This window comes from Xyrauchen texanus, chromosome 34 (assembly GCF_025860055.1).
Source record: "Xyrauchen texanus isolate HMW12.3.18 chromosome 34, RBS_HiC_50CHRs, whole genome shotgun sequence".
Lineage (NCBI taxonomy): Eukaryota > Metazoa > Chordata > Actinopteri > Cypriniformes > Catostomidae > Xyrauchen > Xyrauchen texanus.
In genome coordinates this window covers 38,566,345-38,638,433 of record NC_068309.1, presented here as the reverse complement: position 1 = coordinate 38,638,433, position 72,089 = coordinate 38,566,345, and the positions used below count along the sequence as shown (strand labels likewise).

Genomic DNA, 72,089 nt, shown 5'->3' with positions numbered 1-72,089 from the left:
ATCTCCCAACCCCCATCCTCACTACATTCTATAGAGGGACTATTGAGAGCATCCTGAGCAGCTGCATCACTGCCTGGTTTGGGACTTGCACCGTTTCGGACCGCAAAGCCATGCAGAGGATAGTGAGGACAGCTGAGAAGATCATTGGGGTCTCTCTTCCCTCCATCAAAGACATTTACAAAAAACACTGTATCCATAAAGCAACCAGCATTGTGGACGACCCCACACACCCCTCACACAAACTCTTTACCCTCCTCCCATCTAGCAAGAGGTACCGAAGCATTCGGGCCCTCACGGCCAGACTGTGTAACAGCTTCTTCCCCAAGCCATCAGACTCCTCAATACTCAGAGACTGGTTTGACACACACGTGTCCTGAGTTGCACTTTAATTACTGTCACTTTATAACTGTCTGCTACCTCAATAACTGCTATGTGCATAGAACATTATCTCATAGTATGTTATGTTTACATTTTTAGAAACTGTCATCTTTTTGCACTACTGAGTACTGGTCGGCGCTGCACTGTCTATTGTCCTGTTCATTGTCAGTAATTTGTTGTACTGTCCTGTACTTTTTGCACATGTTTGCACGTGCACTTTATATAGGTATATATAGGTAGTTTATATAGGTATTTTATTTCGTTGTGTAGTCTCATGTGGTCCTATGTTGGTCCTTTGTTGTTTTTATGTAGCACCATGGTCCTGGAGGAACGTTGTCTCGTTTTGCTGTGTACTGTACTAACTGTATATGGTTGAAACGACAATAAAAACCACTTGACTTGACTTGACTAGTAGGGTTGTGTGTAAAGCAAAAGCTTATGCAACATACCTCCCACCACCACCCCTGGAAAATCATCTTCCTTTCTTATCGCAGCTGCTAATGGTTCCAGGGCAAGACAGAACAATAATGAGGAAAGAGGGCAACCCTTCTGGGTGCCCCTATCCAGAGTAAAATAATCTGAAATTAATGAAGTGACATATTTTAATTACTAACGAAGGCTTGGAGGCATCATATAGATGGCGGCGATGCCAATGGCATGCCGTCTGCCCGTGTCTAGTCTGTTTCTTATTACTGTTCTGTTTTTACTTATGACTTTGTTTATACATGATTCTAGCACTACACTGGTTTATGATCGATCTACACTTTTAAATATCCGAAATATATTTGAGAAACATTTCAATGAAGCTCGGGAGGAACTCCAGTCCTATACTATAAAACCGCCGCTAAGGATTCCTGTGTGGCTGCAACATGATCCCTGGTCCCCTTTGCCGAAAAGACGGCGTCGGCGTGGAAAGTGAGGAGAAAGGCTCGTCAAACTAAAGGCATGCCTGGTTTCCCTTCCGGGAGATCCGCGGCTTGCAGATGTGCAGTTGTGGGGTTGGAGCGGCGGTCGGGTGCTGTGTTGGCATGCGGACAGCGCGGTGTCTCGATGGATTAGACCTATTGTGCCGGAGGGGCCTGTGGCGAATAATTTTCGGCATGCGCGGTATTTCCACCGGAATGGACGCGCAGAATCTTCGCTCTGTGCCATTTGGTCGTGGACGGTCGTTGGAGATTATGGAGGTCGAAAGATCAGTTATAAGGTTGGCTTTGATAAATGTACGCTCTCTGAAAAACAAGTCTTTTATCCTAAACGAATTTGTTAGTACTCGGGATCTAGATTTTGTTTTTATTACGTAAACTTGGATGAACACTGACAATACATGCGTCTTGGGAGAAGCTGTACCAAATAACTATCCAGTTTTTAATTCTCCTCGCAAAATAGGAAGGGAGGAGGATTGGCCTCTATTTTTAAGAACAATTTTATTTGCACTTTACTTAAGTTTGAGCAGTTTTCAAGCTTTGAACTTCAAGCTTTTGAATTGCAATCAACAACACCTGTCCTTTGTGCTGTTATTTACCGACCACTGAGAGCTAATAAGGATTATATTTCAGAACTGGCTGCCTTTCTAGCTGACATTGTTCTAAAATATGATAATATTTTATTAATGGGGGATTTGAATATCCATGTATGTTGTCCAACAAACCCAATGGCAAAAGACATTTTAAATCTTATTGACTCGTTCGGGTTTCAACAAATGGTGAATGGCCCTACACACAATCGTGGCCACACATTGGACTTGATTCTATCACTTGACTTAGTTATCAAGGACATTATCATTGAGGATTTTGTGTTATCTGACCATAATCCGATTTTATGTACTGTTTCTCTTCCCTGTCAGCCGAGAAAACTGTGTCCAGCTAAAAGATTGTATCGTCCTCTAATACCTAATTCACATGTAGATTTTAATGTTTCTTTTATGGAGATGTTGCAGTGTATGAAAGTGAACCTTTTATCTCCACATCTTGGTGTAGAAGAAACTATTAATAGTTTTAATTTTATATGCACAGAAACACTAGACTGTATTGCACCTTTGAGACAGGTGAGCAGAAAAAATAAGCCTCCTCCTTGGTGCAATGAACATGTTAAATCGTTGCGAAGAGAGTGCAGAAGATGTGAACGTAAATGGAATAAAGATAAATTACAAATTTTGTATGAAATGTTAAGAGACGCCTTAGGTAAATTCCAACAGGCTATAAAAACTGTCAGGTTCAGATTTTTTTCAGACATTATTGAGAAGAATCGTCAAAATTCAAGAATTCTTTTCTCAACAATTGATTTATTTTTGAACCCCAGATTAGAGGTGCCTGGAGGTATACCTATGGATTTATGTGAAAATCTTTTGGAATTCTTTGTCGGACGTATATTGGACATCCGAAGGAATATACAACAGTGTTCATATGAGCCTATGGATACACCTGTAACTCATGCTGTGCTGTCCGATTTTGAGCCTGTCTCCTTATCCACACTTTTAGACATTGTTTGTAAGCTAAAGCCGATAGTTTCTCCACAAGATATTATTCCTACAGTGCTATTTAAGAATGTTTTTGAGTTGATTGGTCCATTTTTATTATCAATAATTAATAAGAGTCTACTATCTGGAATTGTTCCAACTTATTGTAAACATGCTATAGTGCATCCTTTGCTGAAAAAAACAAATTTAGATAAGAGTGTGCTGTGTAATTATAGACCCATCTCAAAGCTTCCTTATCTAGCAAAGATCCTGGAGAAAACTGTCTTTATTCAACTTGAGTCCTTCCTTACTGACAATACTATTGGTGAAGTTTTCCAAAAAAACAACATAGTACAGAATCTGCATTATTAAAAGTATTTAATGACGTTTTTATGGCCACAGATATTGGTGACTCAACCTTACTTCTGCTATTAGATCTTACAGCAGCGTTTGACACAATTAACCATAATATTTTAACTTCACGCTTAGAAAATTATGTAGGTATTCGAGGTAATGTCTTAAATTGGATTAAGTCTTATCTCCAAAACAGAAGTTTTGCAGTGCAAATGGGAGAATGTACGTCGAGCTCAGCGTCTTTATCATGCGGTATACCACAAGGATCTATTTTAGCACTAGTTCTTTTCTCACTCTATATGCTTCCTTTAGGTCAGATCATTAGTAAATATGAGGTTTCTTTTCACTGTTACGCAGATGACACCCAGTTGTATCTACCCTTAAAACCAACTGTCCCTGCTGCTGTTGAAAGGCTGGTAGAGTGTATTGGGGAGATTAAAAGGTGGATGTCTGCAAATTTTTTGTGTCTAAATGAATCAAAAACAGAACTGATTTTATTTGGCCCTTCAGAGTCTGCAGATACATCTAAAACTGAATTGGGTACACTATCCCAGGGGTTCTCAACCTTTTGCAAGCTGGGCCCCCCCAAAGCTGGTTCATTGCAGTTGAGGCCCCAGTGCCCCCGCCCCGCCCCATGCTTTATTGTTGTTATTATTATTATTATTATTATTATTATTATTATAATAATTGGCAGTAGCACCAGACTTCTAATGTGAGCTTGCAGGCATTATTATTATTATTATTATGAGTAGTAGTAGGCCTATCATCATTACTAGGCTATTGCTATATAATTATATGAGGTTACATGCTTTATTGTTGTTAATAATAATAATAACAATAATATCATCATCAGTAGGCCTATTATCATTACTAGGCTATTGCTATAATTGGGAATTGGCACCAGACCTCTGATATTAATTTATGCTTTATTATTGTTATTATTACTAGGCCTAATAGTAGGCATCATCTGCATTTTTTACAGAAGCTTGCTGGTAGGTGATGTTAATGTGAGACCTGAGCCTGCTTTGCCTTGCAAAGATCCTCAATTCTTGGCTCAATGTTTGATAAACATAGCCTCAAATCATCCTCGATTTGTGCACGTTTGCGGTATTTCATTTTGAGTGCAGTCGTTTTTGAGAATCCTGCCTCACACAAATATGTCGACGCGAAAGGAGAATCTTCAAGGCGACGTCACAGAGTTCAGGGTATTCCTGCATCAATGCTGCCCAGAATGACGAAAGAGGGCAGGAGCTAAAGAGTTACTTCAGTCTACTGTCAATCTTCAGCTCAATAAGCTGTTCCTGCATATCTGTCACAAACGCCGGCGAGAGCACCTCCGCAATTGGCCACCGGAGATCTGACTCACCTGAATTCTAATCACCCGTGCACCCACATACCGGGCTTGATTAAGTCACAGCTGATTCCCATTCCAGCTTCCTCTATTTAAGCTACACGCAGTGACATTGTCACTGCGAAGTCTTGTTTGTTCCGGCTACACTACTGAGCGTTCTACTACTAGAATCTGATTCATTCTCTGCCTACCGACCTTGCTTACCCCTCTGACTACGATTGATTGCTACCTACCTACCTGAAACTCTTGCCTGCCTCTTCGTATTGCCACTTGCTGCCTGCCCTGACGTTCTGCCTGCCTCACTACGTGCTCAGCCTGTCGACGATTGCCCTGCTTACCCACTGCTTGACCATTGCCTGTTTATCTCTGTGAGTTCAATAAAGAAACTGCTGATGGATCCCAACTTACCTGAGTCTGTGTTACAATATCAATTGATAGCTCGTTTGCTGTGCACACAAACGGATCTCGAACCCACGCAAAAGAGCGATAATCCTCTTTAAAGTACATCGCAAATTGTTTTCTCATTGCTGACAGGTGCTCAGACGCTGATTGAAATAGGGAGGAGAAATCGTGTGACGTGCCTGCATCAGTGATAAAGTCTGCAAGGCTGGGGAACATTTTTTTTTTAAATCAGTCCAAACACATTTTAATTTTTATTCAGGAGTTATGTATATCCAAAACTATAACTTTTTATGACAGTAGTTTAGTGATAAAAAAAATGTGCCCCAAATTTTTTTTTTTCCAGTTTTTTTTCCCTTCCATTGTAGCCTACTCGCCCCCGGAGAGTGTCCGCCCCGGTTGAGAACCACTGCACTATCCCCTTATCTGATGCGTCAAGTAAAAACCTTAGGTATAATTTGTGATAGTGCACTGAAATTTGATAAACAGATAAATCAAGTAGTTAAAATGAGTTTCTTCCTGTTAAGATTAGTCGCTATAATTAAGCCCTTTGTAACACGGAAGGACCTGGAAAAGATTGGACTATGGTAATGCATTGTACTATGGTGTTCAACACAAAAGCTTAAACAGATTGCAATTAATCCAAAATGCGGCCAATAGACTCTTGACAGGCACTCGAAAAAATTAGCATATTACTCCTGTATTAAGAGAACTACATTGGTTGCCGGTTTTCTACAGGATTAATTTTCAGATACTTTTATTTGTTTTTAAAGCACTACATGGCATTGCTCCGACATATATAGCTGATCTAATCCAGGTGAATAAACCAAAGAGAGCATTGCGCTCCGAATCATTAAATCTCTTGGTAGTCCCGCGCACGTTCAGGAAAATGAGAGGAGACCGCTCCTTTGCAGCGGCTGCTCCCAGGCTGTGGAATAATTTACCTCAATATATCAGGGAATGTTCCTCTCTTACAGAGTTTAAACGACATTTAAAATTTTTTTTTTTCACTCTGGCGTTTTGATCATTCATGAGTATTGCTATGCTAGTGGTGTAATAGTTTATTATTGACGCCGCTTAGATTTTGAGGTGTCTGTGACAATGTTTTTAATTTAATTGTGATTTTATGATTGTTATCTTATCCTATGTACAGCACTGTGGTCAACTTCTGTTGTATTAATATGTGCTTTATAAATAAATTGAACATTGAACATTGAAATGAATCAATTTGTTTATACCGCCTCTACCAGATGTCTATAAAATAACTTAAACTATCCAATAAAAGTGTTCCCGAACACATATATTTCAAAATCTTAAAAAGATAATCCCATTCTACCATATCAAATGCCTTTTTAGTATCAAGTGAGATGGCAGCAACCGGAGTCTGATCATTCGCCACAGATCACATGATATTGATGAAACGCCTTATTTTATCAGAAGAGTTGCGGCCCCAAATAAACCCCACGATCTATATGTATAAGTGAAGTCATAACTTTACTTAATCGGTTAGCCAGAATTCTTTACAATATTTTTACATCTAGCTGGATCAGGGAAATTGGACGGTAACGCTTACACTCACTTGGATCTTTGTCATTTTTAAGAATCAGACTGATCCGAGCTTGTGTCATGGTTGCCGAAAGCTTCCCATTCTTTAATGATTCTGTATAAACTTCTAACAAAAGTGGAGCGAGTTATTTAGCATAAGATCTAAAAAATTCAGCTGCAAAGCCATCTAGCCCCAGAGCCTTGCCTGCAGTTAAGCCCTTAATTACCTCGTCAAGCTCCTCCAAGGTTATCTCAGAATCAAGAGAATTTCTTTGTTCAGTCGTCAGTTTAGGGACCTCTTATGGTTCCACAAAGTTTCTAATATCTTCATCAGTAGACGTAAGATGTGGAACTATAAAGATCAAGCTTAATTAGCATTAGTAATTACAATGGCTGAGGTAACAATTTCATCACCAGCAGATTTCACTGACGGAATGGTAAAAAAAGACAACATTTATTTTTCTCTGTATGTGGCAACACCTCTAAACTCACCAGTGCGTGATCTGAGGCTAAGATGTTTCCAATTTAGCAATCAATTGCTTACTTATTCCATTGTCTTTATATAGGACAATGCTTGCTGTGGGCATGTAAATTCTCTACGGCCATCCTTTGTATCCTTCATAGTTTGGCAGGAAACATCAGACCAAATGCAACATTCCGTGATGTGAACACTTTATGTTTACATCAGGGACTATGAAGTTCTGTGAATTTGTGCATGTGTGTATGCGCTTTAACAGGCAAAGTTTAAAAAACACATTTTAGCACAGCAGTTGATTGACAGGAAGAAGTTTCACACTAGAACTCATTGGTTTCACCAGACTCAAACAAGAGGAGGTAAAAAAATCTATTCTAAAAGCTTATCTACTGTAATTTATGTGCCATTATAATGGATGCCATGTCCCTCAATGCCCTAGTACTTCTAAAATGAAAACAAGTATGACTGATAAAAATAGATCATGACAGAAATTTTACAGAGAGTGATGAATTAAGACTTTTTTCTATCGCAACCTCTGAACATGATGCCACTAAATGGATGTGCACCATTTAGTGGCATCCATATCAAAAAGCTTAAGTAAACCACAAATAGGCAAATCACAAAACTAAAATGACAACAGACTTCCAATATATTGTGCACCAATAACACAACACCTCAACGCAATGGCATATTACAATTAATTGAATGATGCACTTTTTTTCACAATTTTTTTATTTTTATTGATTTATAGACATATCACAAAGAAAAAACACAACATATATATACATTGAATCAATTTGAAAATAAAAATGTTATGTGTTTACCCCCCAAATTTATGACCACCCCATAGCCCAAAATAAATAGTCTGGGGCAAAGTGCTCAAAACGTCACACATAAAACTCTGAACCTTCAACCAAAATTCTTGGATGATGAATGGTGCACTTTAACTAATCCAACCAGCTGCACACTTTTAAAACTTAACAATGAAGTTCACCACGCAGGTCTACTCTGCACCCGGTAGCTTCCTATGCTCATGTCAACAGCTAACATAAATATGATCAAAGCTTTTGATTGGCTCAGGGGCAATGGCAAACTAGCCCCTCAGGCCAACGTTGAACGGTCCTTACACATGCGCATGACGTTCTCCAGATCTCCGTTGATTAAGAAGAGCTAACCCCACACAAAGAAAATGAGAACGATTAAATGGCTTTTATGCAACATACCTTAATAATAATGTAATTTCAAGAATTTTCTTGTATAATGGACATAAAGCATGTTTAAGTTGTGGAAAATATATTATTTCTTAAAATAAATGTATGATGATTCCATGCAATTTCATTTTCTTCCAATTGAGTTTGCTGAATTTGAGGGGCTGCATGATGTTAGTCAGTCAGAACAGTGGCCACTTACGTTGAAGTTTTAAGGAGGCACAAAACAGGGTGGAGAAATTTTTTATAACATTACCATTGGACCTCAAGGAAGATAATAATATTATTTAAAAAAAGAACTTCATGACCCCTTTAAGATGTTAGTAAAATGCAGAGATCTGATTGCCATCCCAAATTAAGAATAATAGTGGTGGTCAGAAGAGTTGCAGAATTGATAAAAAACAGTCTAGATTATGTTGTGTGTGAAAATCCCAGGAGATAACCAGTTACAGAAATACTCAAGCCAGCCCCTCTGGTACCAACAATAATCCATACAATTATCTATTCAGCCAACCGTGTGGCAGCATTGCAGTGCATAAAATCAAGCAGATACAGGTCAGGAGCTTCAGTTAATGCTCACATCAACCATTTGAATTAGGAAAAAATTTGATCTCAGTGATTTGGACAGTGGCATGATTGTTGGTGCCAGATGGGCTGGTTTGAGTATTTCTGTAACCACTGATCTCTTGGGATTTTCACGCTCAACAGTCTCTAGAATTTGCCAAAAACAAAAAACATCCAGTGAGCGGCAGTTCCATGGATGGAAATGCCTTGTTGATGAGAAAGGTCAGATAACCACTCTGTACATTTGTGGTGAGAAGAATAGCATCTCAGAGTGCAATTCTGAAATGTGGGTTGGCGCTGTTTTGGCAGCACGAGGGGGACCTACACAATATTAGGCAGGTGGTTTTAATGTTGTGGCTGATCTGTATATATATATATATATATATATATATATATATATATATATATATATATATATATATATACACACACACACACAGTACATACATGTTTAGAGAGAATCTCTGTCCACTTTTATAAATTACAATAAAATCACAATTCACTCAACAGTGCTACGGCATTGTGTTAGTAGATTAAAAAAATTCTAGGTCAAAAGCTAACCCAGTTATTCTGGCGGCCATATGTAACACTTATTTAGGTGGGCTTATGCAAAATCCCAAGAAAGATAGGTGGGCAATATGGCATATGTCTGCGTATGCCCTAGACTACACTACTGCATTTAGCCAATACATGTTTGTTGAACGAGTCGTGATGAGCAAGGAGGAAACGAAGATGTAGAGTTCTTTTCCTAAGCAGACTTTTAATGGGCACAGCAGTGTTCACAACTTTTATATTTACAGCGTTCAACAAACATGTAGGACCTCTGTACACGCCAACACTAGACTGACGCGTCTGCTCTTTTTTTCTCCCTCGTCTGGAGGTTCTGTGGCTGTTTTTATGCCGCTCTCCCCATGCTCACTGAAAGTAGAGACAGGTGTTAGACATAATTTGGCTCAGGTGCAAGTGCCCTTACCGCTTTCTCCCCTGGACGGGCGCTTGACCACGCCCCCGCTGCCACAATGTTTTATTTTGCATATTGGAGAATAATTTCGGGGTAGAAATGAAAAGCATCTTTTGTCAATAAAATATGTTCAGGTGTAGAAAAGAAAGTCCCGCCTTACAGGTAAAAGAGTCTATCACCTTTCAGATACAGACATTACCTGTCAGTTTACTCGAGAACGTGCATAAGGCTAGATCAGACTGAAAAATTTATTTTTTTAGCATGATCTGAGCTAAATTAGTACAATTTATGATATTACAGCTTCTATCCTTAGAAAGTAACTAACATACCAAAGATGGCTGCCAAGTAGGCTGACTTGCCTTGAAAGGGACCTTGGGGTTGTGAGTATCAGTTGAGCTATAGGAACATATAGTCCCTTATAGTCAACTGTGAAATAATTTTAATATTGAAAGGCCTAATTTATTTTTTAAAAGCCTTTAGTCTATTGTGTTTGAAGTTTAGCTCTAATAGTGCAGATCTCTTCAAAGAAGGGTATAGCTGCAGGCAGAGCTCCAAACCACCAGCAAAGATATAGGGAGCCCATAACCTAACACTTTTTCTAACGCTAACCGTGTGTAGAAATTATGCCACTTTTTTGAGTTGGTGCAACCCCCTTTTGGAGTAACCCCACCCTCTTTTGGAGATTCCGCCTGCACTTGGAGATCTCCGGCCTGCAACTATACCTACTTAAAACTTCCCCTCCACCACTGAATGCAGTTCATCATGGTGCATTTAACCATTTGCAGATAGCAAAGAAAAGTTTAATGGTCTGGCTTTATCTGTGAGGTGACCCTTTGATGCGGTCTATAGATTAACCCTTGACTTGTAGACAGTGTAACCTCCAGACCCCTTACAGACCAATAAAAACACACAGATAAAGTCTTTACAACACAATTCGAGCTGCAGCTGTATTCAGTATGGTAAAAAGAAGTCCACTGTGTGCGTTTACAATTATGAGAGTTGTGATTTACACATGAAGTATAACACTCAGATTACATTATTTACAACAGCAACTGCTTTGAGGTTGAACTAATATAGCACTTTTTTTTAACCTTAGAGGTTACCAAAGCGCTTTACACTGTGTCCCAATCACCCATTCACACACACATTCACACACCAATGGCTGCAGAGCTGCCATGCAAGGTTCATGTGTTATTCGCAAAGATGGAGGCCTAACTCACGGCCCAACAGCTCCCAGTCAACAACCTCCTAAGGTACCACCAGCTGAAGAAAGCCATCCTGCAGTGTCATGCATTTCTCAAGCACCTTACATTCTAGCTGATCCCACAAAAGCTCAATGGGGGTTAAGATACATAACACTCTTTTCCAATTATCTGTTTTCCAATGTCTGTTTCTTTGCCCACTCTAACCTTTTCTTTTTGATTTTTTGTTTCAAAAGTGGCCTTTTCTTTGCAATTCTTCCCATAAGACATGAATGCCTGAGTTTTCTCCTTTCTGTTGTACATGAAACTGAGGTTGAGTGGGTAGAATTCAATGAAGCTGTCCGCTGAGGACATGTGAGGTGTCTATTTCTCAAACTAGAGGTTCTGATGTACTTATCCTCTTGTTTAGTTGTACATCTGGCCTTCCACATCTCTTACTGTCCTTTTCAGAGCCAGTTGTCCTTTGTCTTTGAAGACTGTAGTTTACACCTTTGTGTGAAATCTTCAGTTTCTTTGGCAATTTCAAGCATTGTATAGACTTTTATAGCTATTTTGACCTTATATTTTGACTTAAGACATGCCAGTCTATTGCATAATGTCGCAACAACAAAAAAAAAAAAACACGGAGACAATGTTAAGCTTCATTTAATGAACCAAATAGCTTTCAGCAGTATTTGATATAATGGCAAGTAATGTAATAGTACCAAATTAGCAACTTAGCATGATTACTCAAGGATAAGGTGTTGGAGTGATGGCTGCTGGAAATTGGGCTAGTCTAGGTTTGAAAAAAAGTTAAAATTTCATTTTGTAAAAATTTAAAAATTGTAAAAATTGTCCTGACTATACTTTGTGATCAGTTGAATGACAATTTGGTGAATTAAAGTACCAATTTCCTTCCGAAACAGCAAAATCTGTACATTATTCAAAACTTTTGGCCACCAGTGTATGTATCAGTCAATCCTCTCTCTGCTAATGGCTCCACTGCAAAAACATCATACTATCACAACAAAATGAACAATTGTTCTGATAGTCACACACTTTTCAAAACTTTTTCCTCTCTCAATTGCTCACCTTCTACTCCTCCTGCATCATCTCTAACAGCTGATGACTTTCATAGATAAAATAACAACCATCAATGGACAATTCTCCACACCACAAACCCACAAATACACATTAACATCTCACATTCATTCTTCCTTCTTTCTCTCCCCTCTCGGAAGTGGAAGTCTTTAAACTTCTCCTTTCCAGCCATCCTCCTACCTGCCCTCTTGATCTTATCCCCTCCCACCTCCATCAAACCATTTCTCCTTCAATCTTACCTGCTCTCACTCAGATCATTAATATATCTCTCCTCACTGGTACCTTTCCCACCACATTTAAGCAGGCTCGGGTAACACCACTGCTTAATAAACCCACGCTAAACCCTGCACTTTTAGAAAACTACAGACCAGTATCCCTCCTCCCATTCTTGGCCATAACATTTGAACAAGTCGTGTTCAAACAAGTCTCATCTTTTCTTACACAGAACAATCTAGTAGACAGCAAACAGTCTGGCTTCAAAAGCAGACACTCTACCAGAGGCTGCCCTGCTGTCAGTTACTGAAGCTCTGAGACTGGCGAGAGCAGCATCCAAATCATCCGTACTCATCCTGCTGTATCTGTCTGCTGCTTTTGACACAGTAAACCACCAGATTCTCCTGTCAACCATCACAACAAAGGGCATCAATGGAACTGTGCTCCACTGGTTTAAGTCTTTCCTCACAGGGAGGTCTTTCAGAGTGTCTTGGAGTGGAGAGGTGTTTAAGTCTCACTAATTAGCTACCGGGCTGCCTCAGGGATCAGTGCTTGGATCGTTCATTTTCTTCATGTACATGTCATCACTAGGATCTATCATTCAGGCACACAGCTTTTCCTATCACTGCTATGCAGATGACACAGAACTCTACCTCTCATTCCAGCCTGATGATCCAACGGTAGCGGCTCAGATTTCAGCCTGCCTATCAGACATTTCTTGTTGAAAGAAAGATCACCACCTCCAACTCAACCTTGCTAAGACAGAGCTTCTCGTGCTTCCAGCTTTCAATTCATCACAATTTCACCATTCAGCTAGACTCATCAATGATTACACCATCCAGGACAGCCAAAAATCTTGGAGTTGTGTTAGACGATCAGTTGAACTTCTCAGACCACATCGCAAGGACTGTCCAATCATGCAGATTTTGCCTTGCCTGTAACATTAGGAAGATCAGGCCCTTCCTATCGGAGCATGCTACACAATTCCTCATTCAAGCTCTTGTTCTATCCAGTCTGGACTATTGCAATGTTATTCTGGCAGGCAAAATGCAGATCCAAAATGCAGCAGCAAAAGTGGTCTTCAATGAGCCCAAGGGAGCGCACATCATGCCTCTCTTCATCAAATTGCACTGGCTGCCAATGGTTGCTCGTATTAAGTTCAAGGCATTGATGCTTGCTTCAATCACTAGCTCTGCACCCCACTACCTAAACTTAGAGCCCGAAGCCATTTGTTTTGAGAATAATGGCTGGCTGATGAAGTTATTGTCTGGCTAGCCGGCTCAGCCAAAACCTAAATGGCTGCTGCAGCCGCCAAACTTTTCATAGCTGCAAATGGCTGAAGCTGCCACTTCATGTCTACAGATGTCTATGTTCAGTGGTGGACAGTAACAAAGTAAATGTAATTCGTTACTGTACTTAAGTAGCTTTTTTGTGTATCTGTACTTTACTGAAGTATTTAAATTTGGGGAGACTTTTACTTTAACTCCACTACATTTCAAAGTCAAATATCTTACTTTTTACTCTACTACATTTTCAAAATCAGTCGTTCCTTTTTATTTATGAGTGGATAAAAATGTAACTGGTCAAACGAGCCACCAATCACAGTACAGCTGCGCTTTGTTTTGAACTTGCCTTGGCGGCATCTACTAAGCGCTGAACCAGGGGTGCGTTTCCCAAAAGCATCGTTAGCCAACTATGGTAGCAAGTTCCGTCGTTATCATCATAGTTCAACGAGTCGGTGTTTCCGAAACCATCGTTCCAACAAACATTCGCAAACGGCATCGCAGAGTTGTGTGGTTGGAACGACAGCTCTTGACCTGTGGTTAGAAGCAGAGTTTCTTGTTATTATAACATGTGGGCTTAATAAATTATTATCTTGAGCCAAATAAGCAAGATGACATTCAGTACAATCAGTATCTTTTATTTAGAAGACATACAAATGTCCTTTATGTCTTTTAGTTTGTCAATAGATTTAAAGCACCGTTTTTGAAGAGTGCGCATGTGTGAACGTGCTCTAGTGCGTAAGAACGAGCCTATGATTGAATCTGGAAATAAAGCAAATAACTGAGAAAAATATGAGAGAGTCCTCAGATGACATGTCCGTAATTTATAGCAAAACATCTAGCATTAATTCGATCATTAATTCGAACAGATTCATTAAAAGTAGTTTTTAATCCACCACATGTGTGACATCATTAACCAACGTGGTTGAACAACCAATTTGTGACAATACGGTTTCGGGAAACAGTCGTGACTAGCAAGTTGATTTCTTCAACAGTGCATCGTACTACGGTAGTGGAGCAGCAAGTTACGTTGTTGTACGGAAAACGCACCCCAGAGCCGTTAAATATGAGAGTTACGAACATAGCCGGTTGCGACAGTGATCTCGCCGCCGCGCGGTCACGTGATTCGTGTAGCTCTCAGTAGTTCCAAACAAATTGCGTTGCCAATGATTTTAAGCGGGGCAGAGAGCAGCAGCTATTATTGCAGCAATTATCGGTAAATATTGACGCATAATGTACATTGCTTATTATGTTGACACTAAAATGACTCATATAATAGCATTGTTTTTCTGGAGAGTAGCAGAAACACTGCATTAATACGTTTTTGTGTTTAATTTTGGAGGGAAATTGGCTGCTCCCATAACATAGACTATATATATATATATATTCTATGTATGTGTGTGTGTGTGTATATATATATATATTTATATTTAATGGCATTGTGCAGGTTTATGTGAATGTATCATAACATTAGGATGTTAATAATTATGACCATAGACGCTCGAGAAAAATATATACAGTAAATACTGTAAATGTATTATACCTTATGGGAACAGTCCCCTTCCCTCCAAAATTAAACACACAAAAAATTTATTCAATTCAAATATATATATATATATATATATATATACACATCTGACTAATTAATGTCATATTATTAATAGATTGGTGTGCCGAGAGTGACATTAGTCTTCATGTAGACTGAGTTAAGCAAGAGTCTTGTGACAAATTATAATAGGACATTATGGCCATAAAAAATCATAGTACTTGGATACTAAAGTACATTTGAAGGCAAATACTTTTGTGCTTTTACTCAAGTGAATTTTTAAAGGCAGCACTTCTACTTTTACGTAAAGAGTATCTTTACTTTAACTCAAGTACATGGTATGTGTAATTCGTCCACCACTGTCTATGTTATACTGATTTACTAGATCTCAATATTTCCAAGCAATGCATGGCTTACACTATATTTCTACAAAATGCAATACAATGTAATAAAGAAAACACCACATTTTACTTTCACAACGTATGTACATATTTATTTTGTAGTCTGTATGCTACTAAACATTTTCAAATAGCCTACAATGTGTTGTGTTTAGGCTAAATGTATGTAGGCTAAGTTGTATACAATAACTTGGCATTATCATGGATGAAGCTTATCATATTACACCTTGATTAAGAATGCAAACTTTTGTTGAATTTTATGAGAAATCTACAGACGCAAACAGACGAAGTGTAGTAAAATAAAGACCTAAATGTGTATTTCGGACTTTTTTCACAACAAGTCTGAAAGAAGACATGTTATTGAAGACAAATATCCAAAAATCTCAAAATTGACCAGTAAAAAAAAAACTATGTTTTTGCCTGCCGTGTCTCGCCTTAATATAAACACACACTGTTATCAGTAGCCTATTATTTTGGACAAAGTTTTGCACATTTCACTTCAATGTACACTGAAGCATGCGTTGTGAATTAGCAATGTGGAAACGGTGGTTTGTTACTGCAGTAATATCACGTTCAGTGCTATAAATCTCTCCGTTCCAGAATATTTGGTTCATAACATCAATCTTTGATTCAGGTGTTTGTGCAACCGTGCCCTGAAGATTTAACAAAAGTCTGGGTAGGCCTAAGTTAAGAAAAAAGTAAGTAGGAATTAGGAAAGCATGTGAGAAGTGAGATCAAAATTACCTTGCTTGCTTGCTTCTTTCCACCATTTCACCTCAGTGCGAGAAAAACATGCATCGCTTCTTCTGTACGGAAAACGAGCAATTTTAATTGGTCGTCAATTCACTGTGAGTCTGTGTATCGTAGCAACGAGCACAAGACTGCGCTGTTATGAATACAGTGGGAAAATAGATCTCGTGTATTGTTTATATATTTGGTGTGTGTATGTCTCTATGTGATAGAATTATTATTTGATGCAAATAATTCTAGCCGGCTCAGCCAAACTTTATCAGATGGCGGCTCAATTTGGCTTACGAAATTATTGGCTGGCGGCGGCTGAAATTCTAAATGGCGCAAATGGCGGCGCCTGGCGGCGGCTTCGGGGTCTACCTAAACTCACTACTTCAGACTTATGTGCCCTCCAGAAGCCTGCATTCTGCAGGTGAATGGCGCCTCGTGGTGTCATCTCATGGAGGCACAAAATCACTCTCCTGGTCCTATTCCTTGACTGTTCCCCACTGGTGGAATGACCTGCCTAGTTCTACCCAAGTGGCTGTGTCTTTAACCCTCTGGGGTCGACGGACGCGCAGGCGCATCCTGCTGGATATTTTCGTCATTACAGCAGAAACAATTTAAAATACTCCGTCATTTTTGGGTATACAAATAAGTGTAAGACATCATTAGAGACTATAAAGGGTCTACTTTTATTTGTGTTCACTCACAATACCAATGAAATCTTGTGCTTTTGTAAAATAAATGAAATAAAAAGGGTGAGCTTTCAGCAGTCTCTGTGTTCACAAGCATATTTCAGAAACACGTCACAAAAATTTACTGAACGACCGCGAATACTTATCACACAAACATGAAACATATGTCTAAAGAAAGCTTAAAATGTCTACTTTTAAATAAAACAATTCAAATTAAAAACAAATATTCTCCTGCAATGCAATCTGTTTGAAACAAAGCGATGTACAGTTTTTACCGGTCCATCTCATTATCTGTAGTGTGATCCCACCCACCAGCAGAGCGCGCCATTCATACGCTAATGTGCTGAGACGATCATTTTAAAATGGTAGTGTACATCATTTTGTAGCAAAACCTCTAGGCTTCAAGATCCATTTCTCAAATGTCTTGTGGACAAATGTTTAGTATGTGTTATATGGCCTTATTTCAGTGACTTAAAATTTTAGTTTTTTCAAAAAACATGCATAAATGGTATTTTCTCAAAAATACAAACCTGTACACATGTTGCTCACATATTATTGTAGCCCAGTTTGTGCTGAATACAGTGTTATCAGACTTTAGCCATTAATATGTTTTTAAGCAACTGAAAAAAGCACAAATGTCAAGGCTTGTCAAAGAAACATTTTTTTGTGATCACATAAGCCATTCATACTAACTCCTTCGTGTTCTTAAAAATAACTTTCATTGCTATGTGTACTCCTCCTGTGAGACTTGAATTACAGCACTTATTATATTGTTACCCCTTTTGTTGGATGAATCACTTCTATTGTTCTCCTCATTTGCTAGTCAGTGGATAAAAGCATCTGCTTAATTAATAAATATACATTTGTGCAATACCCCTACAAACGTAAAAAAAACCTATGCATTGAGCCTTACGATAAGGACAAGTCGTTGTGTGCAAGCTCCTGCAGAAGGCAAACAATGATTTGCTTTTGAGCCCTACGAAAGGGTGATGTTGCTTTTACAAACCCTGCAAAAGGACAAAAGTTGTGTTTGAGCCCTATGATAAGGGTGATGTTGTTGGTGCAATACCCTTGCAAGGATAACAGCCATATGTTAAGGGTGAGCATTGTGATAAGGGTGAGCATTGTTTGTGCAATACCCCTGCAAATATAAACAATGCTTTGCCATGTGAAGGGAGAATAAATGCTTAATTCATTAACCACATTTGAAATGTTATGGGACACTTGGAAGTACATCCTGAAAGACAAGCGGAGGCTGTTTTGCGATTGGATGAGATGCCTGAGAGCTTCTTGCTAGAACTACGCTTACATTTCCTCAACCAGGCCCTATGGTCAGATTGGGCATATAGGGGATACCTCTCTGGGCCAGCTCACACTCTCACTAGCACCAGGGCAGAGGTAGAGAAAACACAGGTTCAACTTGACAGCCTTAACAGAAGAGGTCAATGCTTATTAAGTTTACATTTATGCATTGCATTTGGCAGACGCTTTTATCCAAAGCGACTTACAGATCTCTTATTACAGGGACAATCCCCCCAGAGCAACCTGGAGTTAAGTGCCTTGCTCAAGGACACAATGGTGGTGGCTGTGGGAATCGAACCAGCGACCTTATGATCACCAGATTACCAGTTATGTGCTTTAGACCACTACATCACCACCACTTATCCTTTAACTTTTGTAAGACAATTTTAGTGTTGACAGGTCACCAAGTGCAACTTATCCTTTGAACTGTTGGGAGACCTTCCCTGCAGATTCTCCATTCTGCTCCAGGCTTTCCATCTAACTGGCGACTGAGAGGGTGAGTGACGTCACTGCCCATCTGAGCTGACTCGATTTATGGAAGCACCTGCATTCTCCACCACTGTGGCAGGGAGAGCAAGAGACAGACACCGTGGGTGTGGCATCAAGCCTTGGAGAAGCATTTATTAGAAATAATTATATACATAAAATGTCCAAAAAGGGGAAAAAATAGTGTCCAAGGGGAAAAGTGTCCAAAATTTGGTGTCCTCTCTGTGATACAGGGCTTTGCCATGGAATGGGGGAGTGTCATCAGGAGTGATCCAGGATGTGGGTGGTCCTGGACCTGCAAGGATGTGATTGTGTGCAACGTGGAGCTAGAATCCAGCTCCCCGAGGAGAGGCATGCTCTGCATTTTTATGGCAGCGTTGATGAGGCTCCACTCACTTCAGTTATACCTCAATACCTGCTGCCCAAATGAGGCTCATGAAGTTGTGCCTCTCCTGTCTCCAGCAAAGCTGCTTTGAAATTATGTGTGTTGTGAAAAGCGCTATACAAATAAAAATTACTTGACTCTTTTCATTTGTTTCATTAAATATTTAGTCTATTTAGTTGGAAAACATTTATCCATACACAGTAAATGATGTGATCCAAGGAGTGTTTGAACATCGGTGAAACACTTTCTTATTATGTGTTACATTCATACGAGCAGACAGAGCACCATTAAACACTGTTATGACTGAAAATATGGACATGACATAGAGGAACTTTCCCTTTGGAAGCTTAAAAGAGGAGCTACAGAATGTTTCTACAGCTTAACAGAAAAACAGTTAGAAATGCTTTGAGAGATGAAACATAAATCCAATAAAAACACGATTACAGGATATATGCTTTGTCAATGTAATTATGTGGTTATTGTATTTCTAGAAGAATAAAGGATGTTTATATGAGACATGCTAACCAATGTAGCCTTTAGCGTCTTATAGAAAATGTATGTGGAACAGAATCCAAATACGATCAGATGGTGTCACTGTGTACACTCTGTGGGGTATAGGAAGTTTGTAGCAGCAGATATAGTTAACTTATGTAAATTGTCGTGTGAAAATTTAGCTTTATGCTAAGCTAAAATGCTAATTCTAGCCTGTACATGCACCTGTTACCAGACATGATTATATTTCATTATAAATTCTATGAAGAAAATTTCCATTAAAGCATTGTTTTCTTTTATTTAGTAATATGTTTTCTATTAGGGCACAGATGTACTGTAAAATTTGTTTTTTAATTAGAATCAATGTATTGTTGTCCTGTAAAAATATTGAAAAAACCTAAAGCAAGATACATTGACTTGAGTAGCAACACTGCATAATATATTTTGGCTTTTTTTCAGAGAACATATTTTTAATAAGTGTATTTTATCATACTGAAGAAGTTATAGAAAGTATTTAGATTACCTTACTGATTTTAAAGGAATAGTTAACCCAAAAAAATTCATTTTCTCATAATTTACTTATCCTGATGCCATCCCAGATGTATATGACGTTCTTTCATCAGCAGAACACAAATTAATATTTTTAGAAGGAGATAGAGCCTTCAGGACAGTTTTATGGATGAATCTACATTGCTCTTTTTCCTCCTATTGTCTGGAGTTTGTTTTATAGATTATATTTTGCTGTGTAATTCTGTCTCACAAAATGTATATGGAAACACCGGACTTGAGCAATCTGACAGCAAGGTTGTCGAGGGGATTCCCGTAGGCGTGCATGGACTGTTTGAGTTTGGCGGAACTGTCGTGCACGGGGTTAATGTGCACATTTATTTTCTGTTTGTTTTCTTCTGTGGGATGTTTGGGTTTTGATGGTTTCACTAATGTTGAAATGTGGTCTTTATAATCTTGTTTTTGACACACAATCTATTTTTTTATGTTTCAAATATGTTAAATGTTATTATGAGTGGATTTTATTTCTCCACATGGAATGTGAATGGGTTGGGGCACCCCATAAAATGAAGGAAGGTTATTTCTCTTCTTAAGCATAAGAAATATGATATAGTGTTTCTTCAAGAAACACACCTTTCTCCGCTGGAAGCTGAAGAATTTGGGAAGATATGGACAAGGTATGTTTTTTATAGTGCTGGCTTGAGTAAGAGCAGGGGAGTCATTACAATAATAAGTAAATATCTACAATTCAAATGTCTCAAACAGATTCAAGATATATTAGGAAGAATTATTATTGTTTTAGCTGAAATTTAGGGACAAAGTCTTATTTTCGCTAATATTTATGCACCTAACATAGATGACTAGGGCTTTTTTATAGACCTTGAAGGGATGTTGCAAGCCGCTGGCACCCCTCATGATATAATATTAGGAGGGGACTTTAATCTTTTGATGGACTCAGTCCTTGACCATAGTGAAGCAAAAGTGTGCAAGCCCCCTAGAGCAAAATTGATGCTTCACAGGATGTGTAAAAATCTTGGTCTTACAGATATTTGGAGAGAGTCTTTTTCTACCATTCCCTCATTGAAATCTGCTGGTGGTGAAATATTGACCTCGGCCATTGATATTAAAAATGCTTTTAAAGAATTCTATCTTGATCTCTATGGTTCCACATCTTCATCAACTGATGAGGATATTAGAAACTTTGTGGAACCATAAGAACTTCCTAAACTGACGACTGAGCAAAACAAATCTCTTGATTATGAGATAAACTTGGAGGACCATGGCAAGGTAATTAAGGACTTGCCTACAGGAAAGACTCCAGCGCCTGGTGGCTTTGCTGCTGAATTCTGACTCTTAAAAAGGATAAAGATCCAAGCGAGTGTAAGAGTTACCGTCCAATTTCCCTGATCCAGCTAGATATTAAAATATTGTCAAAAATGTTGTCTAACCGATTAAGTAAAGCTATGACATCTCATATACATATAGATCAGGTGGGATTTATTCTGAGCCATAGCTATTTTTGTTTTTTTAACAAATAGCGCATTCCCTTTATTTTATCTTTTTACGATTAAACATTTTATTAAGGCATAGAAAAATAAAACATGAATACACAAAATCAACTTTTAACATCCACTACCACCCCTCCTCCTCCCATCCCCAACCCCAACCCGAACCTCAACAAATGTCCCTGTGGTCTTACATGAACACACAAAAGAAAAAAAATGAAAAACTAAACTAATAAAGAAAAAAAATACATATATATATACACTCACCTAAAGGATTATTAGGAACACCATACTAATACTGTGTTTGACCCCCTTTCGCCTTCAGAACTGCCTTAATTCTACGTGGCATTGATTCAACAAGGTGCTGAAAGCATTCTTTAGAAATGTTGGCCCATATTGATAGGATAGCATCTTGCAGTTAATGCAGATTTGTGGGATGCACATCCAGGGCACGAAGCTCCCGTTCCACCACATCCCAAAGATGCTCTATTGGGTTGAGATCTGGTGACTGTGGGGGCCATTTTAGTACAGTGAACTCATTGTCATGTTCAAGAAACCAATTTGAAATGATTCGAGCTTTGTGACATGGTGCATTATCCTGCTGGAAGTAGCCATCAGAGGATGGGTACATGGTGGCCATAAAGGGATGGACATGGTCAGAAACAATGCTCAGGTAGGACGTGGCATTTAAACTATGCCCAGTTGGCACTAAGGGGCCTAAAGTGTGCCAAGAAAACATCCCCCACACCATTACACCACCACCACCAGCCTGCACAGTGGTAACAAGGCATGATGGATCAATGTTCTCATTCTGTTTACGCCAAATTCTGACTCTACCATCTGAATGTCTCAACAGAAATCGAGACTCATCAGACCAGGCAACATTTTTCCAGTCTTCAACTGTCCAATTTTGGTGAGCTCTTGCAAATTGTAGCCTCTTTTTCCTATTTGTAGTGGAGATGAGTGGTACCCGGTGGGGTCTTCTGCTGTTGTTGCCCATCCGCCTCAAGGTTGTACGTGTTGTGGCTTCACAAATGCTTTGCTGCATACCTCGGTTGTAACGAGTGGTTATTTCAGGCAAAGTTGCTCTTCTATCAGCTTGAATCAGTCGGCCCATTCTCCTCTGACCTCTAGCATCAACAAGGCATTTTCAGCCCACAGGACTGCCGCATACTGGATGTTTTTTCCCTTTTCACACCATTCTTTGTAAACCCTAGAAATGGTTGTGCGTGAAAATCCCAGTAACTGAGCAGATTGTGAAATACTCAGACCGGCCCGTCTGGCACCAACAACCATGCCACGCTCAAAATTGCTTAAATCACCTTTCTTTCCCATTCTGACATTCAGTTTGGAGTTCAGGAGATTGTCTTGACCCCTAAATGCATTGAAGCAACTGCCATGTGATTGGTTGATTAGATAATTGCATTAATGAGAAATTGAACAGGTGTTCCTAATAATCCTTTAGGTGAGTGTATAAAAATCACACACATTGACAATTGCCCCTCTCAACTATTCCATCGAGAACCCTCCAAGAATGCTAAGCATCCACCCCATTTCACAACAAACAAATCCAGATTCCCAAATGTTTTATAAGACCCCTACTCTAAGTCTAGTTTGATAGAAAGGCTTTGCAATGGAGAAATAGGGGCAAGAAAATCCTGTTCAATACATAACCAGGAGGGGGAGTCTCTCTCAGGTGGAAGTGACCAGTGAGCCAAATGTCTGAGACCGAATGCGTAATAAAAAAACTAAAGTTTGGGTAGGCCTAGCCCACCTATGTCAATCGGTCTATGTAACTTACTGTGTAAAAAATGTGAAAATCGCTATGCTATCAAATTGAGGCATAGATCTAGTGGGGTCGGAGACAAATAATAAAATATCATCTGCATAAAGCAAAAGCTTTTGTGTCACACCTCCTGCCATCACCCCTTGAAAATCCTCCTTTCTTACCATACTAATGGTTCCAGGACAAAACAAAATGGAGAAAGAGGGCAATGCTGCCCGATGCCCCTATCCAGAGTAAAATAATCTGAAATTAATAAATTTGTATATACTGCCGCTACCGGGTGTCTATAAAGCAATTTAATCCATCCAATAAAAGTATTCCCGAACCAAAACCTTAAAAAGTTAATCCCATTCAACCATATCAAAAGCCTTTTCGGTAGCATGTGGAATCTGATCATTCACCACTGACCACATGATATTGATGAAATGCCTAAAGTTATCAGAAGAGCTGCACCCCCAAATAAACCCCACCTGATCTATATCTATTAGATATGTCATAACTGTACTTAATCGGTTAGCCAAAAATTTGCCAATATTTTAACGTCTAGCTGGATCAGGGAAATTCAACGATTACTCACACTAATTTGGATCTTTGACTTTTTTAAGAGTCAGACTTATCCGGGCTTGTGTCATGGTTGGCGGAAGCTTTCTATTCTTTAATGATTCCATATAAACTTCTAACAAAAGTGGAACCAGTTCTATAGCATTTTAGTTCTATAACATAAGATCTAAAAAATTCAGAGGCAAAGCCATCTGGCCCTTAAGGCAAGGCCATAATTACATCTCCAAGCTCTTTCGAGGTTATCTCAGAAGCAAGACAATTTATTGCTCAGTTATCAGTTTAGGAAGTTCTGTTGGTTCCACAACGTTTCTAACATCCTCATCAGTAGACGAAGACATCAATAGAGATCAAGATAGAATTCTTTAAGAATTATAATTCTTTTAGAATTATTCATATCAATGTCCGAGGTAAAAATTTCCCCACAAGCAGATTTCACTGATGGAATGGTAGAAAAAGACTCTCCCTGCTTTATATATCTAGCCAAAAGCTTCCATGCTTTGTCCCCCGACTCAAAGTATGACAAGAGTCTTGTCCTGAATAACCAAATGTCCTCCTTCCACGACAAAATAGTTTTATATCTGTATTTCAGTCGGGTCAATTCCCTGAGGCCATCAGATGACATTTGACACTACAGCTCTGCCTCTGCATTATTTATATTCCCTTCCAACTTTGTGCTTTGGATTTTGTGATGAATGAGACATACTATATGATCTGACCCCTAAGAACCACCTTAAGTGCCTCCCAAGCCATGCCCAAATAGGATACTTAGAACCAGTTGGTCTCCATATAGACATTGATTATAGACTTTAACATTTGTTGGAAATAAGGATTTTGCAAAAGGGATACATTAAAGCACCAACTATATGATTTCTTTTTCTCCATATGTGGCAAAACCTCTAAACACACCAGGGTGTGATCTGAGACTAAGATGTTTTCAATTGAGCAATCAACATCAGATGAAATGAGGGACTTAGATACCAAAAATAAATCTATTCTAGAAAAAATCGGATGAAAAAAAAATATATAGTCCCTACCAGATGGGTTCAAAAGTCTTCAAATATCGGTAAGACCAAGATTTTTACACATCCTGTGAAGCATCAATGTTGCTCTTAGGGGCTTACGCACTTTTGTTTTACTATGATTGAGTCCATTAAAAGATTAAAGTCTCCTCCCAATATTATATCAGGGGTGCCAGTGGCTTCAAGCTTTGCCCCTAAATTCTGCTAAAATGTTAACAACTCTTCCTAAAATGTCTTTAATCTGTTTGAGACATTTGAATTCAAGATGTTTACTTATCAATATAATGACTCACCTGCTGTTATTTGAGCCAGCACGAAAGAAAACATGTCGACCCCATATCTTCCCAAATGTTTCAGCTTCCTGTGGGGAAAGCTGTGTTTCTTGAAGAAACACAATATCATGTTTCTTAAATAAATAACCTTCCTTCTTTTTATTGGGTGCCCAAACCCATTGACATTCCACGTGGAGAGAGACAATCCACTCATATTTACATATGACATTTTGACATAATGTCATGAATAGATAGACATAATGTCAAAAATAGATTGTGTGTCAAAGATAAAATTATAAAGTCCACATTCCCCATTAATGCAACAATCAAAGCCCGATCTTTCCCCCGAACCAAACAAACATAAAAACATGTGTATTAACCCCACGCACGACAGCGCTAACCGGCATCCACGTACGCTTACGAGAGCCCCAATGACAACTTTGCCGTTGGAATGCCCAAGTCCGGTGTTTCTGTACAAATTTTGTCAGACAGAATTACATAACAGAAAATAATCTATAAAACAAACTCCAGCCAATAGGTGGGATAAACACAAAGAACTTTTAGATTCATTCACAAAACTGTATCAAAGGTGTGTTCCTCCACAAAACAAACTCCAGCCTCTAGCGGAACCAGCAGAAAAAGAAAAAAGGTTGTTCAGTTTCCTCGGAAAGTAAAATGGATGTTCAGTGAATCGGTTGTTCATAAGTGCAGTAGATGACCTGATCCTTCCAATGTCCTGCAAAAAATATTTCACAAAGCAAACTCCAGCCAATATGAGGCATAAACACAAGGAACATGCAGATTCATCCACAACTGTCCTGAAGGAGCGTTATTCCACAAAACAAACTCCAGCCGCTAGGTGGAACAACAAAAAAGAATCAAAATGGAGTCCAGTTTTCTCAGACAGTCAAGTGTATATTTAAATGGCTTAGTCACCCCATTGTCTCTATGAAAGACAATGCTTACTGTGGGCATCCTTAATATCTATTCTCAATTTTGCCGGAAACATCAGTGCAAAAGCGATCCTCCATCGATGCAAATGTTTCTTGAAGGAGTGTTACCACACAAAAAGATTCCAGTCGCTAGGCGTTACCAACATAAAAAGAAATAAAATGGCACTCAACTTCCTTCGACAGTTAAGTGTATATTTAGCGAATCAAGTTCACTTGGGGGCTACCTGAGAATCACCAAAAAACTTACTCCAATGTTTTTATGAAGGACATTGCTTGCTGTGGACATGTAAATACTTTGCGGCCATCCTTAGTATCTTTTCTCAGTTTGGCCAGAAACATCAGTGCAAAAGCGATCTTCCGTTGATGTAAGAGATTCTTGCATTCCTTGAATTGATCATGTTTCTCTCTTGTTAAAATGTCTGGGAACAAGAACATGTTGTGGTTCATCCAAGAAAACCTTCCTTTACTCGCCTCTCCCCACACAAGATCTTTATCGGATGATCTCAGAAATTTGGCCAAAATTGGTCGGGGCTTGTTTCTTTCAGTGGATCTCCGAGCCGGGATTCTGTAAGCTTGCTCGATTTCCAGTTTATAGCCTGATATATCTAGCAGTCTAGGGAAAAGCTCATCTAGAAATGTTACTGTATCTCGACCCTCGTCATGCTCAGAAATTCAAACAATTCAGACGTTGTTTCATCGATTACGATTCTCCAAATCCTCCAGTTTTTCCAAAATGTGTTCCAAATCCACCTTGGTCACTAACGGATTAGCAGCTAATTCCCTCTTTGATGATTCCAGATAATCGATCCGTCTCTTGACGTCTGACAATCTTGTAACCAATTTAGTCTCCATGGAAGTAATCGATTGACGTATTACAGCAAGACCTTCCAAATCTGAAACGACTTTCATAAGCATTGCCGACACATTCATCAATTCACGATGGATTTGAGTCCGGGACTTTCGTTCTGTTGTATTTTTTAATATCTCCAGAGCCTGAGGATTTAGAATTTTTAGACATATTGTCTTCCTAGAATAGCTATGTATCAGGGTGTATCGAATCTCATCGGTTTATGATATGATAAAATTAGCAATGTGCCCATAACTTGCCATTCACATGTCCAATCCTTGCATGGCGTCTCAATGATTCTGCTGGCCGCAGCTCTTCTGATAACATTAGGCATTTAATCAGTGTCATGTGGTTAGTGGCGAATGATCAGATCGCTGCCATCGCTGAATGATCGCTGCCATCTCACTTGACACCAAAATCGATGGTTGCTGTTGCTTCTAGCATGCAGCAGACTCCTTGCAAATGTGTCAGCAGTTCACGTAACACGGTCTAGTACATGGCACTTTTGAATGGGACCCCTTGTGTCACTTCATTCGACACAACGTCAAGTGGGTGACAGAAGGGGAATGTCACGGTTACTGTTGTAACCTCCATTCCCTGAGGGAGGGAACGAGACATTGTGTCGAATGAAGTGACACAAGGGGTCTTCCTTGGGAGCCTCAAATAACTGAACATGAAAAAAGGCCAATGAGAAATTGGCAGACAGAATTTGCATGTCACGCCCCCAGACATACGGGTATAAAGGAAAGCGTGCGTGCGTCTGTCAGTCAGATTTTTGCACTGAGGAGCCGAGAATAAGGTACGGCCATTTACAGAGGTAGGTCTAGTATCGTGGTAGAAGGGACACAACATCTCGTTCCCTCCCTCAGGGAATGGAGGTTACAACAGTAACCGTGACATTCCCCTTCTGTCACTCACTTGACGTTGTGTCGAATGAAGTGACACAAGGGGTCCCATTCAAAAGTGCCATGCACTAGACCGTGTTACGTGAACTGCTGACACATTTGCAAGGAGGCTGCTGCATGCTAGAAGCAACTGTATCGGCTGCACGTTACCCTCCCCAATGCACCCCCAAAAAGGTGTCATATACAGACCTTAGGTTCCCAGCACCCCTGAGGGTGGAACAGGTGCTACATGACTAGCATGTGAGCAAGCCTGGCAGCTGAGGCCTTTTCTCTCTCTTTGTTTCTAGCATAGAGTGTGAAGCGGCTGGGAAGGTGATCTTTCCCGATCCTATTCTTTCAGGGGGAAAAGACCCTGCGGAGTCATCCGGCCCAGACTAGGGGCAAATACACCACGTGGGTTGTGAAGCCGCACAGGGGAGCAGTGCAATGGGAGAGGGCCTTGAGCTCAACTGAGTCAAGTGGCTCGAAGGGGGATGTCTGAAGGCCTGGGAGGACCACTGAGAGATCCCAGGAGGGGAACGGGCTTGGCAGGGGAGGGTTCAGTCTCCGGACACTTCTAAGGAACCTGATAATCAAGTCGTACTTACCCAAGGACTTGCTGTACATTGCATCGTGGTGGGCCACGATAGCGGTTACATACACCTTCAAGGTGGAGGGGGACAGCCTCCCCTCCAGCCTCTCTTGAAGGAATGAATGCACTGACCGAACTACAAATTTCTGTGGGTCTTCGGCTTGGGAAGAACACCAATTCGTGAACAAGCGCCACTTCAGAGCGTAAAGTTGCTTGGTGGAGGGAGCTCTGGCTTGGTAGATCACTCCAGTCTCCTGCGTCCCATCCAGGGGCCAGATGTGGAGGTTCCAGAGATCTTGGCGTGGGTGCCAGAGGGTGCCCTGACCCTGAGAAAGGTCCTTCCTCAGGAGGATTTTCCAGGGAGGTGCTGTCACGGAGCGTGAGATCCGAGAACCAGGTCTGGGTGGGCCAATAAGGAGCTACCAAGGTGACTTGTTCCTCGTCCTCCCTGATCTTGCATAGCTGTGTGTCAACATGTCTGTCCCAAGAGGGGCTTCTGTCAGGGAGTACCAGAGCAGGCAGTGAGTGTTGTCCTGTGAGGCAAAGAGATCTACCTGTGCCAAATCAGCTGTACCACCTGGGGGTGGTGCCTCCATTCTCCGCTGGGCGAAATCTGTCACGACAGCGCGTCCGCCGTCGTGTTGCGGTTGCCAGGGATTTGAGTGGTGCGCTGAATCGCTGCTGACTCCAAAGGAGGAGATGGCGGGCGAGTTGTGATATATGATGAGAGCGCACGCTGCCTTACGCTACCGTCGCGGTGCTCTCTGAACGGATCAAGACGTGCTTGCCCCGAATCAGTGGGAGAAATCTCTGCAGGGCAGGGAATACATCCAGCAACTCTAGACAGTTGATGTGACAACGCAGCCGGGGCCCTGTCCAGAAGCCAGTGGCAGCGTGCCCGTTGCACACGGTGCCTCAACCCTGTTCAGAGGCATCTCTGGTGACCACGACACATCTGGACACCTACTGTAGGGGGACTCCGGTCCGCGGAAAACAAAGGTCTGTCCAAGGGTTGAAAGTCTGACAGCAGGAGGGGGTGATTATCATTCGGTATGTGCCGCGGCGCCATGCCCATCTCGGAACTCAAATCTGAAGCCAGTGCTGAAGCGGTCTCATTAGCGGCCGCCAGGATGGCATATGCCTCAATGTTTTAGAGGAACCGCTGTGCCAGGCTCGAAGAGAGCGAGGCACCTGAGCACTGACTGCGCTTGCTTGTTGGTGAGGCGCGCTGTCATTGAGACTAGTCTAACTCTTTCCATGCCGAGAAAAGAGATGCTCTGAACCGGGGCAAGTTTGCTCTTTTCCCAATTGACCTGAAGTCATAGGCGGCTGAGGTGCCTGAGCACCTGGTCCCTGTGAGCGCATAGTAACTCTCGAGAGTGAGCCAGAATGAGCCAGTCATCGAGGTAATTGAGTATGCGGATGCCCACTTTCCGTAGTGGGGCAAGGGCTGTCTCTGCGACCTTGGTGAAGACGCGAGGGGACTGGGACAGGCTGATGGGGAGAACCTTGTAATGATATGCCTGGCCTTCGAACGCGAACCGTAGAAATGGTCGTGTCAAGGCAAGATGAAGATGTGGAAGTATGCGTCCTTCATGTCTACTGCCGCGAACCAATCTAGCTGTCAAACACAGGTTAGAATCCGTCTCTGCGTGAGCATTTTGATCAGGAGTTTAAAAAGTCCAAGTTTGGTCGCAACCCACCGCCTTTCTTGGGTACGATAAAGTAAGGGCTGTAGAAACCCTTCTTCATATCGGCTGGAGGGACGGGCTCTATTGTGATCTCTGCCCAAGTGCTTTCTTTTTCACCACGTACGGAGGTGGAGCGAATACCGCTGAAACGAGGCGGGAGCCCGGCAAATTGAATTGCGTAGTGGAGTCGGATGGTCCTGGCCAACCTTGCTCCACGCACCCTGCAGGGGACGGGTTAGAGACTGAGGAAGAGGTCCTGGAAAGGCATCTTTGGAACTCGTCAGCGCTGGCCTGCCGGGGCCTACTCGCAGGTCCGGTGGCGAGGTGACTGTGAGCGGTCTGTAGGATTTTGGAGCTGGAGTGCTGTGAGAATGGCAGGCAAAGGCTAGATGTCCCAGGGAGTGAGGAAATCGCTCTTTTATTGAGAATGTGGGTACTGCAGCCCAAAAGCGGTGTGGCAAAGGAAAATAAGGATCCTCCTCCCGGCCCTCCACCGGGGGACAGAGTGGTCTTGGTACCAGCTCCGGAGTGAACGACTGACTGCCTGGGACGTCTGTCTCAGGAGCGCTTAGGAGCTTTCCTGGTCCTGGAGACGGAGGGTGTGCACAGCCTGCGAGAGCTGGGCCCAGGTTGAGGCAGAGCTGCCTGTTGTTTGACCGCAGGGGGATGCCGTCGGCAGGCAGGCAGGGCACGGGGTGTGCTGGTATGGCAACGCCGTGGCATGATGTGAGAAATCGCCTCCATCTACCCTTTCACCGCCGAAAACTGCTGGGCGAAGTAAACTGCTGTTGAGAATGTGTGCCTTGTCAACGTTGCGCATCTCGACCATGTTCAGCCAGAGGTGGCACTCCTGGACCACAAGGTTTTTTTGCTCTGTCTTGCCCTTGAACTGTTAGCGATGAGAAAGGAGGAGGATTTTCCCATGGTTGTTGCAGGAGGTGTTGCATATAAGCTTTTGCTTTATGCAGATGATATTTTATTATTCGTCTCCGACCCCGAAGTCCTCAGGATACAGATTTAATTGGTCTAAATCCAAAGCTTTGTCTCAGACAGCATACTGCACAGTAACGGCTTTTCAGCCAGGTGCCTTCCAGTGGCCCAAACAGGGCAAAAAGTATTTGGGTATTTCATTCCCAGCAAGTTTGTGTGATTTAGTTAGAGTTAATTTTGACCCTTTAATAAAAATGTTTTCGAGTGATGTGGGCAGGTAGGCTTCACTATATTTATCTATGATTGGGAAGGTTAATATTATTAAAATTAATTGTATTCCAAATTCAACTACCTGCTACAATCTCTCCCTATAGATGTCCCCCTCTCTTATTTCAAGCAATTTGATAGCATAGTGAAGCCCTTCATTTGGAATGGTAAACATCCCAGATTAAATTTCAGTAAATTGCATAGGCCGACTGACAAAGGTGGGCAAGGCCTACCCGAGATTTTGTTTTACTATCATGCATTTGGTCTCAGACATTTGGCTCATTGTTCGCTTCCACCTGAGAGAGCCACTCATTGGTTTTGTAATGAATAGGAAGTTCTTGCCCCTATTTCACCATTGCAAAGCATTTCTATCAAACAGTTACACCCCGTTATCTCGCATTTGCAAGCGGTATGGACAAAAGTGTCCAGAATGTTTAATTTGGACATTTATTTATTTAATTTGGACGTTGCCTCAAGCATATGGCTGAACCCAAAATTATGCATTGATAAGTCCCCTTTCTGCTGGCCAGAGTGGATTGCGAGGGAGGTTAATACACTCGGTGACCTATATGAGAGTGAAGTGTTGAGATCCTTTGAAAATGTGGTTCAACATTTTGGGATTCCAAGGTCTCAATTCTTTAGGTATTTATAGCTGAGCCACCTGCTTTGTACTATTTTTGAGAGTAGCATACACCCCCTATAGTGACAGATACTCTGGGAGTGGTGATCACTGCTTTTGGAAAAGGTCATGAGGCATCAGTGTATTACTCCCTGCTAATTCAGAGTCTGGTTGAAGTTGGCTGGAGTGCCATCATTTCAGGGGTGGTACACGGAGATGGGCAGGGTAGCAGCATTTGAAGAAATGTCATATAGAAGGCTAGGCAACCTTGTTTTTTTCTTAAAGAAATGGGGCATTTATTTAGCCTATTTAGCTCTCGGGGAGGGGCAGTGGAGAGAGACAAGTAGTTTTAGATGTGTGTGTTGCAACCTTTTTGTTTTTGAAAGTATTTTTTGTTATGTTTCTAAATATTTTCTGCTGTTTTATTGTCTATCTGTGTGTCATTTTCAATTAACGTTTGACCACTGGGGTGCTTGCTTGTGTCGGGTGGGGTGGTCACGGGGGGTCACTCCCAAGGGGAAGACACCGCAGAGGCCACACCCCACCCAGAGAGGGGGTTATTTTGAGAGGAAATACATCACATGGTCTTGCTGAGCCTTGTCGGAAAAACGTTATGTGGAGAAGTCCCATGGTAGGTCCTACCCAACGGGGGAGGAGTATTTACAAACATGGTGACTGGGGCAGAGGGATCGCTGCACAAGGAAGATGCAGTTTACCAACAGGGAAACGATTTAGCGGAAGATATACATTGCATGGGGTCACCTACTGGGAACCAGCACATGCAGAGTACCTACCTCAGTACACTGCTGGAGCACCAGACCTGCCAAAATGGAATGGTGGATGGTGGTTGTAGTGACAGCCGTGCACACTGGATATGTGACCCAGGGAATGAGGAAACTGTTCTTTTGTTGAACTTTTGGGTACCGCAGCTACTTGAGAGTGTGGTGAAATTAAACGAAAATGAAACAAAAGATTATCCTCCCGGCCCTCCACCAGGGGGATGGAGAGGTCTGTTTACCAGTTCTGGAACAGCGGGTCTTGTCTCTGGGTCGCCCGTCTCAGAGACCCTTCGAAGCCTTATTTGGGTTCTTGATGGCCAGCCATGAGATGAGTGGCGACTGCTTCCTGCAGTGGGCTAGATGCTGGGGCAGGGCCATGGGGGTGGGCTGCAGCAGAGCTGGTGCAGTCACCACAGGATGATGCCCTTGGCGATGAGCAGACGGGGTGCAGGATCTTAAACTTCGAGAACGAGAACTGCTGGGCAAAGTCCTCAACGGTGTCGCTGAACAGGTCAGCATGGTAAATGGGGGCATTAAGGAACCGTGCCTTGTCGGCCTCTCTCATCTCGACCAGGTTGAGCCAAAGGTGGCGCTCCTGGACCAACCAGGTGGACATTGCCCGCCCGAGAGACCTTGTCACCCAGTTCCAGCATTAATCCTGGGGTGGAACTACCCTCGTGCAGTTCTTATCTTGGTGGACTTGCAGGAGAGCTATGGTGTGCAGGGCAGAGGTGGCTTGTCCAGCAGCACTGTAGGCCTTGGACGTCAGGGACGACGTAAACCTACAGGGTCGGTCTGCGGGCGTAGGTGCACCGCGAGCACCTTATCCACTGGGGGCATCACCGAATACCCCTTGGTTGCCCCACCATCGAGGGTAGTGAGGGCGGGGGAGCTGAAAGGTCATGTTCTCGCAGTGAGAACATGACCCATCCACGAATGATGCGTGGGAAAGAAGTGATCGTGGCCATCAGAAGGCGAGAGATAACGACCGCAACCAGGAATAAAAAGTCTTTAAAAACCTTAAAAAGTCTGTGTTCCGTTCTTTTAGAATATCTTTTAGGATTTATACCCGTATGTTCGGGAGAGTGGCATGCAAATACCTCTCGCCAATTCCCATTGGCCTTTTATCAAAGATCAGAGGTGTCTCGGGGTCCCAAGAGTGAACCCTAGTGTCACTTCATCAACACAATGTCGAGTGTGTGACAGATAGGGAACAAACATTTTCTTATGTAAACATGTATCAAACATGCAGTATAAATATACATACTGTCCTTGTTGTGAAAATCATGAGCTCCTGAAATAATAATGAATGGAATTAAATATTAGCTACTTTTTAGAAGTTAGCCTGTATTCTGAAATCTTCATGCTTTAGAGATTTAATAATTTTCAGTGAAAGGATATTACACTGCATGTAGCGTGTTTCTTATGGAAATCTCGTATGACTTGTCAGTGACTTGTCTGATATCATTGCCAGTGTTTTGGTTCAACTGGTTTTTATGTTAAAGATTGAGTAAGCGATTCCTGAAAAGACTGTTGATATTTGAACTCAACAGTCAAACAAACACATCCCCCCATTTTTCAATGCACACACAGAACGGACAGCTAGTGGTACGTGAAGAGATATTCACGGAATTTGACAAAAAGTGTATTGGATGACAATTACACACTCCAACTTTAAGCACACTGTGTTTGTCTATTCTTGTGACTTTGATGAAGATGAGAAGATGCAGAAAACAAGCTAATTCCAAAGTGTTTTGACACTGTATACTGCCCTGCAAAGGTAAAAAACACAGTAACCACATATTTTTTCAAAATGGATTTAACAGTGAAATAAGGCAGATTACACTAATCTGTTTTGTGACAAACGTGAACTACGAGAATAGGCCTACAGTGTAGAACTACATTTTCAATCAGCTTGACTGAAACCATTTTTTTTTTGTTTCAGCATAGCTGTGTTTACTGCTCTTCAGTGTTCTTATCCATTTTTGAAATGACTGTAAGCATATATATTGAAAAGTAAGCCCAACAAATTGCTGGTGTTTTATGTTTTTAATTTAATCAAAGGAAAAAGTTAGTGAATAATGAAGTGTTTTTTTTTAATAATGGCAACAGGCTCAAGGTAGGGGTCATGATGGTAATGGGGGATGTTAGATAGGGGTACCCACCATCTCAGATATGCAACTGCCCTCAAGTGGGTACAGTTTCTTTCAATAAATTGCTCTGTTCCTGAAGGCCCTTGAATCATGCACTGAACCAGGAAAGCCAACACAGACATCAAATATATTTTCTTGGTGGTGACTCAAGGCCTGGAGCTGTATTGGATAGAACAGTTTTCTGTTGAAGTAACAGCTGGGGGCTTGATACGAATGTGGCAGCCATCAATGGCTCTGATTACCACACCTAAAGCGGGAGAGTCTGCCTGGCAAACCTTGCACTTTAGCTCACAATGGGGAGGCGGACAATATTTTTGAAGAGGCCAAGGACAACCCTGCTGACCTTGTGATCAAGCAAGTGCACTGTGGGCCGAGTGATGTCAGAGGCTGAAGCAACCACCTTTAGGATGCTGCATGGGCCAGCCAGTATATGGTAAATGGTTTGCACTTATATAGCGCCTTTTGAACCTTAGCGGTATTCAAAGCGCTTTACAGTGCGTCTCATACACCTATTCACACACCAATGACAGCAGAGTTGCCATACAAGGTGCTAGCCTGCCATTGGGAGCAATTGGGGTTCAGTGTCTTGCCAAGTCGGCATATGGAGTCATGTGGGTCGGGTATCTAACCACCAACCTTGCGATTAGTGGCTGACCCACGCTAACACCTGAGCCACAGCCGCCCCACTACTAGCAATATAATTTTGAGTGAAGTGAACGAAATATTCATTTTATTGAGTAACAAAATCACTACATAAAAACAATAAATATTTTGTGTTCAGTAGACTGTTAAATTATATGCACAATGTATTTGTTTTTAATTGAACTTGAGCATATTAGGCTATATGTGCTTTATAAATCTTCATTTTCAAAAATGAAAACTTGTTGACTTAACATTTAAAAATATGTCAAACTAACATATGTTCATTTTTATTTAAAATAAATTACTTTCCAATGACATGTACAGCCACTGTCTGTCTTTGCTTACATGGATTGATAAGGGGAGAATAGTGAAACTGGCAAAAGGTTGACTTGAAACCATTGATCTATATATATGATTATATATATAGATCAGTGCTTGAAACCAGTTCATCCATGTAACTAAGCAGCTTGCCACCACATCACATTTTAGGCCAAGGAAGGTCAAATTTACATACTTACCTCTGCATGTCTTTAAATTCGAAGCGTATGCAATATTTCTGATAGGTTCCATCCAACTGTGGACAGTTAACTTTAGATAACTTTGTAACCCTTTTCATCTTTATGCAAAGCAATAATTCTTGATCGCAGGTCTTCTGAGATCTCTTCTTTGCTAGGCATGGTCCACGTCATTAGATGCTTCTTATGAATAGCAAACTCAAAATGTGTGAATGATTTTGAAGTCAAAGTAGCTCTAACCCACACCTCCAATCTCGTTTCATTAATTTGATGCCAGGTTTGCCAATTCCTGACTCTAATTAGCTTTTTTTGTCATCTTTAGTGAAGTGATTCACTTCCTTTTTCCTCAGCACTGTTAATGTTTAATGAGTTGTGTTCAAAAAAGACATGAAAGATTAAAATTGCTTGTGTATTGTTAGTAGTGGTCAAACAATATATCGGTGAGGCTGATAAATCGGCCGCTATTCTGAATTTTTAATTATCGTAATTTATTACGATAATTTATTAATTATTAATGCAGAAAGAGAAACAGCTAATTCCAAAGGGTTCACATACTTTTTCTTTCCACTGTTCTTAACTATGCGACCAAAGGGGTCTGTGGTTTCAAGATGCAATTGTATGCCATTATAGTTTGTCTCAGTATTTGCACACTATTTTGCTACGAACTCAAAAGTGTGTACTATTCCATAACATCAAAAAAGTAGATACTTTAAAAGCAGAGCATGTAGGTGAATCGAGAACACAGGGCTAGAATCGCCCCTGAGCTGTGTGTTGCCTGTTCAGCTGGAGTTGCACTTACTGCCCTCTGCTGACCGAGACTTGTAAAAATATGAAGGTGAACATTGGCTTGATTATTTTGTGTAACGCATTCTTTTTTAAGGAATTAATCACACTAAATTAACTAGTTCAATTGGCAGACTCATATATATGTATATATATACAGACACACAAACACACACACTGAAATTCTGACAAATGTAACAAATGTAAAATAAAAGTTTGAAGCAATAATCTGTTTAATCATCTTTGACTGGTTACACATGGTTATTGATTGCAAATACACATAGTGTGAATATAATATATGTGTAGGAGCAATCAAACAAATTCCCTACAAACACTGGGGACAGACTCAAGCAGCAAGTGTACACTCATAATGGCAGATCTACTATGACCCTTTCATGTTCTTAAACGTGACCTTTGGTGACTGACTATTTATCCTCTTGATCTCACCAATGTTTGTTTTAATTTTGTTTCAGCTCATCCACCTTTTTTATGTGCTAAGAATAAAAGCTCATATCTGGGACAGCTTGTGTTACAGATGCTTTGAATTTACAGAGATGTTCCTGCTGGGAAAAGAAAAGCGAGCTGACTGTGTTTCCTGTGGATTAGTCCTTATGCTCTTCGAGGAGGTCCGTAGACAACCTCTGGGAAACTGACCTGACTTTGACTCCAGCGACTCCACCATAAAAACACCACCTGAGCCCATTCACAGTGTCTGTCATGGCTGATGTTGAGAGGACTGTGTCAAATCGACAGAAATACATCCTGGTCTTTCTTTGTTACAAGCCCAAGTTGGTTGCACCAAAACAATCCTATTTCACTATTTTATAAATAGCAGATACTACAGGTGAGGCAAAATTGATATTTAAGTTATTTTACACAAATGTGCTGTTGTTCTAAATAGAAGCATGGCTGTGATCGTGTCGTAGGCACAAGGCTGCAGATAATCACATCCGTGCTTGCTTTAATATAACAGTTCAATAAATGAGAAGTTCATATCGAGTAACTTACATTTTAAACTAAATATGGCCAGTTATTTTGTCTATTTTTGCTAAGCTAATGAAAATAGTTCCAAACAAAGTCAAAACAGTATCAACGTTACACCGACTGACAGCTGATTGGACAGTATTTATCACATATAATACAATGCCTCCTGTACTATCTAGCTGTTATAAATTGATGTTCCAACATATTTGGATACATCTAAAACAGACATTTTCAAATACCAATTTACAGTTAAATTCAGAATTTTTACATACACCTTCGACATTAGACATTTAAATGTAGAAAACATTCCGTCTTAGGTCAGTTAGGATCACTACTTTATTTTAAGAATGTGAAATGTCAGAATAATATTAGAGAGAATGATTAATTTCATCTTTTATTTCTTTCATCACATTTTCAGTGGGTCAGAATTTTACATACACTTTGTTAGTATTTGGTAGCATTGCTTTTAAATTGTTTAGCTTGGGTCAAACATTTTGGGGAGTCTTCCACAAGCTTCTGGAACTTTATCCCATTCCTCCAGACGGAACTGGTGTAACTGAGTCAGGTTTGTAGGCCTCCTTGCTCGCACAAGCTTTTTCAGTTCTGCCCACAAATATCAGATTGAGGTCAGGGCTTTGTGATGGCCACTCCAATACCTTTAATTTGTGAACTTTAATCCATTTTGCCACAATTTTGGAGGTATTCTTGGGGTCATTGTCCATTTTGAAGACATATTTGTGATTGAGCTTTAACTTCCTTTTGATTTTCCCATGATGTCAAGCAAAGAGGCCAGGGGTTTGAAGGAAGGCCTTAAAATACATCCACAGGTACAACTTCAATTACCTCAAATTAGCCTATCAGAAGCTAAATGGCTAATTGCCTAAAGGCTTGGCATAATTTTCTGGAATTTTCCAAGCTGCTTAAAGGCACAGTTATCTTAATGTATATAAACTTCTGACTCACTGGAATTGTGATATAGTCAATCTGTCTGTAAACAATTGTTGGAAAATTACTTGTGCCATGCAAAAATTTGATGTCCTAAATGAAATGCCAAAACTCTAGTTAGTAAGTCATTAAAACTAATTTTTTAACCACTCCACAGATTTCATATTAGTGAAATCTGTGGAGTGGTTAAAAAATGTGTTTTAATGACTTACTTAAGTGTATGTAAACTTCTGACTTCAACTGTAAGTCAAAAGTACTAAAAAGCATCTAGAAATGAGACCACTGACCGAATTCACAGGTAAACAAACCTTTTCAATCAAGTAGCAAGTTCTGAGTTTTCAGATTTTGACTATTTTGTGATTCTGCTGACTGGATTAATTTGATCTTTACTGTATCATGCCATTAATCTAACATCCATCACCCGCTATATTTGTGCTCTAGCCAGTGAGGAGACTCATGCTCAGACAAACATCAGCAGAAGTGGGATGGAGTGGTTGGTTGCAGAAGGTATCGAAGCTGCAGAGATCTTCCAAAGGGGGTTGCTCGGAAAAGGTTTGAGCTAAGACACATTTCATTTCTAGTGCGATGTGCAGATGGTCAAAGAAAAGCTATGGGAAGGTTCACCACCACGTGACAATGTCATAGCTTTACACGTAAAAGAGCCAATCACCATTTCGATACAGACATTGCCTGTCAGTTAACTCGAGAATGTGCTTGTACATTAGCTGGACCAGCCTATGTCAAATCAAGTGAATGAGAACACAAAACATAATGCAGCATTATGTCGAAAAAAAAAAAAAGAAAAAAAAAAAACAATTTTGTAAAAGATTTAAAATAGTTTGAATCACTACACACTTAACGTAAAGAATCACAATCTTTTCATACCGCAACAGATATCTATGCAATATTGTAATGTCAGGGCTCTGCAGATTCACACACCTAAAGCATACCTGCTCACTGGACGCATGCAGTCTGTGGTGACTGCCTATTTTACAGCAGGAAGGATATGAAAACCAAATGTTTTTACATGATATCATGATGGATGCAAGATGACAACTGTGCAAAATACATTACATTAAACAAAAGTTACTCCACAAATCTACAGTATATTTCCCCCAAATTCTTTTCACATACAGTTGAATATTAACATATTATTATCATGAGTTAAAATAGAGCAAAATAAGAGACAAAGTAATGAATTTTGTCAATTCAACAAACAAGCACAGAGCTGAAATAGAACAGCACTTTTTTTATAAAGTAAATAATAGAATGACATTCAACAATTCACTCATTTAGTACAGAAAACTATTATATTGCTGTTCTGATAAAGTACCAACAAAAATATATTTATCCACTGAAAAATGTATCACCTCTGCAATTTATATTTAAACACATTATTTCTTTTAACCTTATTTTTAACTATTTATTTTTAAATATACAGAGAATAATTGCAACTTTAATTGGCATCAAGTTTTGCCATCTCATGCACATATATCCCTATACTCTCACTGTCAAACAGGACAAAGTACACTGTCTTGATAGACGATGACATTGTTGTCACAAAGTAGCTGGAGATGGCCTTCAGAATGAGCTGAGCTGCCGTCTGCTTTGGAAAACCATTTCTGTATAAGAGAAAGTGCAAGAAATCATAAACCATAACATGAATTGTCATTGTTGAAAAGTTATTCGTTAACAAACAATTGATAGAATTTACTGAAAAAATCTCAATACAATCTGTAAATGCCAAAAAAAAAATAATAATAATTTAATTAGCAAAAATGTGCTCGTTTTTAAAATCAACCTACCATAACATAACATTTATATAGCGCTTTTCTGACACTGCACTCAAAGCGCTTTACACAGTGAACAGAGGACTTTCCTCAACTATTAGCACCAGTAGGGGTGTTTCTAAGACTTGAGGAGGTTTGGGGCTTAGCCCAGCCTCATTTAAGTGGGTGTGGCTTTAGGTGCCCCCCCCCCCCATTTTTAGTAAACACGCTCCCCTGTAAGAACATTTTGTACATTTTAAAGTTAAATACTTCCATCTGGTGCACTTTGAGAGCAAAATTAAAAGTCTAGTGTTGTGCTCTTGTAAACAATTTTGTGCTCTTAAAGCTGCAGTAGGCAACTTTGAAATAAATTGAATTGTGAGGAACAGCGCCCCAATTCTTCCCCATATACATGATGCTCTTCACCCCCAGCCAGGGTTTAATTGACAGCCAAGAGCGATTGGCTACAATTAGCTGGATTGACACTACCCAACCCACAATTTTCACCCAGAGCTAGAATCTGTGGTGCTAACTAATCTCTCAGGGCCTCATTTAACTTGCACCATGTCTCTTCCTCATCTGGGGTTTGACATCTCTTAAAATATTTGTGTATGCTCATTCTGGAAAGCAGGGTAAAAACTAAGGATGTCAGTTTCAGCTTTTTCTCTTTTAATGTTACCTCAGACTGCTAACGATAGCTAGCTAGTGAAGCCATAAGTAAGGTAACGTTATGCCAATTAACCTAGTAATGCTAACGTTAATTTACGTTAATCATCATGATTGTAACTTCGGCAATAATATTATCTGTTTGCTCTTGTACACTGATGATGATAAATTGTGTGTGGAGTAGTGTATAAATTCAGTGGATACATTTAATGTTAGTTAACTTTAATTGCCTCAAAATGACCTCCTCAACCAAATAATGTTAGACGGATCCAGGAATACTCAAGTGCATTTATCTGTGAGTGTGAGCACATGAGTTTAAAGCAGCGAGTGAGGAGCTGACTGGCACGCGAGAGAGAGAGCGCGAGCGCAAAACACAACCTTTTATTTTATGTTATTATGAGACCGAGAAGTGCCAAAATGAGACCGTGGCGGGGCAAATGAGACCGTGGTGGGCCGCCAGTCTAGTCAATTAATGGGAAACACTGAAGTACATTTGTTCATTGGAAATTTCAATGTTTACATCAAAAATGGCTAATTTCCTGATTTATAATTAAACAGTAAAACAATTTATTTTGGTGTAACATTAGTTAACTCTAATATGAACATCAAAGTCAGTCAGTTGCTGGTTACTAGCACACCCCATGCAGACCATTTATAATAGGGTTCAAAACAGTGCTACTATGAATGCAAATTTTAATACGTGAAAAAGACACTCTATTAGCATAACATAAATATTCTTTTGAATGTCAATGTACTAAAATAACAAATATGATGCTATGAGTGTACATTCATTTACTATTATTTTGAATGGCCATGTAAAATTAAGCAATGTGATAATTTTACATGGTCACAAAAAGTAGTCTTAATTTATCTGATGAACTTACATCTTTTGCTGACCGTTTATGCTTTGCAGAGCTAATATGTGCATCTAAATCACTTGCAGCTTTATTAGCAACTCACACATATGTGCCAGCTTTACATGTCATACGTTCTGCTTCTCACGGGATCAACCTGGAGGAAAGCATGGGAATCTTTTGTGCAAATCTTCTGTAAATTTGCACTTTCTTTTGGGCATTGTTTCCACTGAGCTGTCATTTTGCTTGACACTGACAGAAGCAAGAAAAGTTAAAATGTGTGTAACACCCTGTTGGATACAGAATGAAAAGTACCAATGGTGTTTATGTGAATTGTAATGTTGGGTCTATTTGTAGGGTTGTTGTGTGTGCTGTGGTTTGCATGCACCTAGAACACCTAAGTTTTTCTACTTCTGACAGGAGGTTGGATTCTGAGTGTAGTCATCAGCAAAAAGAGACTGAAAAAGAAATCATACAATAAACAAGGGAAAATACAAAGATTATTTTGATGAAAAGAAGAAAATGGACCCTGTGTGTGTGTGTGTGTGTAATATATATATATATATATATATATATATATATATATATATATATATAGATAGATAGATAGATAGATAGATAGATAGATAGATAGATAGATGTTATTTTAAACTGCAGTTATTTGTTGTTTATTTTACTATTTTATTGCATTCACCAACTGAAATTCTGACAGAACAACATTATTATAGTTTTGCATTTTCAAATAAGTTTTTATTTTAATACAGTTTTTAATTATCCTCTAAATTTCAGTTAATGGTTTTGCTGGTTTAGTTATTATTTTCTTGACACATTTTATTTAGTTTTTATATATTTCAGATTCAGCTTTTAGGAATCAACAGAAATTAATAAGTCAAACATGTTTTACTCCATCCATCTACACATAGGCTACAGTCACTTTGTGCTACTCTTTCAGCATTTTCTTTACACAGTTATCGTTTGCATTTTTAGCACAATCATGGGATTAATTCATGCAGTGCTTGGAGTGATGAATTTGAGGTCAAGAGCAGCATTAAACACTGAACATATCAAATCACAGTCTAGTGGACCTACCAGTTTCCAATATTTGGAAACACGAGGTGCATCTTTGGCCATGAATAATTTGTGCTCCCTGCAATAGTTGCTTTGCAAATGCACTTTCAGGTAGTGAAATATTTTCCTTTAATTTCATGTAACAAAGCATCATCTTTTTCCAGTTTAATATTAAACTTGAAATAGTCCCATGCAGGGCACTGTTGTTTCCTACCAGCCAACATTCATGTCCCTGTCTTTTTATCATTAAACTCACAGCGTCACACACCATATCGCCATATGCAGGATTTCACCAACACAGCCATACAGGTCAGATTGCTCCACAATGTGATGAGTGAGTACACAATGATTATTAAAAACGATAATTAATTTTTTAGAATTGTTATTCTATTATATTTTTTCAATAAATGTTTTGTTTCATTTTGTTTTTAATTTACTTTGCAATATTTATTTTCTTTCAGTTAACAAAGATGTTTTTAAATCAGTAGTATTCATCTTAGTTTTAGATGGCGAGTCAACCTGATGATCTATTCCCTAGTGTGTAAATGGACTACAACTCCCAATAAACAAAGTGACAGATCGAAAGTTCCTTCATCTAAACACTGTGGACCACAGATAATTAGATGAAGGATCACACAGAGAAATGAACTGAATGGAATCTATTAAAATCTACCCAGGTAGTAAAACGAACTGAGAAAGAAACCCAAAACTAGTGGCAATGCAAAAGTTTGGGCACCCCGGGTCAAACTTTCTGTTGCTGTGAATAGTTAAGTGAGAAGACGAATTGATCTCTGAAAGGCATAAAGTTAAATATGAAACGTTCTTTTCAACATTTTAAGCAATATTAGTGTATTTTATTTTGTAAAATGTTAGAGTGAAAAAAGGAAAGGAGCACCATGCAAAAGTTTGGGCACCCCAAGAGATTTGAGCTCTCCGATAACTTTTACCAAGGTCTCAGACCTTAATTAGATTGTTAGAACTATGGCTTGTTCACAATCATCATTTGAATAGGCAAGCTAAAGCAAATTTCAAAGCTTTATACATACTCTGACTCCTCAAATCTTGTACCAACAATCAGCAGCCATGGGCTCCTCTAAGCAGCTGCCTAACACTATGAAAATTTAAATGTAAAATGGAGAGCTGGATTCTTCAAACACAGGTAGGAACTTTTAATTGACCACTTCTCTGGTTTACAGCTTCACAATAACACATTAGTAAGGCTCTCGATCTGGCGCTGGCATGGTCCTTTTATGCCGCTCTCCCCAATCTCACTACAATTAGAGACTGGTGTATGCACCCTTACCACTCTTTCTCCCAACGGATGCTCGAACACGCCCCCTGCTGCCACACCCACAAAGCAGGAGAAGGCTATAAGAAGGTAGCAAAGTGTTTTCCGGTAGCTGTTTCCTCCGTTCATAATGTAATTAAGAAATTGCAGTTAAAAGGAACTGTGGAGTTCAAGTTAAGGTCTGGAAGACCAAGAAAACTTTCAGAGAGAACTCTTCATAGGATTGCTAGAAAGGCAAATCAAAACCCCTGTTTGACAGCAAAAGACCTGAAGGAAGATTTAGCAGACTCTGAAGTAGTGGTGCACTGTTCTACAGCAAAACCTGCACAAATATGACCTTCATGAAAGAGTCATGAGAAGAAAACATTTCCTCACCACAAATCTCCACATCAGAAGTTTCTAAAATGCATCAGGCTTGTTTAGATGTTCATTTGCAAACAAGTCCTGTGGACTGATGAAGTTAAAAAATTACTTTTTGGCCACAATGAGCAAAGGTATGTTTGGAGAAATAAGGGTCCAGAATTTCATGAAAAGAACACCTCCCCAACTGTTAAGCATGGGGGTGGATCATCGATCATGCTTTGGGCTTGAGTTGATGCCAGTGGCACAGGGGAACATTGCTCAGGTAGAGGAAATTCTGGAAGCAAGCATCACACTATCTGTAAAAAAGCTGAAGATGTAAAGAGGATTGCTTCTACAACAGGATAATGATCCAAAACACACCTCAAAATGCACAATGGACTACCTCAAGAGGCGCAAGCTGAAGGTTTTGCCATGGCTCTCACAGTCCCCTGACCAAAACATCATCGAAAATCTGTGGATAGACCGCCCAAGAATCTCACAGAACTAGAAGCCTTTTGCGAAAATCCCCCAAACAAGAACTGAAAGACACTTAGCTGGCTAAAAAAGCTTTTACAAGCTTTTTTGCCAAACTATTGTAAAAATTGCTTAATTTGAACATTGTTGTCTTTGCCATGAATATAGCCATAGCTGCTGATATAGCATCAAAAATATAATAAATAAATAAACTGTGATACTTGCCAGGGGGAGTTACTAAGTACTGACCATTCAGGGTTCTTTTTTGTTATTTTGAAACTGTAAAAGATGGATGTAAAAAAGTAAAATTGCTTAAAATATTTAAGAAATGTGTCATCTTACTTTATGCCTTTTGAATATCATGCAATCTTTTGCTCACTTAGTTTTTCACAGCAACATAAATTTTGATCAGGGGTGCCCATGCAAGTTGAATGCCACTGAAACAAATTACATGGTTGCAACATAAAAGTGAAAAGAAACTGATTTTAACCTTGAAAGGGAAAAAAGAAACATTTTTTATATATTGTAATAAAAAAAAAACCTAACTGTTCCTCTTATATTTTAAATTACTGGTCATTTCAAACTGATTATATCCTCTCACTATTAACACATGCCAACACCCACATGTGTAACCAGTAAAGGTTACATGAAACTCTGGGTCAATGCGATTCTAAATGAAAGCAGTTCACATATTGTCAAGCAAATGAGTCTGTAACATTTTCACTTTTTGCATTACTGTGATTAAGTTTCCAGAAACATCAAATATTCTTAACACCTTGATCTGCCAGGTATGTATTTACCCATTACAAAAGCATAAATGTATACAAATTAACACATATTTAAGCAATATCAAATGTGATATTGTTTTACATTAGAGTTCATTATGAGCAACTTTTGACACAATATCGCCTGTCTATTTCTGCTCCACTAATCAACCTTAACAATTCTTAATTGAATATGAGGGCAGAGAATTAGCGTTTATATTGTGGTTTTTACCTGCCACTGCCAATGGATGGGAATGCCACAGATTTTAGCTTCTTTTCATCTGCTAGAGCAAGACAATTCCTCACTGTCTTCTCCAGCATCTCCTCACACTTATCTGAACCCCACCCTGGACTGTTACAATGGATGACAAACTTTGCAGGAAGACCATATCCTGACGTGATGGCCGCTGAGAAAAGAAAGACATTCAGTTAAAAGCTAAACTTATAAAGACTTCTAACAGACAAAACTAATTTCAATGTACCTGCCAAAATATATGCTGATTTAAACACTGTAGTGTATAGCCACAATTGATAACAACTCCTTATGATCCATCTCTTGTGTCTCTATATTCCCTCATCTATAGCTCAACAGTAGTGTCTTTCAACAATGGAGTCTATGGCTCAACTGTATTGTCTCTCGTTATATAGTACAGTTTGTAGTTCGATAGTAGTGTCTTTGGTTTAGTAAAGTACTGTGGCTGTACCTCCTGCCACCTCTAAAGGACCATGCTTCTTGTGCAGTGCCTGTACTGCATTTCCAAACTCTTTCCCTCCTTTCTTCTCCAAAGCACTGCCTGAAAGAAAAATACTATGATTAAATCACCCAAGTAAATAAGTGTTTAGAGGACTAGTTCATCCAATAATGAAAATGTTCCATATTCCAAACATGTACGACTTTCTTATCTCTGTGGAACACCAAAAGAAAATTTAGCAGAATGTTCACACTGCTCTTTTTCAAACTATTAGACTGAAAACAGCATAAAAGCAGTTAATAATATAGTTAGTGTGCTATATTCTCCATTTGACATGTAAGCTATAATATAAGGATTCTGAAGTCATACAATAGCTTTGTGTGAGGAACAGACCAAAATGTAATTCAATATTCTTCAAAAATCTTGCTTGACAGTCTTGGTCCCTATTTAATTTAATTGCATGGAAAATATCCATTTGGGCATTCTGGTATAAATGATTCCATTAGTGTTCAAGTCATACAGACTATCACTGTTGTAGCTGTTTTAAGAAACCAATTTTAATTGGTTAAACCATCTTTAGGTCATGGTTTATTTTTCAATTATTATTATTATTATTATATTTACAATTGTATTTATGATCTAATTTGTACTGGTATTTTTCCACCTGTTGTCGTAGAGTGATTTTTAAGTCTCTGCAAAAAGGGCTGGTGGAACAAGTTGGAGATGGGAAAAGGTGTGGATTTGGTATGATTTTTTTACCACTTATTTTCATAATATTTTCATTTCATTTGAATTGAATTGTAATTTTGAAATGAATTCGGTTAAATTTTTTCGTGTTTCTATAAATGAATATTGTTTCGAAATTAGAATCGACCGATAGTAGTGAAGTGCGTGCCAATTCAATCACTGTTGATACTAGCCATGATTTGTGTGTCAGTAGATGAAAATGATAAATAATAAAGAGTAAATCTAAATCCTGATGAAAATTCCATTTGCCATGTGTATAAAAGAAGCCTGTCACTGTCATAGAAGCCTGACATTTAAGGATGCAGTTAATGCACAAAATAATGTAAGTCCATATTTCTATTTTTCTAATTCATTGCATACAGACCATTTACACTACCAACTTCTTATGAATGTGCTGTCCTTGTTTATATTGCTGGTGCTTGACAGGGAATGGACTATATAAAAGGACACAGACAGTGCTGTAGAAGAACCTCAATTAAACTGCACTTAGCCCGACCTATTAGTGCTTTGCATGCATAACTTCGCCAAACCCACTTGTGCCAAGACTTAGTGCATGCTTGCACAAATATACCAAACCTTCCTGGCCATGCCAATTGACTTTCGTGTATGACTTATGGCATAGCACTGCTCTTAGCGCTCTTAAAATAAGACCATATGACTAAAACAAACATTTATTAATCAATGGAGTATCATCTACTTACCTACTGTATGTGTAGAGCCACTCCAATCTCCACTCCATCACTGAGATGAATTTATATACTGTATGATCATGTCATTCAGTCTTGTTTTAAAATCCTTCAATAACTTAAGAGTTCATTAATATTTTGCCTAAATTTGAAAGTCTTTCTTCACATGTTGTGTCATGTTAATCACAAACGGGCTTGATGTTATACTGGAAGCTTCTCTTGCCTCCTGATGGACTGCCACCACACCAGACAGCGCAAAGAGACAGTTTAGTTGCAGTATTCAGCATAGGTCAAAATAAATCCGAAGCGTTGTGACATTGTTTTAATATCACAATCACAGACATTCCTATCAAGATAGGAAAAGATTTTTCAGAGGACGCTTGAGACAGATTCGGATGTGGTTCAAATCACTAAGTAAATCTGTGTAACATTAATTTATCTCCTCAGGGATAACTAGTCCCTTCCGAAAAGAGTGTTCCCTGTTGGACTGTATCTAAGCATTTAGAGGGGGTAGTCAGTGATTTTATTGCCATCCGAATCCGAAATGTCTGTGTTTTTCTCCCAGCTCCCATATGTCTGGGGGAGTGTCATGCAAATTCCACTCGCAAATTCCCATTGGCCTTTTCTCAAAGATTGAGGTGTTTCGGGGCTCTCAGGAGCGACCCCTAGTGTCACTACATCGACACAACATCAAGTGAGTGACAGAAGGGGAACTACTGTTTTTTGATAAACACCAAGGTAATATAATTAAAGTTTATAATCAAAAAGCCATTTTGGAAATCCTTTTTGACCACTGCTATGTGTTGTACATTTTCGCTCCGCCCGGTAACAGCTCTGGTGGTCATGGACAGTAGTGAAAGTTGGACGATTGTGTAACAGAAAAGTTTTAATTAATACACAATATTAAAATTATGTTGCTGCTAAACCATAGAGAGAAGAAGGGAAAGAAAAACGAGATCATGTAAACATTTGAAATGGTACATTATTATGGCAGCAATGTAATCAAATTGTAATATATCGCATTTTAATGTAGAAACATTTATGAAATACATTTATACATGGGGCTTGCAAGACTACTAATTTATACGGGTCGAGTAGTCTCAGAAAAGTTGCCAGGTTAATGTATATTATTTAAAAGGATCCATTTCCACCTCCACTTTTTAAACACTGACAGATAATGTTCATCATTTTGATAGATAAATTATCAGAACCCATTTTTACCATAGCTCATCAAATTTAATTTGAACCACATTTACTGTCCTTGATATGTGAGGCTTCTATATCTCCTTGCGTGCACTTAGGAGAGAGCGTGCAAGCAGAGCAACTGAGGTGAAGTGGGTGACAAAACATGCGTATCCCCATTGACAAATTTATTTGGCTGCATTGATAAACAATCTTGTCCCTACATTTTCTTGATTCGTTTAATTGCTCTTTGAAAGAATTTTGGCCTGCTCCGTATGTGAAAATGTGCATTGTAAATGCGAGCACAGCACTTTGCAGCACGGTTCCCTCATGCTTTAAAAAATGTTATGTTCAATTTAGCGTAATTCCAAACATATTTAAAATGCAAATACAGTGGACACTGTTTGTAGATTGATGAATTTTCCATATAACAAGCGCAACTGCAATCATGTGATCGACAAAAAGTCTCACTCATCCCCTGTGATTTAATTGTCATCTGAACGCATGTTTTATCACAGAGGAGCCATGAAAATTTACTTTTATAGACATCACCCTGGGAGACATTTGCCATCTGAATAGGGCTTTAGAGTCACTGAGCAAACAATTTTTAAAGAGAGAGCATTAGAAATCACTACACTAACATAACTTGAACTTTATAATCCCAGTGGTAGAACTGAAGGCAGTCTGGGTTTCTTTGTTATATTAGTATACGGTGACACAAACGTTTCTTTACCTACTTCACCACCCATGTAGAAGGTAGAGTTGGTAGGGTGAACAACAGCTTCGCTTTCCATGGTGGCAAGATCAGCTTTAATGACTTGCAACTAAAACAACAGGTAAACAAACATTGGAGAGACAAATACTGTGTGAATGTGATGTATTTGTGTGATGCATATTAAACTTCCTCAAAATTATCAACCAAAATAAACACAAAAAAAGAAGAAATAATATTTTGCATAAGGAAAATATAGTAAATTTTTGGACCATTAAGATTTCTGGAATTGTAACATTACTTTCATGATTTTTATGAATTTATGCAAAATGTAATACACTGACATTACATTTATTATTTTTTTTTTACTTAGTGCACCTTTACCTTTAAAATCTTTGTGTACACCTGCTACAAAGAGCATCTACCGTACACCTAGAGCTTCTAAAGTATCATCAATATATAACTATAACATATTACCTATATATCATATTTTATACAAACATCTTTTTTTTTTATATATAGAACATGGTGAATCATAAAAATGTCAATATTGTAAGTGAGATATTTCTGTTACAGTATTTGTATATTCTGTACATTAGGGTCAAATCAATACCAGAATTTTGCTTTGGTAAGATATCATCCTCTGGTAATGTGGTGTGCAATGTCATTCATTTCAGATTTATCTAATTATTATTTTTTTGTTCTTTTGTTATCGAGAGTTTGGGTTCAACAATTAATTTGAATGGCACGCATGGAGGAATATACTGTATGTGCATCTATATAAAGACAGCTGACAGTGGTATGAAAACACACTTGCACTGAACTCAATGCAAATCTGCAATAGTTCAAAAATATATAACTTTATCCAACTTTAACACCACACTGCCATACAAAGAGTGCAAGAATATAAAAAAAATTATCATTTGGACTTCATATATGTGTATAAATTACAGAATGTCAAATTCAGTAAATGTGTTAAAGTTTGGGGTCACTTACTCATTCTTTATTATTATTTTTTCTTCACATTTTAGAATAATAGTGAAGTCATCAAAACTATGGAATAACAAAAATGGAATTATAGGAATTATGTTGCGACTAAACACATCCAAAATAAAATAACAAAATATGTTATATTTTAGCATCTTCATAGTCACCCTTTGCCTAGAATGTACTCTTGACATTTTCTCAAGCCACTTCTTGAGGTATCACCCTGGGATGCTTTTTAAACAGTATTGAAGGAGTTCCCATCTATGTTGGGCACTTGGCTTCTTTTCTTTATTATTTGGTCCAAGTCATCAATTTCAAAAACTTTTTTTTATTAAGTTTTAGTTTTAAAATGAAAATAATATGGTGGCACAATTATATTTTTGTCTACAAAACAAATTTCAAACATTTAAGCATATGCCTTCAGATCAAAAGATTTTTAAGATCATGAAAAACATACATTTTAGCCAAGTGACTTCAATCTTTTGAGTGGCAGTGTATGTCAAATTGCCTGAAATGCTGAATCGTGCAAATCGAAGCAAAATGTCATCCGGGTCAGGTCCTGAAATCTGCAAAATGATGATATTGTACCTCTGTAAATTTTAGGTAACCCAGTGCTTCTTTAGTACAGATATACTGTTGAACTCTGCTAGAAGAGGCCTGCATCGCTTGTTCTAGAAACATTCGATGGTTTGTCTATGGTAAGAGTGTAGTGGTATGAAAGCAGTTGTACCTTCTGGCCGAGAAACAGTGTCTTTGAAGAGAGCACATTGAAGCCACCGGCCACACTGCTCGCTGTGGTGCTGTCTGCACTGACGGCTTTACTCGTCTCACCTCGCTTCTGTCACACCACAGCAAAACAGAAGCTTTAACAACAATCCACACTACTGTACAGACAGAATGTGGACAATAATACGATTATTGCTTATACAAGCACAGACAGTGACCTAAAAATGTCTGTTAACAAATCAAAAGGCCTCTACAAAGATTTTTTAAAACATATAGCTGCAAGCAGCAATGACAGGGCCAGTGTCCACTAATCACCAGTGGAACACTAATGTCAGAGGAATACACAGATTTGTGTGGCAGACATTTGGTTCAAAGGCTACAAGTAGACACATTATTGCTCATCACTTTTGACCAGTAGGTGGTGCTGACTTGAAACATTCCACACCCAAAGGCACGGTTGTGATGACAATTACTGAGGTTCTTTTCAATTTGCAAAAGTGTTGCCAAGATACTGTCTCACATTCTGTTTTGTGTCCTTGCCAACAAATCAGAAACCTAAATGATGATCTGAGCCAATTTTATTGAAGATTGGACAAACTTAGTAAGAGAATTTAAAATAAAAACGGTATTCAAATAGGTTTGGCAGAATGACATATGATTGAAATTGAAATTTTGGAAATCAAGTATTCCACAAGCCTCCAGGAATGTCTAAAGAAAAATAGTTTAAGCAAGTTATAACAATTTTAGTGTCTTTATACCTGTCACCAAAGGGCTACTGTGTGTTCAATGCACTGTGTCAATAGCTGTGTTTCCATTCTAGTTGCGGATGTAAAGTATGCGAAAAATCTGAATATTGCAAAAACAATAGGAATTATCTAGTTGCGGATAAAGCAGCATTTCCGTTCCATGTGTTGAAGAGAACACTGTCACTGTCACTCCTGGGGAAATTGGCACAAAATAGAAATACAAATGGAAGTTGAAGCCATTGTGGCTTTTTAATAAAATGTAATGAATTACTTGACTTTTTGAAGCACATCTATATTCCAAAATAAATTATATAGGAATATATTCTGTAAATAAGTTTCCATTGTAGTTTATGCACATGTATTCTTATTAAATTATATTACGTGTATTCTTATTAAATTATATACATTTTGTATGCGCATTTTGGAAACTTTATTCACAGCTTGGTGTTTCCTTCCAGCATTTATTTGCAATATCACAAATCGTTAGCCTCATAGCATAATTGCCTAAGTCATTTTTTTGCCAAATTGTGATATCTGCCTATTTTTACTGTCCTTCCACTGCTGCATCACCCTGCCTTTCTGCCAATGTCCTTAGCCAATCACAACACTTATTAGGATCCAAAAACACTATCTGCCTTAGTCATCTCTTTGACTTAGGCAGTTTTGATACAAACAAAATGGCAAAAAACATGGAAAGACAGATGTCCAGAAGTGATGTATTAGCTCTTCTGTTTGATTCGTTTTCATCTGATAAGAGTTCATATTTCTTACATTTTCTAGACACTAAATGTAATTTCAGTCAATCAAAGGGATTATAAACCGTGTATTTAAACTTGAAATCACATTTTTTGCTACAAGATAAGTAGCTAGCAAACACTAGCTAAATATTACCTAATTTCTGGTCAGAACATCACCATAAAAAGACATTTAGGTAATTTTAGGCAAGTGAAGTAATTTTTCAAGCATTTACTTTTTGTTTTAAGGGCAAATAGATTTGTTTTAGAAATTAGACATTTAGAAATTAGACATTTAGAAATTAGACATTTTGACTAGACATAAGAAGTATTTGGTAAGACTTAGATTTTTTTGGGTAACACTTTACAATAAGGTTCATTAGTTAACTACATTAATTAATAATGAACTGCACTTATACAGCATTTGTTCATCTTTGTTAATGTTAATTTCCACATTTAGTAATACTTTATTAAAATCTTCAACAATTTCTGGTCCATGCCCTCCTGGGAGACACGCAAGCTGTATATCCAGACTCTAGTTGAAAATGTGCCCATAAAACAGAAGAAAGGTGGTGTTGCATCAAGGAGAACAACGTCCCTATTTTACCACCTGCAACAGGCAGATAGATGTAAACTACCTGTGTGTAAGAATCTTTTCTGTTCAACACTTGGCATTGCCCCCAGAACCATCGGATCATGGTTAACTGTGGACATGAAATCCAAAACTGATCCGTGTAAACCCAAGAACAACAAGACTGGCCCACATGTGCCCATATCAGATGTTGACCAGACCTTCCTGAAAGAATGGCTCTCTGGATTGCCTACAGTCCCATCCCATTACTGCCGTCAGGTTCCCTCCTATCAGGAAAATAAGTTCCTGGAGCCAGGAACAGTTGTAAGTGATCTTCACAAGGAATATCAGAAAGCTGCTGGTGAAAATGGAGCACGTGCTGTGAGTGAGACATATTTTCGAAAAGTGTTCAGTGAGCAGAATTACTCTGTGTTCATACCAAAAAAAGACTAGTGTGATGTATGTGTCAGCGCCAAGGTAGGAAATACAGATCAGGATACCCTTACTACTCACTTGAAATTAAAGGCTCAGGCTCAAGCTGAAAAAGCTAAGGATAAAAAGGAGTCCAGTGACAAACTTTCAGTGTGGACAATGGACCTTCAATGCGTTCTTTTGTGCCCCCAGACGAAAGCGAGTACCATGTATTACAAAACTAAATTACAGATGCACAACTTTACTTGCTTCAACATGAACAACAAAGATGGATATTGTTACGCTTGGGAAGAGCATGAAGGCTCCCTTAGCAGTGAGGTTTTTGCCCATCTGCAGTCCAAACACTTCGAATCAATCCTAGAGGCCAACGGAAACATTGAGAAAGTCATTGTCTGGAGTGATGGCTGTGGGTATCAAAATCGGTGTGGTGCCATCAGCAACACCTACCTTCATCTGGCCATGAAGCATGGTGTCACCATAAAGCAGAAGTTTTTGGTTGCTGGGCACACACAAATGGAGTGTGACTCCAAGCATAGCCTCATTGAGCGGCGCATCGTCAAAGAAATTCACACTCCACGTGATTACATTGTCATCTTTGAGACTGCACGAATGCATCCATCCCCATACAAGGTGACTCAACTATATCTGGGGCCTATGTCACCAATATTCGACCAGGTAAAAAGGTTGGTGACCCCACAGTCCATGGCCTCCGGGCTCTCCAGTACTTGGCTGATGGTCAAATCCGGTACAAGTTGGAATTTGAGTCTGAATGGGAGGACCTGCCTCAGCGAATCAACATCCCCAAAGAACCATTCCACTGGGTCCCACTCTTTCCTGCCCAATTGCCAATTACTCTCAGGAAATTCAATGACTTGCAGGCAATGAAACCAGTACTACCAAGAGTGGCCCACCAGTACTATGACAACCTCCCTCATAAATAGACAGTGTGAAAATGAGTGTGCACAGCACCTGAGTAGAACTTGGTGGGAAAGGAAAAGTGGTTAAGGTTAGACATTAAGAAACAACTTGGTTAGGGTTAAGTTACACATCTTGGTTATATTTAGGAGAATAAAAAAACTATGGTTATGTTATGTTTGCACAGCACCTGAGTGGAACTTCGATTAAGGGTGGAAAAGGAAAACAGTAGTTACGGTTAGACATTAAGAAACAACTTGGTCAAGGTTGGCAAGTTACACATCTTGGTTATATTTAGGAGAGAAAAACAACTTTTGTTATGTTATGTTTGCATTTATGTGAGAAAAAATGCCTAAGTCACTTTTATTTGTTAGGCAATTGGTGATGGATCTTTTTCTTTTTGCATACTTGTTCACACATCTGGTTGAATGTACTGTTATAATATCAATAAAAAAATCACAATGTGATTTCTAAATATTGTGTTTTTTCGTGTTTTCCAAAAACGTTGAAATATGACTTAGGCAATTATGCTATGAGGCTAACGAAATATTGAATACAATACATGGATGGAATCCCAGGTAATCATACCAGGCAAGTCTTCAGTCAACACTAGGGGTGTAACGGTTCACATTTCTCACAGGTCAGTTTCAGTACTTGCCATGTTAAAAAAAAATATATATATTACCTACAAATCTTTTTTTCCCCTTTTCATAAGGGAAAACCTGTTACAGTTTTACTACAGTAAAAATAGTTTCTCAATAATATTATTAGTAAAACCATAGTGAACACAAATTCATCCATGGCTCATACAGTCATGGTGTATCAAGTTTACTACAATATTAGTAAAACCATGGTTACTATATGGGTACTACTGTTTTACAGTAGCAAAGCCATGTTTACTCTCAGTTACTACAATATTACTATAATAAAATATTACAATATTGGACACCTTAGGGTTCAACATTTGAACTTTATTAAATTATTATACTTAATGCATCAACATAAAAATAAATTTAAACTCAACTCAACACATATTCAACATACGGAAGCAGTAGTCTACATCACTTTTGAAGGAATAACCTATTAAAATGGATATAAGAAGGGATGGTGTGACAGGGCTCGAGTGTTTAAACCATACACTGACATTTCAAATCTTCATCAACGGACTAGGGCAACATTTCTTTGGCAATGAACAGCCCAATTGGTTAGTTATTGTTTTATGTATGTCTGTCCAAATTAGCACTGAGTGCTTGCTTATAAACAGATATAATGTGTGCAGTTTTGGGCTCATCTGCATGCCACGATATTATCATAGTAAATCATATTCAATGTATTACCATGATGGTAATTAGCAAACATTGATTGTTTTGTCAAAAAAATTGGCCATCGCTGTTGTAAATGTCTGCAAATAAAAAAAAATTGCAGACAGGAGACTTGAATGATGCAGGGGCTTCTCTTTCAGCGGCTTATATTCTCCACTTGCCATTTTAAACCACCCTCTAACATGTGCAAAACTGTGATGTGATAAACTGACTTAACATACTAACAGTTAATTGGAGAGCTACTCTCTGTAGAAAGTTGACCCACGTGAGACACAGGTGGAGTGCATCCATCTACAGAGCCTTACAGTTGCATTAGCAGAGGTTGTAACAGTGTTTTCTTCATCAAACCGTATGCTATTTTTAGGGTATTCTATTAAAAAGTTAAGCCTACGCTCTAATCCACATGAAACTCTGAACTGTTAATGGCGCTAAAGGGTTTATAGAGAGGGACCCCAACATTTCCTTCAGAAATGTTGAGACTCCCTAATCAGAATGCTACATTTTAAAAAGTTTACCATACGCTTTTAGGAGCAGTCTAAGATTCCGATCCAGAAATGGCCAAAGAATAAGAAAACTAACAGGTGCCAAGACAGTACACACCTTCAGTGCTTGAGCCCTCACAGGAGCTGAATGTAGGCTAGATGTGAATGAATACCTTCACTCTGGGTGAACTTTTGGTGCCGAGTCTCTTGACAAGTGTTTTTTTGATGGTCTTGGACCTCTTTACTGGTGAGGGTGTGATGATAGTTTCCAGCTTTGCTTTAGAGCCTCTCTTCTTCGCCAGCAGTTCTGGGTGGATCTTGGGCAAAACTCCACCAGCAGCGATGGTGACGCCCCTCAGCAACTGCAGAGATCAATGTAAAACCACAGTAAAACTTATTGGGATTGGGAAGGAGCATTCAAGAACAGGCCCCTTTTAGAGTCTTTGACATCAAAAGAACCAGTCGTTTGGTTGTGAATTAATTGCTGTAAGTTTAAGCATCTTTTACAGTCCTGCAAGTAGTGACACCTTCATGTCTCCCATCGTGATCCACAGAAGTCATTTGGTTTAGAATGACAAAAAGGGTGAGTAAATGATGACAGAACCAAATTGTTCAATTCCCATGCCTAAATATAATGAATTCTTACTTGATTGAGTTCCTCGTCATTACCGATGGCTAGTAAAATGTGTCGAGGTGTGACTCGGCCCTTCTTGTTATCTCTGGCTGCATTTCCAGCCAGTTCCAGAATTTCAGCTGAAAGAATTCAACAAATTTTACTCTACAAGAGCATGAACATGTACTGACATCAATAATCTCATTCAATCATGAACCCTAAACATTCTAGAAATTTTATATTGGTCCTATATAATACTGTAAGATCTATACTATAGAAAATCTCCAGTTCTCAGTCAGAACTCTCTAGAGAATCTTAGTAGATTTGTAGACTTATGATGAAGCTCTGTCTGAACAGCACAAAATGATCATTTTCAGAATATAACACTTCATCAATGAGGAAAAAGACTTTGTTTTAAACAAAACTGGACAACAAACAACTATTGATATCTACTGTCCTTATTGTTTTTCATTATTGTAAATTAGTTTACAGTGAGCAGAATAAGAGCCCTCACCAGTCAAGTATTCTAGTACTGCAGCCATGTAGACTGGAGCTCCAACACCGATTCTGAATTTGGGAAGTCCTTTCTTAATGTACCGCAGCATCCGGCCCACAGGAAAGATCACTCCAGCTTTATTCGAGCGGGATGTCTTTGTGGTCTTTTTCTTACCACTTCGACTCGACATGTTTTTGTTTCTTCTGTGAGGATTTCCTATATAAATAAACAGAGATGCCAGTGGTCAAAATACAACAGAATCTGATTTGCTAAAAAAGCCCACTTATAACAGTATGGATAAGACGCATCTAAAGCTAAACATTCAAACGAGCATGTCAACAAATATTTCATGTTTACACCATAACAATTTCATAATGGTCATAAATGATAGACACTGTGGATTGTTACAGTGTGCGCGTTTTATAGCTATTCGACTTCAGTAAACATGTAATAAACCAATATACTTTTCTTTCTTACATTACCAGCCCTAATTTGAATATAAAATTATATGCATTTAGACAGTGATGACCAAAGCCAGTTGCAGACAGTGAAATTAATCACGTTTCAAACAGTATTTCCTAGACAGATTGGAAAACTGGGTTGGGCTATCTGGAACGGTCCTCAGCTGGTTCAGGTCATATCTTGAAGAGCGGGGTTATTATGTGAACATAGGCAACTATGAATCCGAGTGAACATCCATGACGTGCAGAGTCCCACAAGGCTCAATTCTTGCACCGTTCCTGTTTAACCTGTAGATGCTCCCAAAATTATGAAAAAGAACCAAATTGCATACCATACCATGCAGAAGACACCCAGATCGATCTATCCCAATCGCCAAATGATTACAGCCCCATAGACTCTCTGTGATGTAATTAACAGCTGGATGTGCCAAAACTTCCTTCAGTTAAACAACAAGACAGAGGTCATTGTATTTGGCAACAAAGGTGAAATTCCCAAGGTGAATACATACCTTGACTCCAAGGGCCTAAAGACAAAAAATCAAGTAAGAAATGTTGGTGTCACATCTGAGTTTTAGCAGTCACATCAAAGCAATAACTAAATCAGCCATATCATCTAGAAATATAGCCAGAATTAGATGTTTTGTATCCAGTCAAAACTTAGAGAAACTTGTTCATGCATTCATCACCAGTAGGGTAGACTACTGCAATGGACTACACCTAATTTATCCTCCAACCCACAATTAGGCTGCTTTAGTTGGGTCTGCCGGAACCAGAATCCAGAAACATTGAGCATGATCTCTAACTCTGCAATAAATTAAATGGCATCTATGCTTACATCTTTTTATTTGTTTCCCTGTCTCAACCTTGGGACTCCTATCCTGAGGTCACCAGAACCGGCTGGATCCAACACCATTCCTGCTTCAAGTTGGACTCCACTGCTACATGTCGCAGAATGATGATGACTAAATGCAGCCGGTGCCAGCCAAACATCACTTCAATCTATTATGACGGACTTCAGAGGATGAAATGATGCCAACTCCAACCTGCATCACCTCGGTCTATTTATGGACTACGATCTTGAAATGAAATGCTTAGACTAACTATTGCCAACAAAAGCCTTCATCAGCCAATTAACAAGGACAATTGCATCTATGTGAACTTCTGCAATGAATCAAGATGGACTTCAAAGACTTTGGTCATTAATCTTACAGTTCAAACACAATCGATGTTTAATCACTGACCCTTAACACTTAGTTTAATAATTTTAAACCATGATTTTACCTATACATAATTAATATTTACATTACATTCATAATGTTAGCCAGAGGGGAACTGGCCCCCACAGTGAGTCTGGTTTCTCCCAAGGTTATTTTTCTCCATTAATCTACATCTTATGGAGTTTTGTGTTCCTTGCCACAGTCGCCTACAGCTTGCTCACTGGGGTTATTAATACAATTATCATTTAATTATTTTTAAACACTATTAAAAATCGTATTTTATCTAAATTACACAATGATGATTAATCGACTTTATAGACATTATAGTTTTATCGTCTGTTAATGCTGATATTCTGTAAAGCTGCTTTGAAACGATGTGTGTTGTGAAAGGCGCACAACACACATGTGCTATATGAAATGTGCTATATAAATACACTTGCCTTGCCCCGCCTTATTAAGTATCAATTTTCATCAGTTTAAAGTCCAAGACCGATGATACAGCAAATGAACATGCTGTATAAATAAAAGTGCTGTATCTACCAGCAGCGTATTTATGTCATAACATAATACTTAAAGCGCGTCTCTATTCAGAGCGACGTTTTGGTTTGTAACAGCAGCAGCGCGCCGACTGACTGACAGCAGCAACTTCCTGATCAGCTGAAAGTCATGGCCCACAGACACGCACACGGACTCTCTTCAATAACGGCGTCAAACAATGAGAAACAATCACCCGAAAGAGTCGAGCAGCTGCTGACGGCTGATGTGTTCTCGAGTTCAATCCGCTGTGGTCTGCTTCAATGCGACGAGTTCCAACAGCTTCCCGACTCCAAAATACACAGTCACCGACGCGATTCAACACAACTCCACATGTGTCACTAGAGGCCGCTGCTGAGTGCACCAACGAGACTTTGCGAACGAGACTCATGCGAAGAGCGTGAGCGCGCCTTGGCGGTCAACTGAGGCGCGTCATTTTTTCGTTTAAGGCTGCATGAGCCAGAGGTAATGAGACATTAACAATGAGGGAGGAACAAGATGGCGGGCTAAGCATATGTGGTTATCTCGGCTCTACAGCAAATTTTGAAACTTATAATAATTTTCAACCTTTTACCATCCCAATTGTTGTGTATCAATGAGTATAGACTATGTCAGCAAAAAAGGCATCTAACCACCCAAAGATAGTTATCCCAGGAGGACAGAAAGTTGTAAAAACCTCGGGTGCTCAAGCCGAACACTTCATGGAAGTCGACCACCTTGATCACAAAGAATATTCCTCCTTACAGAACACCCCAACTAAAGCCTCAGCCAAGAAACAGAAAGGTGAAGAGATCCCCGACATTTCAAACTCCGCGCTTTTGGAAACCTTAGTTGCCAGATTTGACCTACAAGACGGGAAGCTGAGCAGCATTGAGCAGAAGATTACTGAGAACAGTCTAATGATCGTAAACCTATCAAAAGCTGTGGAATTCAACGCGGCGGAAATAAAGGACTGTAAAACTAGAATCAACTTGTTCGACAAGCAACTCACCTCTGTTATCACATCACACACAGATCTGATAAGCCACACGTCGGAGCTCGAACGCTACAAAAGAAGATGGAACCTCAGAGTTATCGGAATGAAAGAAATAGTGGGTGAAGATATCCGAAAAGAACTCGTCTCATTGTTAGCCGAAATGCTCCACACCTGCAGCACAAACTTGAAGATATCGTGGATACAGTCCACCGCGTTGGTCCCAAAATGAAGAATAAATCCAGGCAGGTGATCATTCAGTTCTGCATGCGAAAATACAGAGACGAGTTCTGGCGCTCCACCAAAGTCTCGGATGTCTGTAAGGTCAGGGGAATAAAGTTCACCGAAGATTTATCCAAGGGAGATCGAGAAGCCCGCGCTGCACTATGGCCGAGGATTAGTGGGGCAAGAGTTGCTGGGAAGAAAGCATACTACCGTGGTCCCTATGGTTGCATAGAGGGTAGCCGGATTGTTAAGGACGATTGATTTCAATAACTTTCCAATTCATCTTTCCTTGCGCATGCAAGAGGTGTTAAGTGGGATGGTTTGAATTTTGTTTTGCTGTTGAGCGAGTTCTCGTTACAGTGCTCTGTTTGAGAGAGACGTTTTGTGTTCTATAGAACACGTTACACTACTCATTTGACTGTTTACCTTTTCTTATTTATTTTCTTGATTCGTTAGATGTTCTCAGTGAAATCACACTTTTCCTGTATTTCTCTAAACGCAAGGGGTCTCCGTAACTATCAAAAGAAAAGCTTTCTTTCTTTTTTGCAAATACAAAAACTCACACTGTGTATTTTTGCAAGAAACGCACTCCAACCCTGATGACGTGAAGTTCTGGACGAGTCAATGGGGGGACAAAATCATCTTCAGCCATGCTTCTACTCATTCTGCAGGAGTGGCAATACTGTTCAATAACCTACCAGGCAAAATTATAAAGGTAAAGACAGATTAAAATGGCCACTGGGCTTCAGTTGTTTTGAACATTAATGAGGTTTGTTATTTTATTCAATGTATATGGCTAACAATATTGTTCCCCTAAACAACAAATTACTATCTGAAATTTCTGACTCCTTGTTTGAATTCAAATGTGTGTATCTAACTGATAATATTATTATAGGTGGAGATTTCAACATGGTTATGGATGACGCGTTAGATCGTTTTCCGCCCAAATTTAACACTTATCACCCAAATCCTTACCACCTTCATTTTTGTTTGAATAATAATCTAGTGGATGCTTGGAGGGATGGGAATCCAAATCTTAAGCAATTTTCCTGGTTCAAAGCTAATGGGACTTCCAAATCGAGAATTGATTATTGGTTAACCTCATCTAACCTATCTGGCTTTATCAAAGATATCTCAATATCCGCGGCACCATTGACAGATCACTGTTGCATCTTTATATCCTTCTACTCGGGCAAAAGAGAATCACTTAACAAGGGTTACTGGAAATTCAATACCGATTTACTGAAACACAAAAAAATTTGCTCGCAAATTAAATCTATAATTAATGATGTAGCATCGTTTAAGGACCTTACCTCATTCATAAGTAAATGGGAATATTTAAAACACAAGATTTGGGAATTTTCTATACAATTCAGTAAAAATTTAAGTAAGGCCAGAACACAATTGGAGTTAGAATTGACAATAGAATTAAACAATTTATGTAATAAAAGTGAAATGGATAATGAAACCAAATCACAAATTCTGTCCTTGCAATCCAAAATTGATAATTTATATATTCAAAAAAGCTAAGGTGACAGGAGAAAAATGCCATAAATTCTCTTTATGTGAATGGAGTTGAAAATACCTGTCCTAAAATGATTTCCTCAGAGCTTCTTCAATTCTATAGTTCCTTATATAGCTCATCATTCTCTGCATCAGACTGTAATACTCTCTTTGACAATATACTAGCATACCGCAGTTAGACCAAGAATTTAGAGACTTATGCGAGGCTGACATTATAATAGAGGAATTAGATAATTTATCTATTGCTTTATCTGCAGGGAAATCCCCAGGTCCTGATGGAGTCGCTTCAGAATTTTATAAATTCTTTAGGGAAGATTTGAGAACTATTATTTCAAGCCTTTCTCGAGTGTATCCAAAATAATTCCCTATCTTCGACTATGAAACAGGGTTTAATTACTCTCATCCCCAAACTAGGTAAAGATGCACAACACATAGATAACCTTCGTCCTATCACTCTACTGAACTGTGATTTATAAAATTCTAGCTCATATATTTTCCAATAGGCTCAAGAAAAACTTGAATCAAATAATTAGTGAATCTCAGTCCGGTTTTATAAAAGGCAGATCAATACATAACAACATCAGATTAATCTTAGACATTTTGGATTATAGCGAATGGATTGAGGATGACTGATATATATATATATATATTACTTTTTTTAGATTTCAGGAAAGCATTTGATACGATTGAACATCATTTCATATTTAAATCCCTCAAAGTTTGGTTTTGGTAATAAATGTATTTCTTTTATAAAAATGTTGTATAAAGACATCAATAGTTCTATCTCACTATCATTTGGAACATCCCAAAGATTTAACATTTCACGAGGAATAAGACAAGGATGTCCCATTTCCCCTTTCCTATTTATCTTAGCGGTAGAAATGCTTGCTGTCTTGATAGATAAAAACAGCAACTTTGACAAATTGAATGTATTTGGAAGACAAATTGGTATTAGTCAATTAGCTGATGATACAGTTATCTTTTTAAAGGACCAATATCAAATTGATAAAGCCATCCAATTTATTAATCTGTTCTCCAAAGCATCAGGCCTATACTTAAACTTAAATAAATGTGAATTATTTGCAATTCATGGCAGCGAACTAGACTCTTTATTAGGGATGCACCGAAATTAAAATTCTGGGCCGAAACCGAAAATCCAGGATGCACTTGGCCGGAAACCGAAACCGAAATTTATTATTTTTTTTATTTTTTTTTTTTTACCTATTTAAGAAAAAAAAAAAAAAATTTGTGTATAATTGTATTAACATTATACTTTTTCATTAATTTCATGAATTTAATGAATCTGAATTGAAAAACTACAAACCAATAAAATAAATCACACTTTTATTGAAAGTAACACACCAATATTGTACAAAAAATATATTAAAACATTATAAAATATTATTCTTCATTCAGTTCTGTAAAAATCTAATTTTACAGATTTTATTAACAATTATCCAAATAATGTAAAGTTTTAGAAAACTATTATATGCAAAACAACAGTCAAGCAATGAACTTAGCTAGCATCTTTCAAAAAGTTTAAATATGCAACAGTAATTTTAATTAAAACAAAAAGGCAGAACACAGAATGGCAGAGGGCCTCTATTCCACTGATCTATATATAACTATAATATATAATTTTTTATATATATATATATATATATATATATATATATATATATATACACACTCACTTAAAGGATTATTAGGAACAACTGTTCAATTTCTCATTAATGTAATTATCTAATCAACCAATCACATGGCAGTTGCTTCAGTGCATTTAGGGGTGTGGTCCTGGTCAAGACAATCTCCTGAACTCCAAACTGAATGTCAGAATGGGAAAGAAAGGTGATTTAAGCAATTTTGAGCGTGGCATGGTTGTTGGTGCCAGATTGGTACCATGGTGTGAATGGTGTGAAAAGGGAAAAACATCCAGTATGAGGCAGTCCTGTGGGCGAAAATGCCTTGTTGATGCTAGAAGTCAGAGGAGAATGGGCTGACTGATTCAAGCTGATAGAAGAGCAACTTTGCCTGAAATAACCACTCGTTACAACCGAGGTATGCAGCAAAGCATTTGTGAAGCCACAACACGCACAACCTTGAGGCGGATGGGCTACAACAGCAGAAGACCCCACCGGTACCAATCATCTCCACTACAAATAGGAAAAAGAGGCTACAATTTGCAAGAGCTCACCAAAATTGGACAGTTGAAGACTGGAAAAATGTTGTCTGGTCTGATGAGTCTCGATTTCTGTTGAGACATTCAGATGGTAGAGTCAGAATTTGGCGTAAACAGAATGAGAACATGGATCCATCATGCCTTGTTACCACTGTGCAGGCTGGTGGTGGTGGTGTAATGGTGTGGGGGATGTTTTCTTGGCACACTTTAGGCCCCTTAGTGCCAATTGGGCATCGTTTAAATGCCACGGCCTACCTGAGCATTGTTTCTGACCATGTCCATCCCTTTATGGCCACCATGTACCCATCCTCTGATGGCTACTTCCAGCAGGATAATGCACCATGTCACAAAGCTCGAATCATTTCAAATTGGTTTCTTGAACATGACAATGAGTTCACTGTACTAAAATGGCCCCCACAGTCACCAGATCTCAACCCAATAGAGCATCTTTGGGATGTGGTGGAACAGGAGCTTCGTGCAACTGCAAGATGCTATCCTATCAATATGGGCCAACATTTCTAAAGAATGCTTTCAACACCTTGTTGAATCAATGCCACGTAGAATTAAGGCAGTTCTGAAGGCGAAAGGGGGTCAAACACAGTATTAGTATGGTGTTCCTAATAATCCTTTAGGTGAGTGTAGATCAGTGCTCTGTTCTGTTTATGTAAACGTATGTACTCTTTAAGTGAAAATTATTGTGCAAAACAACAGTGCAAAACAGCAGTAATTGAACTAAATCCAACCTCAACTGTAAACGACAGATGTATCCTCAAGTGAAGAACAAGTGTAATGTAATTGCTATACACATCAATTTGGACCGCTTTGTGACTGGTTTCTCTTCAAGAACAAAAGTTGCTAAACTTTCTGACAGTCTCTCCTGTCAGAAAGCTCATCAAGAACATGAGATGCTGCACTGAACAGTCTCTCACTCTCTGTGTTGGTGCTTGGGCAGATAAATACCTGTGCGCAATCCGTGCAAGCAAAGGAAAGCGGTCTTTGTTTATGCGACCGTAGTCAAGGGGATTGTCGCTTCTGGCGTAGTTCAGATAGATAAGTCTTAAGTTGTGGTGTAGCTGCGCTAGTTGTGGCACTGCTGTGGATCGGGGCGCTTTCCTGTAGAATCTCTTGCTGTGCTCTGTATATATATATCTTGAAAGTTCTGCTGAACAAACCGTGATAAGGGCTAGATCGATCCAGAGTGAAATTTGAGCACTGAGGGGCGGGGCGAGGAGGTATATATTTTCGGCTCATATTTTCGGCCTTTTTTCTCTTTCGGCCGAAAACCGAAAGTGCCATTTTCGGCGGCCAAAATTTCGGTGCATCCCTACTCTTTATGTAATATACCGATAAAAACATCTGTAAAATACCTGGGGATAACTATTACTAGAGATAGCAATCAAAGCGTCCAAGAAAATTTTGTAAAAAATCTTTCAAAAGCTAAAATTATTCTCAACAACTGGATACAAAGAGATATCTCAATTTTTGGAAGAGTTTTGTTAACCAAAGTGGAACTGCTCTCTAGGTTTGTTTACCCAGCCTCCTCGCTAGCTATCCCACCTCACTTACTAAAAGAATGTAACATTGCAATATTTAACTTTATTTGGAAAAATAAGCATCACTATATTAACAAAAATGATTTAGTTCACAGTTACAAAGGAGGAGGATTAAATGTTATTGACTTAGAAATTATGAATAGTGTTTTAAAAAATCAGTGGTTAAAACCTTTTCTTTGTAATACAAATGGCATATGGTTTACTGTTTCATCTTCAATATTTGAGAAAGTAGGTGGTTTGGAATTTCTGATTAGATGTGATTTTGAGTTGCACAAATTACCTCTTAAATTGTCTGCCTTCCATCAACAAGTTCTCCTTTATTGGAAGTTAGCATTTTCCCACAATTTTAGTCCACACAAAACTTGTATCTGGAATAATCGCTTTATTTTACACCATAACAAATCCTTATTTTATGGAAACTGGATTCAATATAAAGTTTTTTCCCTGTTGGACATGATGGACAACTATGGTAATGTTCTCAATTACAATGATTTTTGTTTGAAACATGGATTTGTATGTCACCTGAAAGAGTTTTACACAATTGTAAATGCCATACCAAAAAACATGGTGTTACTGGTAAAGGGGATTCTTTCACACTACTCTGTGACATTCTCTCTCCCATCTCCTCCTCTGGGTTTATTATCTATTAGAGATCATAAATGCCACAACAAATATATTAGAAGTGTTTTTATTGATAGACTTCATCCAAATAGAAATAAACGTTACTATATTTTCTAAGATTTTGACCCGGAGGCGGTGAGGGAATTGAGAATGAATTATCTTACCTTTCCAAGTCTCCCTAAAGTGAAAGAAATTCATTTAAAAATTATAAATGACATATACCCATCTAAAGAATTACTGAAATCTAAATTTGATATCGGAGAAAACTCTTGTCAATTTTGTGAAACTGATATAGAAACCACAGAACATATTTTTTATTATTGTAACCACTCAAATTATTTTGGTCTCAATTGTACAGTAAACTGTCATGTATTATTACATGTGTAAACCCCCTTGAATACAAACAAATCAAGTTTGGTGTACTTAAAGGGTAACTAAACCCTAAAGCAACTTTTTTTAGTTAATGATCTGTAAGCATGGGGCTTTATTAGTACTGGTCATTGATTCAAGTAATTTTTTTTGACATTTGTGTATAAAGTGTTTTAATTCTACAATATATGGTGTAAAAATGTCTGAGTGCTGCCCTCTTCAGGTTGAACGGTGGCTATTGCAGTTGAATTTTCCTATTGGCTGTTGCGGTACTTCGTGACGTAAGCGGTGACAGCTGACGTAAGCAGGTTCCAGCTCACCACGCCAGATTCATGTACATGTCGTCTTGCGACCGTGTGAGGAATAATAATAACTAGGGATGTCCCGATACCACTTTTTCCACTTCCGATCCGATTCCGGAAATCTCAGTATTGGCCGATACCGATCCTGATCTGATACAGTGTTGTTTTTTTACATAATCACTTTATAATATCTTTACAGTATTGTGTGGAAATAATTGGGTGTACTCTTTAATAGGCTATGTAAAGAAAAACAAACTGTTAACTACACATTATTTCAATATAAATGTATAGTATAAGAAACACTTTATTATTAACTAGCATACTGGCACTCCCTGAGTTCTGATTACACGCACCTGCATATCATTAGTGGCTAATCAATGACTGCATAAATAAGTACCCCGCTTTCGCGCGCGCGCGCGCTCTCTCTCTCTCACACATATAGAATCAATTCCATGCCACATATATTTGCAAAAATATAAAGTATTGTAAAATAAAATAAAGTTTTGCAAAACAAAAAAGTATTGAGCAAACAAAAAAAAAAAATTTTAAAACAAAAATTATCACAAATGTAAAATAAAGTATCGAGAGAAAAAAAGAAAGTTTTGCAAACAAAAATAAAGAATTGCAAAATATAAATAAAATATAGCAAAAACCAAGATGTAATTAATTGCAAAAATCAATGACTGTTGTAAAATAATCTAAAGATCTTTTATGCTTTTTTATCTCTGCAACAGATTTTTAGGCAGCAATGATTTTGCCACACATCTTTTTCTTTGCAACGCTCCTTTTAATCTGCATTTCCATCACGTGTGAGCTCGTGATACCGTTTTGCCTTTGCGCATCACTTTTCTCTGCGTTTCACTTTATGGCACTGTTTTGACGTGGGGGTGGAGTCAGGGGATTGGGGCGTGTACAACGGGCTCAGTGATGCCTCTCTGGAAGTTACGTCATTAGCTTGAGACACGGATCAAACATCATGGCTGAGCACAGGTATGCAGGTGGATCTCAGGTATATAAAGTTGATTGTTTAAAGGTGGGGTATGTGATTTTCTTTTTTGACCATTTTTTCAAAATAACTTGAAATCCTATTCCTAACCCACTTACTGGCTGTAAATTAGAAGCACTGAAATGAAAATTAAGCAATTTAATCATCTGTGGAACGGGCAGGACTCGAAAAACTCCAGCCGATCATTTTCAAGACCATCTAGAATCATTGGACAGAAAATGTGTCAATCAAACGGTCGTACCATGCCCCCTCCCCCACCACCCTGGCGCGCGTGTCCCGTTCGTCATCAGCTGCTTTCAGATGGAGCGGCATTTACTACACAGAGCTGTAGTTCATCACTGACAAGCTGGGCAATTTACCCTTCATTATCACGGCCCAGCTTGTTAGTGAACTACGGCTCTGTGTAGTATACGCCGCTCCATCTGAAAGCAGCTGATGGCGATTTACTAATCAATGAATGCACTTTATGTTATGTGCTTTACTGACGAGATGCGCATAACAATCTCATCTGATAACGTTATATCGGTCAGCCCTATATTTAGCCATAAACTTCGGTGACAACCAGGACGTCCAATATATTTTTATATATTTTATATATATTTATACAATATATATTTACATTTCAAAAACATCAATTTTCTAACAATACTAATGATTTATGTGACTGTTGAATGTTAATAATATCTGGTGCAATTTACCGCTGAATGTTGTGCCATGTTGACGGTCTTAGCAGGTACATGGTGACGTCATGCAGAAACTCCAACCTATGCTAGCCTGGCTCGCTCTCGCGCATCTGAGTTTTCGCTCGTGCATGATTGCGCGTCCATGTTTTTCGAATGGGTGGAGTCAGGGCCAGCGTTGGAGGAGAGAAGGTAGGACCTTATGAGTTGTGTATTTTCAAAATCTGCCGGCCGTTTTGCAAATCACATACCCCACCTTTAAGGAAACTCATTTTAAAATATTCAATGGGGTATACCCGTCAAGTGAATTTTTAAGACAACGCCTGTACTTTTTGTCAAATTGACAGAGACGTTCTGATCATCTCTTTTTCTCGTTTTTCTTCAAATACTTTTTGGGAAAATATGTCTTATTGGTTGGAATCAAAGATTCACTCACTGCCCACTTTTGCTAGGAAACATGTTATGTTTGGAGTGCTGTTGGACGAGAAAAGAAATGAATTTCTTATTAATGTAATGGGCACATTTTTCATTCATAAGTCCAAATGTATGAAGACGAAACCTTATTTTTCTGTATTTAAAAGAGAATTGTAATTTCTTTCCAGCGTTGGAATGTATGTAAAGTAAAAGGCCCAGAAATTGGCTGGAATAATAAGAGACCTTGAGCTCTTAAAAGAGGAATAAAGAGACCCCTCTGTATTTGTATTTTTTATTTTATACATTTAATTTATTTATTTTAACTGATATGTGCCTTGCTTAATACTCATTTACCTGTACTTACCAATGCCATTGTAGATGTACATTCTGTTTTTTGTTCTGTTCTTGGTGTTCAATAAAAAAAAAAAATTAAAAAATTGTTTCCTTTTATTTAATTAGCATTAAATGTGCTTTAACAGCGTTTGCTTCAGATAAAGAAGTTAGAGATCAGTTAAAGCGGTGGATTTATTAACCATACTCGCTAACATAGCCAGCATCTGCAGTTTATTCTCTCTCAATTGATTGGACTATTGATTGATTCTTATATTTACTTTATAGATTATAATTGTCTATACCATAGTATGTTGTCTTCTAAAAAAATGTAAACTCCATATTTAAAAATATATAAATAGATGTTACATTATCACTGTTAAAGGAGACAATAAATAGATTACAAATAAAAAGTTAAACGATCGTAACAAATAAGCATCCCAGGAAACGATCTACAAACAATAAAAGATCACTTATGTTAACTGTGCAAAAGCAAAACAAATTTAACAGATTGATTCTTAAGAGTAGGTGCTTATAACCTGGTTATATCCTGCTCTACTCGAGGCAGAGAAACAGCAGGAGAAAGCTGTTGTTGTTGCTGCTGACCCGCCTGAATATGACCGAAGCTTTGAGTCAGAACACTAATAAGATTCGTCACGACATCTATAGATATTCTCTCTGCTAAATGTGACATGGCAAATCATTACATGAGATGACCTAGATACACGTACATTTTCTGTGAGCATTGTAAGAACTTAAGTAGCTTGTGAACAGGTTCGTTGAGCAATGGAGGAGTCAGGAGACAGCGAAGCAGGTTTGAAATCAGCACTTTAATTTCTTTCACGAACATACGACGGTCACCGCCGTAGAAATGTAAACATAAAACAATATCACACTCAGTCTGTGGAGCTTTCTGGATCCACTCTCTCTCTCCCTCTCCCTCGACACTTGGCGTCCCTTTAAATGTCTCTCTCCGTATCACTACAACAAGACACAGGTGTTAGAGATAATTACAAACCAGGTGACAAGCCTTACCGCTCTCTCTCTCCCGCAGACTGACACACGACCACGCCACATAGCTGTATATCGCAGGGTTAAGAATATAGGGGATGTGAACATTTTATATTTCAAAACTTTATTTTTAAAGACAGAACACATGCACGTTTGTTACGATCGTTTAACTTTTTATTTGTAATCTATTTATTGTCTCCTTTAACAGTGATAATGTTACATCTAAATATGGAGTTTACATTTTTTTAGAAGACAACATACTATGGTATAGACAATTATAATCTATAAAATAAACATAAGAATCAATCAATAGTCCAGTCAATTGAGAGAGAATAAACTGCAGATGCTGGCTATGTTAGCGAGTATGGCTAATAAATCCACCGCTTTAACTGATCTCTAACTTCTTTATCTGAAGCAAACGCTGTTAAAGCACATTTAATGCTAATTAAATAAAAGGAAACAATCAACTTTATATACCTGAGATCCACCTGCATACCTGTGCTCAGCCATGATGTTTGATCCGTGTCTCAAGCTAATGACGTAACTTCCAGAGAGGCATCACTGAGCCCGTTGTACACGCCCCAATCCCCTGACTCCACCCCCACGCCAAAACAGTGCCATAAAGTGAAACGCAGAGAAAAGTGAAGCGCAAAGGCAAAACGGTATCACGAGCTCACACGTGAT

At 38.9% G+C, this 72,089-nt stretch overlaps 1 protein-coding gene across 6 annotated transcripts; it reads right to left on the bottom strand.

Annotated features, from left to right (window-relative positions):
• Positions 1-37,186: 37,186 nt before the first annotated feature.
• Positions 37,187-61,943, bottom strand: LOC127627391 (core histone macro-H2A.1). 6 transcript variants are annotated; one of them, XM_052103728.1, is made up of 10 exons: positions 61,210-61,943; positions 58,977-58,991; positions 58,025-58,222; positions 57,544-57,650; positions 57,071-57,259; positions 51,700-51,807; positions 50,004-50,094; positions 46,668-46,757; positions 46,196-46,370; positions 37,187-40,360 (listed from the first exon to the last, which is right to left on the bottom strand). In XM_052103728.1, the coding sequence occupies exons 3-10, from the start codon at positions 58,194-58,196 to the stop codon at positions 40,195-40,197; spliced, it is 1,098 nt and encodes a 365-aa protein (XP_051959688.1). In that variant the 5' UTR covers positions 58,197-58,222; positions 58,977-58,991; positions 61,210-61,943; the 3' UTR covers positions 37,187-40,194. The 6 variants fall into 6 exon arrangements, with proteins under 6 accessions (XP_051959688.1, XP_051959683.1, XP_051959685.1 ...); XM_052103723.1 differs by lacking the exon at positions 61,210-61,943 and adding an exon at positions 60,415-61,195 and having other exon boundaries at positions 58,800-58,991; XM_052103725.1 differs by lacking the exon at positions 61,210-61,943 and adding an exon at positions 60,415-61,195 and having other exon boundaries at positions 58,805-58,991.
• Between the last annotated feature and the right edge of the window lie 10,146 nt (positions 61,944-72,089).

Bases quoted from the DNA above. Each gene is read 5' to 3' on its own strand.
- LOC127627391 (XM_052103728.1), bottom strand. From the start codon at position 58,196: ATGTCGAGTCGAAGTGGTAAGAAAAAGACCACAAAGACATCCCGCTCG. The intron at 57,651-58,024 runs GTGAGGGCTCTT...GAATTCTTTCAG, and splicing joins AGTACTAGAATACTTGACTG to CTGAAATTCTGGAACTGGCT. The intron at 40,361-46,195 runs GTAAAAACCACA...TCTCTTATACAG, and splicing joins CCATCCATTGGCAGTGGCAG to AAATGGTTTTCCAAAGCAGA.